Source organism: Anolis carolinensis, chromosome 1, assembly GCF_035594765.1.
Source record: "Anolis carolinensis isolate JA03-04 chromosome 1, rAnoCar3.1.pri, whole genome shotgun sequence".
NCBI lineage: Eukaryota > Metazoa > Chordata > Lepidosauria > Squamata > Dactyloidae > Anolis > Anolis carolinensis.
The window spans coordinates 331,439,909-331,511,997 of record NC_085841.1 but is presented as its reverse complement, the minus strand read 5'-3'; the positions used below and the strand labels follow the sequence as shown (position 1 = coordinate 331,511,997).

General features: G+C 40.6%; 2 protein-coding genes across 4 annotated transcripts in view; one reads left to right on the top strand and one right to left on the bottom strand.

Moving 5' to 3' along the window:
* The window catches only part of LOC134295527 (uncharacterized), a 15,208-nt gene extending 9,120 nt beyond the window's left edge, over positions 1-6,088 (bottom strand). The window contains exon 1 of the mRNA XM_062968344.1: positions 2,424-6,088. Coding sequence (XP_062824414.1) covers positions 3,494-4,489 — 996 coding nt within the window. The 5' untranslated portion in view covers positions 4,490-6,088 and the 3' untranslated portion in view covers positions 2,424-3,493. The remainder of the gene's footprint in view (positions 1-2,423) is intronic.
* An 8,780-nt stretch (positions 6,089-14,868) lies between these two features.
* zdhhc22 (zinc finger DHHC-type palmitoyltransferase 22) lies at positions 14,869-41,456 on the top strand. 3 transcript variants are annotated; one of them, XM_008120653.3, is made up of 3 exons: positions 14,869-15,175; positions 18,746-19,324; positions 31,880-41,456. In XM_008120653.3, exons 2-3 carry the CDS (start codon positions 18,760-18,762, stop codon positions 32,143-32,145), a joined length of 831 nt encoding a protein of 276 aa, XP_008118860.1. In that variant the 5' UTR covers positions 14,869-15,175; positions 18,746-18,759; the 3' UTR covers positions 32,146-41,456. The 3 variants fall into 3 exon arrangements, with proteins under 3 accessions (XP_008118860.1, XP_062824413.1, XP_003214420.1); XM_062968343.1 differs by lacking the exon at positions 14,869-15,175 and adding an exon at positions 16,127-16,739; XM_003214372.4 differs by lacking the exon at positions 14,869-15,175 and adding an exon at positions 16,759-17,213.
* The last annotated feature ends 30,633 nt before the right edge of the window (positions 41,457-72,089 follow it).

Here is a 72,089-nt window from a genome sequence, read left to right as displayed (position 1 = left end):
GGTTTCAGACAGTCCACAGTACTGAAACAAGTTTTGCTGTCCCAATGACAACCTATTCCAGGAGAAAGATAGTTGGAATGCTATTTTGCCTTCCTGGACCTCTCAGCTGATTTTGATACAATTGAGCATGGTATTATATTGAATGGGAACACTTTGCTGCAGTGGCTGTAGTTTTATCTGAGGAGTCAGTTCTGGAAAGCAACATTGTGGGATTACTGTTCAGCACCAAATCTACTAAGCTGCAGGGTGACACAGGGTACCAACTTGCTGTATAATATTGTTATGAAGCTATTGGTGAGATCAATAGGATTTTGGGGACTGGATGCCATCAATATGCAGATGATACCATGGTCTCTTACTCCTTGTCACTGGGCTTTCCTGAGGTTGTTCTGATACTGGAACAATGCATGGGTGCTGTAATTGGTTGGATGAAGACTAATAAATTGAAACTGAATCCTGATAAGATTGGTGGATGATTATGGAGTGGTGAATGCCAGGTTTGGGAATTAGTAAACTGAATGGTCATAGATGAGGTTGCATTCCTCTTAAGGAGGCAGATGCATAGCCTGGGAGTAGTTCTAGGTCCATCTCTGTAACCGAAATAGTCCAAATAGATGTGGCCAGCTTTAACTAGTCTTTCAGATGTTTCTAAAAGGGACTATGTAGTCACTAGTTCACACATTTGTGACCTATCAATTAGACCACTGCAATCCACTCTGTGTGAGCTTGCTCTTGAAAATGATGTAAAAGCTATGGCTATCGGAAAACACATCAGTGAGATTACTGATCAAAACAATATACAGAAAGAACATAACACTAGTCTGAAAGGAATTGCACTGGCTGCAAACATACTTCTGGTGTGAACTCAAGTTAATGGTAAAAATCTTCAAAGACCTAAAAGGTTTGGGACCACAATACTTGAAGGAAAGCATCTCCCTATATAAATCTGATTGCCTGAGGGGCTCTCTTCAAGCTGTCAACAGTGGGAGCAATAGACCTGGTTGACAAGGGAAAGGACCTTGTCTACTCTGGTCCTGACCGATGCTGATGTTGACCTCATGCCAACCATATTGTTGCACCCCTAGGCTGCATAGGAACCTTGAAATCACATTGGAGCCCAGAATATATGCAATCAAGCTGTTTATTGAAGATTATAAGTAAGCACAAGCAAATATAGTTCAGAGTCAATAAAATGGGTTAGATCCACAAGAGCAGTGTACTTGAAAGTCTTTAAGCAAGAGTCCAAGAAAGTCACTCAAATATTATAGTCCAAACCAGAACTCGAACTTAGTCCCACTGGAAGTATCAAGAATAGTCCAAACAGGATTCAATTCCAAGGCATGAAACAACCTGGAAACCACAGGAAACAAGGCTAGAATGCAGGATCAAACTCCAGTATAATCCAAGGTATTGGAAATCCACATAGCAAAGTCAAAGTATTCCATTGGATTCAAAGGCAGAAACAAGGCAGGAACTTGAATCAAAATCCACGGCTGCAAGGCATACAAGAACATGGAGCAAAGATCTTTCTCTCTTGAATTGCAAAGTTGACACCTCTGCCGTGCAGAGAAAGGATCAAGCATTTAAGGAAAACCCAAGGTCTTCCTCCCATGGGAAAACTATTTCTCTCATGAGAAAACTACTCATTAGCATGCTTCAAAAGCATTCGTTTACTCCTTCATAAATATTGGAGCTCCCTTCTTTTGTGAGTGATTGCCTCCCTTCTGTCAAATACATCATCCTCCTCCAAACTAGAATGTCTATCTGGCAGCTGGTGAACTGGCCTTGACAGCGAGGAAGAATGCCATGGAAACCCTTTGGACAAGTGATATCCTCCCAGAGGAAGACAATACAAACCGCCTCTGAACAAATCTTACCAAGAAAGCCACATGATGAGATCCACATGATGAGCCTCAGGATCCCCATGAGTTGGAAACAATATGATGGTAAGCAGCACAACCCATGCATGCAAGCATGCACACACACACATACACACACAGGTTAGTCTTTCAAAAAGATTTGCAGGTGGTATGGTAGGCAACTTCCATATCTGGAGAGCTTGGAAGAAGAAGCATTTTTAATGCTTTTCCAGAAGATAGGATCAAAGCCACAGGATTCAAATGAATAAAATTTTTTTGACTAAACATTAGAAAGAGCTGAGACTGTCTCAGAAGGTTGTGGATTCTGCTTTAATAGAGATTTTAAACCAAAGGTTAGATGACTCTTTCATACAGGTTCATTAGCAATAGATTTTCTGTATTTGCAGAGGATTAGAACAAATGACTCTTGATGCCCTTTCCAACTCTAGAATTGGATCAAGGTTTAGGTAAATATGAACAGATAAATGATACAGATGTAATTCTATATATGGATGGATTGGCATCTTTGCCATTTGGATTAGGACTGTGTGAAATAGCACTTACCGTTAAAGTCCCCAAAAGTTGAGGACTAGGAAGCATGAAGCACTGTCTTCAATATCAAATTTCATAGATTTTAGAATCTTCAGGAGATGTCCTCCTGTCCTGCTCCTACCATTCCAAGCACGTATCTAGAAGAGTATGGCATATTACTGTTTATTGCAACCTCTGTCTTCCAGCTAAAACCACCACTATGTCTATAGCCCATGTTAGACAATGACATTTTCCTTTCAAATTTCTTGCAAATCCCCAATCTACTGGAATTTGCTGTAGCAACTAGCTAGGTGCAAAGACAGGGAGCAACATGTGCAGCATATCCCTAGATTTCAATGTTGTCTTCATACACACTCTGACAATACCATGACAGAACCTAAACTTGCCATCCATAGCATCAGACGGTTAATTCTTCTGTTCATCTCCCAGTGCAGTGCAAGCTATCATCTGACAGCAATACCCTTTTGCTTTCTATATGAGATGAACAGTACAATCTCCACACTAAAGAATAAATGGATACAAATCTGACAAATGACTTTTAAAAACAACCAGTGGGAGAGCATTTCAGCCTCTCAGAACAATCTGCAACAATTCTTAAATCGGTAATTCCTAAGCAACATGAAAGATAAGTTCAATTCTATTCCTTACAATTTAATATTAACATAAAAGCATTTTAACAAAATCATTCTACACATGTTAAATAGCTTGGGCATAGTTTCTAGATCTTTTATCATTTTGGCCAGCCTTCTCTGCACAGGTTCCAACTTGGCAATATCCCTCTTGAATTGTGGTGTCCAAAACTGAGTCTGGGTTTGGACAGTCAACCAAATACTAAACCACCTAACAGTAGCATTGCCTAATTCACATTTTACTAGCTTCTTTGTGAGAATATCATGGAAATCCATGCTTAAGGCATTACTAATATGAAAATATACTACATCTACAGCACTCCCTTTATTTACCATGTGTGTACCTCTACTAAAAATGGAGAGAAGATTAATCTGGCATTACCTGCTTTACAGAAACCCATGTTGACTTTTAGTGACCATAGCTTTCCTTTCTGCTGCTGCTCAGTCGCATAGTCATTTCCGACTCTTTGTGACCTCATGGACCAGTCCATGCCAGAGCTCCCTGTAAGCCGTCACCACCCCCCGTTCCTTCAAGGTCAAGCCAGTCACTTCAAGGATACCATTCATCCATGCCCTTGGTCGGCCTCTCTTCCTTTTTCCTTCCATTTCCCCCAGCATCATGATCTTTTCCAAGCTTTCCTGTCTTCTCATGATATGGCCAAAAAACTTCATCTTTGCCTCTAGTATCCTTCCCTCCAGTGAGCAGCCGGGCATTATTTCCTGGAGGATGGACTGGTCTGATCTTCTTGTGGTCCAAGGCACTCTCAGGATTTTCTTCCAACACCAGAGTTCAAAAGCGTCTATCTTCCTTTGCTCAGCCTTCCTTATGATCCAGCTCTCGCATCCATAGATTACTATGGGGAATACCATTGCTTTGACTAAGCAGACCTTCGTTGCCAGTGTGATGTCTCTGCTCTTCACTATTTTGTCAAGGTTGGCCATTGCTCTCCTCCCAAGAAGTAAACGTCTTCTGATTTCCTGACTGCAGTCTGCATCTGCAGTGATCTTCGCGCCTAGAAATATAAAGTCTGTCATTGCCTCCACGTTTTCCCCTTCTATTTGCCAGTTATCAATAGGTGTAGTTGCCATGATCTTGGTTTTCTTGATGTTTAACTGCAACCCAGCTTTTGCACTTTCTTCTTTCACCTTGGTGATAAGGCTCCTCAGCTCTTCCTCACTTTCAGCCATCAGAGTGGTATCATCCACATCCCTAAGGTTGTTAATGTTTCTTTCAGGAATTTTAACTCCGGCCTTGGATTCCTCAAGCCCCGCATGTCGCATGATGTGTTCTGCGTACAAGTTGAATAGGTAGAGTGAAAGTATGCAGCCCTGCCGTACTCCTTTCCTAATCTTGAACCAGTCAGTTGTTCCATGATCTGTTCTTACTGTGGCTACTTGGTCTTTATACAGATTTCTCAGGAGGCACACAAGGTGACTTGGTATCCCCATACCACCAAGAACATGCCACAGTTTATTATAGCCACACAGTCAAAGGCTTTAGAATAGTCAATAAAGCAGAAGTAGATGTTTTTCTGAAACTCCCTGGCTTCCTCCATTATCCACTCCTTTCTGAGTGCTTACAAATTGTCTTTTAAATCTTTTCTTGGTGTTGATGTATCTTATATAAAATGGCAAAATAAATGTATCCTGTTTAAATTTTAGCTCAGTTGAAAATTCTTTATCAGTTCTGGTTTCTTTAACTGCCTCCCCTTTTTCTTCCACAATGAAACTATTAGAAGTGCCTTCACTATCTCAGTTTTAAACAACTCCTAGCTATCATGAATTCTTTTTCCTTTTGTATTTTTGACCTCAGGATCCCATCCAGTATTTTCTTAACTTTTCTGAATATGTGTCTGATTATGCTTGGGTTCCTCTTTCTACTGTATAACAAGCTCCAGGAAAAACAAGGCTGCTTCCACCGAAGGATCCTGCTACTTTCACTCTGTTAACCAGGTCATTCTTGTTTGTTAGGATCAGATCTAAGCTGAGTCCCTTGTTGCTTCTTTTACCTTCTGGACCATGAAATTGTATGCGAGGCAAGTGAAGAATTTGTTGAATCTTATATTCTTGGCAGAGTTTGACTTCCAACAAATATCACGATAGTTGAAATCTCCCATTACTATTACAATTCTCCTTTCTGAACCTGTGGTCATCTATCCCAGGAAGACTTCACCCAGATCCTTAGTTTATTATAGAGGTCTGTAGTAGACCACCACAATGATATCCGTTAATTTCCTTCCTTAATTTTTATTTAAATACTATCAACCTGGCTTCCAGGATTTAAGTCATGGGTCTTTTCACAGGTGCAAATCCTTGACATATGATGCTATCCTTTCTTCTTTTCTGTTTGGTCTATTTCACTGAAGTAGGCTATAACTCTCTATTACTGTATTCCAATCATGGGAATCATCCCACCAGATTTCAGTGATGCTCATTATATCATATTTACTTTGTTGGGTTAAGAGTGGAAGTTCATCCTGTTTGTTTCCCATACTCTATGATATTTAAGATCATAGACCATCCTCTCTAGTTTTTAATTAAGATTCCCCCCACGGTTAGGTACTTGTACCATTCACTCAATTCATTCTATAAGACAGATGTTATCTCCAGCACTTGATGAACTCCTGCTCTCAAGAATGTTGTCTCCCTTCCGAACATAACTCAATTTAAAGTCCTCACTATTTTCTATCTCACTTGCTCCTTGGCATGTAGAACACAAAATTAATATATCATGCATTGAGCAGCGTGGACTAAATTCCAAGAAAATTGATGCTAATTCATAAGTATTTGCAAGACTGTAAAGTGATACAATACAACAACAACAACAACAACAACAACAACAACAACAACAACAACAACATATTGTATTCTGCCCTATCTCCCCAAGGGAACTCAGGATGGATTCCAACATACAACAGGCAACTTTCAATGCCTCCATAAAACAAACAATACTGACATAAAATCCTGGGGAAACCCCACATATGAAAACAACAGTTAAAACCTAACATCAAATTAAAGCTAAGATCAATGAATTAAACTTAACATCAATAATTTAAACTAACATACTCAGACAAAAATATATCTAATGACAAAAAATCTGAATAAACGTCCATATTAATTTTCAGAAGCCAACTGGAGTTCACAAAGTTGTGTGGGTTAGTTGTGTGGCCTATGGTGGTAAATTGGAATGACATAGACTAGCAGATTACTGCAGATGCAGACTGCAGCCAAGAAATCAGAAGACATCTACTTCTTGGGAGGAGAGCAATGACCAATCTCGATAAAATAGTGAAGAGTAGAGACATCACACTGGCAACAAAGGTCCACATAGTTAAAGCAATGGTATTCCCTGTAGTAACCTATGAATGCAAGAGCTGGACCATAAGGAAGGCTGAGCAAAGGAAGATAGACGCTTTTGAACTGTGGTGTTGGAGGAAAATTCTGAGAGTGCCTTGGACCGCAAGAAGATCCAACCAGTCCATCCTCCAGGAAATAATGCCCGGCTGCTCAATGGAAGGAAGTATATTAGAGGCAAAGATGAAGTACTTTGGCCACATCATGAGAAGTCAGGAAAGCTTGGAGAAGACAATGATGCTAGGGAAAATAGAAGGAGAAAGGAAAAGGGGCTGACCAAGGGCAAGATGGATGGATGAATGATATTCTTGAATTGACTGGCTTGACCTCAAAGGAGCTTGGGGTGGTGACTACCGACAGGGAGCTTGCGTGGGCTGATCCATGAGGTCACGAAGAGTTGGAAGCGACTGAACGAATAAACAATAAAAGACTAGCAGAATCCAGATACCAAAATAGTTCTCAACCAGGGCCCTGTAGTGAAAATGAGTTGTATTGTAATAACATTGGGGTCACCAGAGAGTCAGTGTGGTGTATTGGTTTGATCATGAGACTTTGGGTGCACTGTAGAATTAGTGCATCACTTTAACTACCATGGCACAATACTGCGGAATCATAATGAAGCACTAAACTGCACATGGCTGTCCTCTGTTCATTGTATCCCTGCCCCAATTTTGTCAATAATACTAAAGTTGCTATAGCAGCAATGGCAATGTATTGCAGTTGTTTAATGGTTGGACTATAATGCTTGGATACCAAGGTTTGCTTCACTCCTCATCCATGGAAACCCGCTGGATGACTTTGGCAAACAATGGAACCAATAACAATGGCCAAAGCAGCTATATACCTTTTAAAAAAGGGACTTGGGGAGTATTCATCTTCATTCAAATTTAAGTCCATTCTCAGAAGTCTCCCAGAAACAGAAGGTAGCTTGAAGGCAAGGTATGCATTTCCCCTTACATCTTGCTTCTCAGAAAATTAAGTATGGAAGCAACACAATAGCAGGATGCATCCTCTAGGAAATTAAAGGAAGGCTGAAAAAGTCCTAAAGTACAAAAGTTACCCAAACTTGGTTCCCTTTAGATGTTGTTGAATGATTATTCTATCAACCTTGGCTACTACGTACTCTATTTAGGCTGATGGGAATTGTAGTCTATCAACAAGTGGAAGGCTTTGAGTTGCCATCAGACTGATTCAACACAACAGTCCTGATTGTGAAGACTAATTAAAGATGAGTTCTCCATTGTCATTATCTTCTCATCTGCTTAAAATGGAGGGGGAGTGAATCATTTTATATATATATATATATGTGTGTGTGTGTGTGTGTGTGTGTGTGTGTGTGTGTCTCACTTTTCTGAGAGCCAGTGTTTATGTAGACATCATGTTTATGTCATCGTTACACAAGAGCAGTGGTTCTCAACCTGGATCCCCAGATGTTTTTGGCCTTCAACTCCCAGAAATCCTAGCAGCTGGTAAACTGGCTGGGATTTCTGGGAGTTGTAGGCCAAAAACATCTGCAGACCCCAGGTTGAGAGCCACTGCACAAGAGGAAGGTGTACACAGAACTGTTGAATTCCCAAGATATCTAAAATAGCTGCATTGCAAGTGCTTTAAGGGAAAACCCCGCAATTGCCATGGAATACTGACTATTGAGCTAGAATGGAATTTGGATGGAAGGCGAGATGAATTAGAGTGCCGTGACCAGAAATACCCTAGACCACAACATTTTGCTGCAGTTCTGAAACCTGGATTCTATTTCTAAACTTTGAAACACTATCACTTTTGTTAGCTGGAGCCTACAGACGTCAGATCCGAAAGAACCATTTTAATGAGAAATCTGAGCATGAATTACTTTGCCTCTGTAATGACTCCATTGGGGAAAGCTGTTCAATTTCTGTTATACATTTCATTAATAAACTATAACTTGTGGTCGGCCTATATGGGGAGAATTAATGCCTTTATTCTCTTTTGTCTCTGTGAACCTGTCATTACATGAAAAGGCTTCTATGTGTGGGTTTTCCCCCTCTTTCTTTTTCTTCAAAAGATGAAAGCTGTTAAAATATGGAGAAAATACTTTCTGATGAAAAACAAAGCCGAGATTGGTACGTTACATATATACTTCGTATTGAAAGCTTTCCCTAAATTGAATCAACAATTCATGAGATTCTACCCTCTTCACTCAATAGCAATATGATCAAAGAAAGGCCATTGGCATAATCCACCCTGGCATACTCTTTGTGAATTATACTGACTGGGATTTCTGGGTATTAGATTCCAAGAAAGTGATTTCTTTTAAGTTTTCACCATTCTGTTTTAAGCTTCCTCTCATTCTAGTAGGGCATGTTCAGGGGAAGCTTGAGGTTTTTTATTGTGTCAGAAGCAACTTGAGAACACACTGCAAGTTGCTTCTGATGTGAGAGAATTGGCCATCTACAGAGACGAGTATTTTTCAGTGTCTATGTTTAGTTGTGAAAGCAGGGCAAAGAAGAAAGCATCTAGGAAGAGAATCACTTCATTTGAAACAGTACTGGAGAAGAGTTCTGTGGATACTGACTCACTAAAAAGAGAAATATATGGATCCTAGAGCAATCAATCCTGAACTCTCTCTAGAAGACGGTTAAACTGACACAGTCATACTTTGACAATATCATCAGAAGACATGACTCACTAGAAAAAATAAGATTAAGAGGTCTCTTATTCTTAGGGTCATCATAGGTCAAAGTCACCTTGAGGGCAGATAACAACAACAAAACTGCAGCCAGGAAATCAGAAGACATTTACTTCTTGGGAGGAGAGCAATGACCAATCTCAATAAAATAGTGAAGAGTAGAGACATCACACTGGCAATGAAGGTCCACATAGTTAAACAATGGTATTCCCCATAGTAACCCATGGATGCGAGAGCTGGACCATTAAGAAGGCTGAGTGAAGGGAGAGAGATGCGTTTGAACTGTGCTGTTGGAGGAAAATGCTGAGAGTGCCTTGGACTGCAAGAAGATCCAACCAGTCCATACTCCAGGAAATAATGCCCGACTGCTCACTGGAGGGAAGGATATTGGAGGTAAAGATGAAGTACTTTGGCCACATCATGAGAAGACAGGAAAGCTTGGAAAAGATCATGATGCTGGGGAAAATAGAAAGAAAATAGAAGATGGACCGACCAAAGGCAAGATGGATGGATGGTATCCCTGAGGTGGCTGGCTTGACCTTGAAGAAGCTGGGGGTGGCCATGGCCGACAGGGAGCTCTAGCATGGGAGATCTATGAGGTCACAAAGAGTCAGAAGTGATTGAATGAATAAACAACAAACAACAAAAAATGCTAAACAGCAGGAAAACATTCCAGCTACAGAAACATTCTGGGACTAGATCAGGCTGCTTTTGGAGTCCATGGGTCTCCTTTCCTTCTATAGTTGTCTTGAAACCCTAGGAAAAGGGGGACAGATTGTAATGGTAAACTAGATGTCAGATTTTTCCCTGTCCATATTGAAATTCAGGGCATGTAATTTTGAAGTGAAAATTCATTTAGCATTATGAAATGGTTAATGTGAACAAAGTGTAGCACTCCAAATATTACTGGATTGAATTATCCAGGATCCTCACCATTGACTAAGCTGATGGGAGCTACAACCCAACAGTTTCTGGGGAACTGCACTTTCTCAGTAAGGATGTAATTGCTTGCTAACACCCTCTACCTTCCTTCATCTTGCATACATGTGTGTATACAATCACTACAAGAGGTTAGCTTGAAGCCATTGCAAAATTAATACAGTATTTTGTCTTGGTTCTCTAATATTTTCTGAGCAAGATGTAGGAATATATTTATGAGTTTCTTTTTCTCAGAGAGTTGGCATGGTAAGCTATAAGTCTTTTGTGTGTGGATTTGTATAGGAAGAATTCATTAGCTGCTCAAGGGCAGACCTTCCAAGGAAAATGAGCAGATTCTGTTTGGTTATTGATTTCTTATTTCCATCAATTCAATCATACAATGTTTTCTTCAGCTGCATAATGCAGTATGGTTGAGTCACATTCTAACCTGGTCAGTCATCTCCAGGAGTGTTGTATGGTGATCTCTGTAAGCATAAAGGTGATTATTATCCTATCCAGATTTAATTTTTGGAGCAGACTGTCCACATTGATTAAATTAGGCTTCTAAAAAGCTTTCAAAATTAAAGTAATAAGTTACAGAGAAGAACAACAATGTATGTTATATTTTATTTATTTTATTTCATGTTTTGTTATGACAGTTGTTTATTTGCCCCTAGCGTTGAATGTTTCCATTTTTGCTATACTTTGAAACCACTCTGAGTCCCTCTGGGGAGAGAGGGTGGGGTATATATTTTGATGATGATGATGATGATTAGGTCTCTGTCTCTCTCTACTCATACCTTTGCCATTGAGGGAGTGCTATATTGGTGGTAGAATTCCCCCCCCCCCTATATATACAATGTAGAAGATTGTAGGTTCAATCCTTGGCCTCTCCAGCTAGTAGGATCACATAGTAGATGATGCAGTCAGCCCCCTGATTGGAACTTTGGAAATCTCTTGCCAGTTAGAGGAAATTGTTGTTTTGGTGGACCAGTAATCCCCCTTAGTGTAATAGGATTAAAAAAAACCCTGTTGCCCTTCATATGCTCTTGACTCACATTACACATCAGCCCAAGACAATAGTGTGAGATTATGAGAGCTGCAGTTCTACCCAACATCTGCAGGACCACACCTGTCCATTTCTATGGTATAAGGGATAGTGTAATAAGTTAAAAACTCCTAAATCAAATCTATTCTACTCATGATTTGGGAAATTACTTGGGCATACTAATTACTTGACTATTGTGACTTCAGAAGATGTTTCTCAAAGGTCTCTGGGACTACAACTATGAGTCCATGGAACCTTGTGCTTCTGGGTAGTATGTGTTCAATCTGATTGGGAATGCTGCTGAGACTTGAAAGTAATTCTAGGTTTTGCTCAGTAGTTGCTAGAAAGACAATAAAATAGGTCTATGTGGCCCTCTAAGTATTGTTGGACTTCATCTCTGATAATCCTTTTGCATTGGTTACTCCATTAGGGTTTATGATAGTTGCAGTCCAACAACATTATTGGGGAAGGCATGTTTCCTGCTCCTACTATAAATGTTTTCAAGTTATGGTGAAATTTCACCCAGTGAAATGTTCACTTGACTTAGTAGTTGCTTGCAGCCCAACACTTCTGAGTTCCTTATAAGTTGTTCCATAGATACTCATGTAAAACACCAACATTCACTATCACAAAGCTGTATCTAGTATGGCTTTAGTTTCAAACATAAGTTACTGTTCAGAGCTATCTTTAACTGTGATTTGACATTGGTCGATGTCTGTGCTTATTGGAATCATTCCTAAAATCACCCAAACAGGACTATTGTACTCAGCCTTTGGTCCATCAGATGTCTCGATATTCACCTCTAAGAAGCCTCAAATAGCAGATTGGGCTTTGGGATTTCCACTTCAAATCTCTAGAACTCCCTTTTGTTCCTAAAGCATTTCTGGGGGGAGCAAGAGAGAATTCTTGTGTTCTTGGGTCAATCTTCCCCAATCAAAGGTTTGTTATTTTTTCAACTTTTCAGGATCTGATTTTTCTGGAGGGATTCTGGGTAGAATGACACCATTGCAGGGCAGGAGTGTGAAACATATGGCCCTCTAGATGTTGTTGAAGTGCAACCCCCATCATTCTTTGCCAATGGTGAGGGATGCTGGTAATCCGATAACTTGATCACTTTGGAATCCATATACCTATTTGCTCTTTTCCTCCCTAACCTCTACTGTTCAGTATTTGAAAGGATGATATATTGAGAAGGAGACAAGTTTGTCTTCACCTGCTCTGGAGACTAGGACATGGAGAATAATAATAATAATAATCATCATCATCATCTTATATCCCGCCACCATCTCCTAAGGGAATCGGGGTGGCTTACATGGGGACCAAGTCCAGTATAAACAAGGAATTCAAAGTTACATAATTAAAACATATAACAAATAAACTATATAATTAAAGCAATTAAAACTGGAAAAGTAAAAACATCATAAAAATATATCTATCAGCATCCACAACCAGTAACCAAAAAAAGTGGGCATGTTCAGATTTGAGAGGGCAGGGCAAGGCTTTGCAAAATGCAGAACAATAGGGTCAGGGCCGAAAGTAAAGTGCTGGAAAAATCAAAACAATAAATTAGGGCTGGGCAGACCTTATTGGGAACTAAACCATTATTCAAAGGCACATTGGAAAATCCAACTTTTCCAGTGGACAGAGTGGGGACTAATATAATCTCCCTGGGGAGAGAGTTTCAGAGCCTGGGGGCCACCACTGAGAAGGCCCTCTCTCTCGTCCCCACCAACCATGCTTGCGATTGAGGCAGGAGCGAGAGAAGGGTCTCCCTGGCAGATCTTAGAGCTCACACCAGTTTGTAGAGGAAGATACAGTCACAACTCTAAGCAGGGCCTGAAACAATTAGGGCTTTATAGGTAATAACCTGCACTTTGAATTGGGACCAGAAACTTATTGGCAGCCACTGGAACTGCTTTAGTAGAGGCGTCAGACGCTACCTGTAACTAGCTCCAGTTAACAATCTGGCTGCCGACCTTTGCACCGGATGCAGTTTTCGGGCCATCTTCAAAGGCAGCCCATGTAGATGCATTGCAGTAATCCAATCTAGATATAACCAATGCATGGACCACCGTGGCCAAGTCAGACTTTTCGAGGTACATTGGATTCAAATTTCTGGAAAAGAGCTTCTACTCCAATATTAGGAAGAACTTCCTGATGATTTGAGTTGTCTGTGAATGTGGTGTTTTTTAAAGCAAATGCTGGATTATTATTATGGGTCACTATTTATTTATTTATTTATTTATTTATTTATTTATTTATTACAATATTTATATTCCGTCCTTCTCACCCAACAGGGGACTCAGGACAGCTTACAATAAAACGCATATATAAAAATTATACAGTGCAATATAAATCAGTTAAAAATTATTATTAACTATGCTGGCTGTTGTATTGGATCACACATCAGACACTTCCCAAGTGTCTAGGACTATGTGATGTATTGGTGAATAATACACACAGATTCAAATAGGGTGGCCTTTTGCAGATGACAGATGGTAATGTTGTCAGTGCCAACAAGATCTTTAGGCAGTGCACCCAGTATGCCAATCACCACTGGGACCCCCTTTTACTGGCTTGTGCCAGAGTCTTTGCAGTTCGATCTTTAAATCCTTGTATCATGTAAACTTTTCCAGTTGCTTCTCATCAATTCTGCTGCTGCCTAGGATTGCAACATTGACAATCCATACTTTTTTTTTTCATGATCATGAAGTCAGGAGTATTGTGCTCCAAATCTCTGTCATTCTGAATGTGGAAGCCCTATAATAGTTTGATGTGTTCATTTTCTGTAACTTTTTTCAGGCTTGTGATCCCACTAGTTCTTTGTCACAGGCAAATGTTATTTGTGGCACAATTTCCAATGAATCATCTGAGCAATGGTATTATGCCTCTGCTTGTAGTTTGTTTGCGTGATCTTCTTGCAGAAGCTGAGTATATTATCAGTTGTTTTGTCTGCTTCCTTGGAGAGTCTACACTTGGAATCTGTTGTCAACTTTTCAATTCTGGCTTTAATGGCATTTTTTCTAATTGCTTGTTCTTGGGCTGCAAGAATCAGGCCCTCAGTGCCTTTTTCAAAGTTCCATTTGTGAGCCACAGCCATGTTTTTTCCATGTCAATTTTTCTCTCAATTTTTCCCAGTAACTGTCCACAGAGAGCCTTCTTTTGCCAGTTTTCTCTTCTGCTTTGCATTGTATTTCTACAATATCCACTCTTTGTCTTTTGCACTTTAAGCAGTTTTCTACCATTGACTTCCATCAATGTCGGTTCTTGACTGTCTTCCACATAATATGCCAGCGCATGTTTCTCTTCCGCTGCCATTTGTTTTGCTTGCAGAAGCCCTCTGCCTCCTAATTTTCTGGGCAGATAAAGTCTATTGACATCAGTACATGGGTGTAATGAGTAGTGGATTGTCATCGGTTTTCTTGTTTTTCTGTCCAGATCATCCAGTTCTGCTTGTGTTCAGTTCAAAATTCTTGCTATTATTATCATAATTATTTCTATCCCACCTTTCTCCTCATAGGGACTCAAGGTAGGTCACAATAATATGACACAATAATAATATATGGATGGATATAAAGACAATAAATCCAATTAAAATTACATTTAAAACTTACCAGTTCTCAAAAATCCCACCCACAACCTCCCCAGCAGCAGCAGCATCTCCCAAATGCCTGGCAGAGAGATATGTTTTAAGCTGCTTGAGAAAGGCAAGCAGAGATGGGACCATCCTGATCTCCCTGGGGGTGGCTATCAATTGGGAGTGCTTTGTAGTGTTCCTGCATGGCAGAGGGTTGGACTGAATGCCCCTGGGGTTTCTTTCTTCCCACTCTCTGATTCTCTGATCCCTCCAGGGAGGGCAGAGCTTGGGTTGGTGCTGCTGGTGCTGAAGGGACAGCTCCCAGCGGAGCTCAGGCAAGCGCCTCCTTCCTCCGCTTCAGCACTAAGGAGGCGGACAGCTCCCCGATATAAAGGAAGGCGGATCCGCAGGGGCTACAAAAGGGCCCTGGATGGCAAGGGCTGGGAGTTCTCCGGGAGCCTCCAAGGTTCACACTGCTGGAGGGAGAAAGAGAGAGACAGAGAGAGAGACTCTGGCCTGGGGCTGGTCAACTCTGAAAGCCACCGCAGCCCTTCCTCTGCTCCAGGCGGCCAGGTAAAGACAGTGTCGGGGATGCAGCCAGAAACTCGGCAAGGAGAATGTGTTATCCAAGGCTTTCATGGCCAGAATCACTGGGTTGCTGTGAGTTTTTCGGGCTGTAAGGTCGTTTTCCAGAAGAATTCCTTCCTGACGTTTCAGGAAATGGTAATGCGATGTGCTGGGAACTAGGCAAGTGGGTTTTATATATCTGTGGAATGTCCAGGGTGGGGGAAAGAACTCTTATCTGTTTGAGGCAGGTATGCATGCTGCAATTGACCTTGATTAGCACTGATAGCCTTTCAGCTTCAAGGTCTGGCTGCTTTCTGCCTGGGGGAATCCTTTGTTAAGTGGTGTTAGCTGGTCCTGATTTATTCATGTCTGGAATTCCTCTGTTTTATGAATGGTGTTCTTTGTTTACTCTCCTGATTTTAGAGTTTTTAAAATACTGGTAGCCAGAGTTTGTTCATTTTCATGGTTTCTTCCTTTCTGATGAAATTGTCCACATGCTTGTAGATTTCAGTGGCTTCTGTGTGTAGTCTGACATGGTGATTGTTAAAGTGGTCCTGCTTTTCTGTGTTCACAAATAATATACCATGTCTAGGTTGGTTCCTCAAGTGCTCTGCTGTGGCTGACTTCTCTGGTTGAATTAGTCTGCAGTGCCTTTCATGTTCCTTGATTCGTTTTTGGGCAATACTGCGTTTGGTGGTCCCTATGTGATTAATTGCAATATTCACACTTGCATCCAACATACAAGAGTTCTTTCTCCCACTCTGGACCTTCCACACAGGCCTGTAGTGGGAGGGGGGGGGGTTAGGGCTTCAACCCCCCCCCCCCCAATTTTCCAGGTTAAAAAAAAAAACTGGTCCCTATGTGATTAATTGCAATATTCACACTTGCATCCAACATACAAGAGTTCTTTCTCCCACCCTGGACCTTCCACACAGGCCTGTAGCGGGAGGGGGGGGGGTTAGGGCTTCAACCCCCCCCCTCGAAATTTTCCAGGTTAAAAAAAACTGGTTTACTCATGAATTTTAACTGGTTAACCAAATCCCCATGCTAAGTCTATGAGACACAAAAAATTAAGAGTCCTTCCAGGCACTATCTCAAGCAGATATTGACAGGTCTGAACCTGGGGGGCGGGTGGGTCAGGGGTTCAACCCCTCCCCGAAATTTTCAAAACCCCTCCCGAATTTTTTTTCTGGCTACAGCCCTGCTTCCACATATACATAAACCTCCCTTATCTAGTTTCCAATATACCTCACAACCTCTGAGGATGCCGGCCATAGATGTGGGCGAAAGGTCAGGAGAGAATGCTTTTGGAACATGGCCACACAGCCCGAAAGACATACAACAACCCCATTATATAAATGATTTCATGCAGCTCGGAAAACTCACAGCAACCCAGGAAGGAGACTTCAAGGTTATGGACTGGTCCCAAGATCCGGGCGGACGGGAGTTTGAATCTAGCGGGAGGAGGAGCTCAGGTGCCTAAGCCTGGGTCCCACTTGCCAGCAGGGCAAAAGTGGCGCAAAAGGAGCTGAAGAAAAGTTCCCTTGAGAGCCATGATCCCGGGAGCAAGGTATGCCAGGATCGGACCTCCTCGCCTTCAGGGCTGCGGCTCCTAAGTTTGGCCTTCTCGGGCAAAGGGCGGGCATGCCGTCAAAGCCCAGCCTGCCTCTGTAGCCCAGGCTGCTTCCTTTGGTTGTCTGGTTTCCTCTCTGTCTCTCCATTGTACGTCTGTACCGTTTGTTTTTGGGAGAGAAATTCCAGGGCAGAGAGGAAGGCAGGCGGGTTGGAAAGGCGAGAGCGGAGAGAGGTTAGGCTTGGAGGCGAACCTCCCTATTTGGGTGCCTGCGCCCCGGCGGTGGGTGTGAGTGGGAGGCAAGGTTTCGTGTTGGGTGACTGTGCGGCGAGAACACACACACAGAGACACAGACACGCACTCACACGTCCACGGAGGCTGAGGTCCTCCCAGCTGCACCGCTGGAAGCTGGACAAGCACTTCATCCGTGGCTCTCCGCCTCCCCTGCATCTCAGGACAAGCGCCGACGAGGTAATCTGCAGATTGGGGGCTTTCCGGGCGAAATTAGAGCATTGGAGGGTGTTTTATTTTTCTATCCGTATTGCAGCGGATTAGAACAGCCACCCTGCTCGTCGTTTCCTCCCTCCCTGCTTCCCTCCCTCCCTCCCTGATAATACATAATCAATAACAACAACAGACACCAGCGCCTGCAACTCCCGGAATCGCAGAGCCTCCTCGGAAGTAAGCCCTGCGAAGCGCAAGGAGGACTTGCTCCCAGGCAAGTCAACCTCCTGGGCTGGAGGGAGCAAGGAGCAAGGGAAAGACGGGGAGAGGGGATTTGGGAAGCTGGGAGGCGATGCAACCGGCAGGGAGGCAGAGGACCCGAAAGGAAGGCTTAGGGGATGGCTGAGAATCTGCCGGCTTCTCTGGGGTTCCAGTTTGAGGGTCTTGGAGGGCGAAAAGGACTCGAGAGTTTGGGTTTCCCGGTGTGAGCGCCACTGAGCTGGGAAGCGAAAGGTATCTGTCTGTGTTTCTGTGTGTGTCGGTGTGAGCTGGTGCTAGATTTTTGCCTAGAAGGTAACGGGGAAACCAGACTCAAGCCAAAGGGAAGCGGAGCAGGAGCTGCGAGAAGGAGAAGGCTTTCTACCACCACCAGGAAATGATCCAGGGTGCATGGACAGTGTAGAATGAATGGAGTTTGATACCACGTTCACTGACATGGCTCAATGCTGTGGAATCATGCTGAGAAACCAGCACTCTTTAGCAGAGAAGGCTCAAGATCTTGTGAAGCTACAACTTCCATGATTCCATGGCACTAAGCCATGGAAGTTCTAGTGGTGCCAATCTGTATCCATTCTATCTGTATCAATTCTACAGTGTAGATCAGTGGTTCCAACCTTTTTTTGACCAGGGACCACTTTGACCAGGGACCACTCTCCTACATTAGTACCCAAAGAGTTACAAATCAGTTTTTGATCAACTTTAGATTCAGTTTGGTTATTTGGGGTGCTGGTTCAGAAAATTGCATTGCATAGACCACATCAGCTCTAGTTTCTGATACAAAGCATATGCCATCCAGTAGTGGCCATCTGCTCGCCCACAGAAAACCATATTTAATAATCTAGAGCTGATGTGGTCTATACAATGCAATTTTCTGAACCAGCATCTCAAATAACCCTGGGAAGAGGACTAAAAATGAAGACACCAAGGCCTCACATGGAATGACTCTGCTCAGGTGGAGGGAGGAGGAGGAGAAGCAGCAGTTAGGAGGCTTGTTGTCATGCCTTTGGTGGGTTGCTAATCTCTCCCTTTCTGACATCACCATTGCCTCAGCACTATAAGAGGGTTTTGTGTGACCAGTTGCTCTCCTTGCAATGGTGTAGTAACGGTGAGGCTGCAGACCATATTTTAGTTCTTAGGGACGATTGGTGGTTCATGAACCACAGATTGGGAGCTACTGGTGTAGATGCACTCCTGGATGCCAGGGAAGCAGGACAATCTCCACAGCTGAGGGGCTTCTATTGACCCTTGTTTTCCTCTTGTTCTCTTTCTCCCTTCTCCAGGAATGTAACCCACTATGCTGGTACTCAGGTTCCTCAATGTGGTGGCTCCTGCCTACTTCCTGTGCATCTCCATCGTGACCTTTGGTCTCCAGCTTTTTCTTTTCATCCCCAGCATGTTCCAAGACCCTTCGGCCAACCCTCTCTTCTCCTCCGCTCTCCTGCACGGGGTCCTCTTCCTCTTCCTCTCGGCCAATGCTCTGGGAAACTATATCCTTGTGATACAGAACACCCCTGAGGACCTGAGGGCTCAGGAGGACCTGGGCTTGACCAAACTGGTGGCCCCTGAGTCAGAAGAGGGTGGGAATGGACACCCTGGTTCAGTGTTACCTGGTACCCACTTCTGCAGACTGTGTGCCAGAGTCACCCAAAGGCATGACCACCACTGTTTCTTCACAGGGAACTGCATTGGGAGCAGGAACATGCGGAACTTTGTCATGTTCTGCTTGCACACCTCTTTGGCTTGCCTCGATTCCATGGTGGCCGGGGTGGCTTATATTTCTTCTGTGCTCTCCACCTCCTTTGCCAGCCCAATGGCTTTTCTCACACTTCTGCCTAACTCCATCAGCCAGTTCTTCTCAGGTAAGTATCTTCCATCTAACTGACGGAGAATCCTAGCTGCTTCTCTTTGGTCTCCCTTTTCCTCCCACAGACTTTTTCAGAAATGATCCTTTCCCATGAATTCTTCTTTTCCTCTCACTATGAGGAATGCTGGAGGGTGGAAGAAAATGGCAACTGTGTGAACTCCTATCTTTCTCCATTAATCCCCTGTTTTAATTACTGGGATGCAGTGGGAGCTTGTGGCTTCCCTGTCGGAGAGGAAATGAACCTGTTCTAGATTTTACTATGAACTTTAAGGGAGGTATTAAAAATTCCAAATCCCACTAATCAAATACTTTCAGAATGTAGGACAGCACTTCTCAATTTCATACTAATATCTAGAATAGATGCATCACCCCACTAACATGGTAGATGCCAGTCGCAAATGGCTGGAACTGCTTATTGCGAGAGCCATTTCCTAGATAACTACAAGAAGAAAGAATGATCATATTTGAGGCTTGCTAAATTGTAGAAAGAATAAAGTAGTTTCAACAAATATATTAAAAGATATGCCAAGTTAGTAGAAAGGGAACCATGTCTCTCTTGCCCATCTTTCTCAGAATACTAGGACCCATGGGCCTAAATTCCTTTGCTACTCCTAACTAGAATACAGCCATTGAACCAACTGGATTTACTTATATATTGACTCAACATTCAGAGGGGTAATGACTCAATGGGTTGGAGCTAACCAACAAAATTCCAAACATGGTCAGTTCTATTCATATAGATCAATTGAGCCAACTGGATTTACTTATGTGTTGGTTTAACACAGTGGTTATCAACCTGTGGGACCCCAGGTGTCTTGGCTTTCAACTTCCAGAAATCCTAATAGCTGGTAAACTGATTGGGATTTCTGGGAGTTGTAGGCCAAAACACCTGGGCACCCACAGGTTGAGAACCACTGGTTTAGCACTTTGGGGAAGGGAGGGATTCAATGGGTTGGAACTAACCAACCAAGGTCACTTCAACTAAAATAGATCCATTGAACCAACTGGATTTACTTATGTGTTCATATTCCAAGTGGGGGGTGGGGAAAGAGTTCAGTGGGTTGGAACTAACCAACAGAATTCCAGCCAAAGTCGGTTCAGGACAGAGGAAAAGAAATACTTCTTTCTTTAGTTCATTGCCAAACTGTGGTATCCAGCTTGCAAAATTTGTAAGATTTACTGCGAAACAAGATTTAATGCAGTTAGTAGCCATCATGGCTAGATTTAGGAATGACCACTGACTTGAATGGCCTTGATCGAGCAAATTCATTGGCAATCAGGAGTTTCTTGTCATATTGGACATATGCTACCAGCAATGTCAGAAGCTGTATGCCTCTGAATGCTGATTGCTGGGAACTGATAAGAAAAGACTGTTTTTGTGTCCCTGTCTTACTTGTGGGTTCCCCATAGGCACCCTGTCAATCCCTGTTGGAAAGAGAATGCTGGACCCAATGGATCAGGCCCAGCATGGCTATTATGTGCTGAAGATACCAGACAAAACCATCCTGAAAGAGAGGTTAGGGCTGACTTCAGGTTACAGCCAATACTATGTATAATTTATTAGATTCTAAGAAAAGCACCCAGCAGTCCTGAAGGGTGAGTCAATGAGAAGCAGCCCAAGGCCATTGTCTGCCTGAAAGGTTTAGTGCACATGGAACGATGGTGGAATGTTTGCATTATTATAGCAAGCTACAGAGAGGTTGGTGGAATTGCTTGTTGAGGAAACTCCTTTCTCCAAAGTGAAGCACTGTGAGGCAGAGCTGCCTGAAGCAGCTGACTTGGAACATCATAAAAGGACAGCTGGATGGGAATATCATGAAATGACAGCGATCTTTGTTGAGTTTTTACTGCTAAGTAGCCAAAATAGCTTGAACAACCTTTTTTGCACCTTGAATGTGTGTATGCATTTTTTTGCTGTTGACTCAGTCAGTAGAATGTCTTGAGACAGTCCTGGACATAGCTATTCATGATGGACACTGACCTTGCCTCCCTTTTTATGGCAAGTACAGCAGTAGACATGTAATAGGGTCATTATCAGCAGAAGAAAATACAATTTTTAATTTTCAGTTTAATTCCTGCTGAAACATCCACAAGATTGCATTCAGCCTACTATTATACACACTATGTAAGACTTTCTTCTGGGTCAGACATGCAGAAGATGGCATTATGAATATTTGGTAGCAAAAGGAGACAAGGATCAGAATTAATGTGGTGCTATATAACACTTGCAAGTGCTCTCCTGTCTGAGCTTGAGAGAAATTCTGATCCTGACCTTTCTGGGCAGGATCAAATTGGCCTTATTATCATGTTGTTTTTCCTCTGCTCTAAACTTATTGCTATTCCTCCTACCACCATACCCTACTGTCTGTGTTCGGTTTCTACTTTCTTTCTTCATGTTTTCAAATTCATCCCACTCTTGCTCTCAGTTCCAAAACTCAACAACAGAGCCAAAGACTGTCACAATGAGGGAGTGCACACAATATTTATGCCGTGCTTCAATTTTGAAAAGGTCTGCATAAAATAAGATTCCCCCCACTAAACAGGCTTGCTCATGTTGAATTTATCTGGCTTGTTAACTGTAAGACTTAGAAGAAAGCTTCAGTGTCCTCTACTTCCTTTACTGCTTCCCTATAACAGGGAAGGGAGGAAGGTCATGGGTTGATAATATTCAAGAGTATCAATGAAAATTGTTGACTCTAGTTTGTGTTCATGATTACTCTTTATTGTTTGTAGCAACAAAGACTAAATGAAACCAGTTTGGTTGTTAGAGAACATAATAATCGCATAGGGCAGATAAGGTCTAAAACATCAATTTCCTGGCAGAGCTGCATAAGGAGAGTGTCTCCTTGCAATACTAAGCTATGTTAGTGCTGTTCAAACCCACTCCCTAAATGTAATTGCTAGCCTCCAACCAGAGTAAACCCATGAATCAATGAATTTTACATTATAGTCAACTTCAGTCTATGCTAGTCAGGACTGGTATTGGATTTAGGCCATTGAAATCAAGGGGATTTATGCCAGCCTGATGAATAAGTACCATTTATTTGAGTGGGTCTACTGGGGGTAGAACTATTGGATTTAGTTCACTGTCCTGTTTCTGCAAAGAGACTGGAACTCATCCACAGTATATTGTTATAATGCTGTTTTATATAAATGCTTTAGTTCCATCCTATGGAATCCTGGGATTTGTAGTTCTGGGAGGCACTGGGGCTCTCTGGTAGAGAATTCTAAATGCCCCTCTCTAAACTAGCAAGCCCACGATCCTATGAGATATAACCATGGCAGTTAAAATGGAATCGTATTGCTATAACTGTGCAATGTGAATGGGCCTGGATTGCATTTTTGAAGGGGAGGAAATTACAACATTTGGATCAATGTCTTAAGCTATGAGCGTGCCAGGTTTCTTCTGATACCAGTCAATATTATAAAGAAGTGGGATCTAATAAAGTTCATTCCATCAGGGCTGTTAGTTACAATTGCTTGATTTCTTAGTTCATTCTTTTAAAGTCTTTTTAGACCGTCTCTGCTAAGATGTACTGTTGCTCCGTGTTAGCCTTGTTATTATGAAAAGTCTCGCTTTTTAATTATGAATCTGAGCACGCTACTGGCATGATTCAAGAGGTTGTTGTAATTTAAAACAAGGATGTATCACCCCCAAGAGTCCAATATAATGAAGAGGTGTATAAAACTATGCATCACATTGCGAAAGTGGGGAGGAACAAGCTTTTCTCCTTGTCTTAGAATACTAGGACCTGTCTGTCATCTCTGTGAATTTCAGTAGCATTAGAAATAGTGATGGCTGAAGCAGAAAGGTAAGGAATCATTTCATCTTCAATTGGTGTATAGTGGACCCTCGATATCTGCTGCGGTTCAATTCCAGGATCTCTTTTGGATTCCCAAATCCATGGATGCTCAATTTCCATTATGCAATGGTGGAGTAAAATGGTGTTCTTTATATAAAATGGCAAAATCAACCTTTGTTTTTAAAAACATTTTGGAAAAAATCAAGTTGTGGATGGTTGAATGGGAAAAGAATCCATTGATATAGAGAGCTGTAACCATCATAGGGCAGCTTCCATCAACTGATTCATTAGATTTATGGACTGAATAGTTACTACTTAGGTAGGTTGGACTGGATTTCAAATTAGGCTTGTATGCCAAAATGGTGCTGTCAAAATCCCACCACCATGATTCAGTTTTTCTGTCATGACATTATAGGAACAATGGCACCATTATTGTCATGAAACCGTCTCATGTCTCCTTGGAAGGAGCTAAATTCAGGTGCTAAAAAGTGGGGGAGCTCTGTAGCTTGCCTCATCCTTGGCTTTTGCAAACTTTGCTCAGAATGAATCATCAAAACAGCAATTTCAGCTGTTTATTTGCTTACTTCAAGGAGGAGATTAAGAAGCCGCACACGTTTTTAAAGTAAGTGGCTTTGGGAGATTTATATTTGGAAGAGGAAGCAAAGGAATTGGTTATTCCCTGCTCGGCGAGCCTTTAAAACATGACCCTGCAGCCTTTTCCAGGGAAATGTCTCTGAACATCTCCCACCAGAGTTTGAGCATTGAAAGGGCATCACACAGGCTTCCAATTAATGTTTGTCTCCAGACTTGCTATCCACGATTTTAAACCTGTCTCACCCAGGAAGAAATTACATGTCCCTGCTCTTTGCTTTCTGAAAGGAGCTTGGTCTGTCTTTTACCGTTTAACGTTTATGGTACTTTCTGAAATGAATGGGATGTGAACAAGGATCAAAGCATTTAGAAGGCAGCATTGAATGGATCCCCTTAACATTTTTTTCAAGTTTACAGTAGACTCTTGGAATAACCAGCTGGCACAGTCTCTTTATACTATACTATAACAAGCTGTCATTTGCTACCATAAGAAGTAGAATAGAGATTTTTCTCTTTCTCTCTTTCAGTTCCTCTCTCTTTCCTTTACCTCTCTCTTTTGTGACCCTGAAATGCAGGTCACGATTCAGGCAAAGTGCATCTTAGAAAGGAAAGTAGTTCTTCCCACAAACAAATACCTGCCTTTTGCATTTTGCTATGCCTTAAATACATCCTCTTTTTAAATTGGAGGAATACAAGGAGAATCAATCCACTGATGTCTATTATCCATCTTAGCAAAATAGCAGGAGAGATATACTACCATAAGCAGGGCAAACCAGTCACCTCAGAAAAAGCAATTATATTATCGTTATTATTGTATTTTTATGTCAGGAAGAGAGACACGTTTGTGGGATTTTCTGCCTCGGATGCCAACATTCATTGGGTAGCTTCAGGTACTATGTGCAGGGCTGGATTAACCATTAAGCAAAATAAGCACATGCTTAGGGCATCAAGGGAAGGGGGGCACCACAGAGATTTTCTATTGCCAGATTTGCTATGGACCATATGGCATGAAACGGCTCAATCAGGTTTCATATAAAGGGGTTCCCACAATAAAAGATTTTGCAATTAGAAAAAGTAGGAGAAAACTTTTCAAATATATTTACTTAACACAGTCTACTGCTTATTTTTATTTATGGATGATGTTTCTAAAGTCAATTTAATTGGTTTTTATTTTCATATTGATTTTGCTTTGTTATTATTTGTTTGATTTGATTTAATCTAAAATTGGTTATATGTTTATTATTGTCCATATTGTTTGCACTGTCATATTATTGGTAAGCTGCTCTGAGTCCTCAGGGAGATGGGGTGGGATATAAATAAAGATTATTATTATTGGTCTTGTTGTTGTTGTTGTTGTTGTTGTTGTTGCTGATTATTATTTTGAATTAGATATGGAGTCACCAAAATCTTTTAAGTGCACACAGCCTCTAAAGGTAGTAATCTGGTCCTGACTATGTACCATGACTTGAAAGGAAGAGGCACCATTTGCCACTAAGTAGAACCTCCATATTCTGAAGCAATGTATTCCTGAATAAAAGATAAAAAATAAGAAACAGAGCAAGTTTATTGCCTACAGACTCTACTTATAAGGTTCCAACCGTTGGCATAACTGGAAGGAGGGTGTATAATGTAAGCAGACTGTGACAGCTGGTTATTAGATGGATCTGGGTCTGATGTGATCTAGCAAAACTCCACTGGATTCTTGTTAGGGTCTTACATCTTCATAAGTGGACTTATACTATGGAAACTGGAATTGCAGCATTGTCTGTATTCAATAGAAGACTGTTGTTACTTTATATGTCGAAGAGCCTGCAAAGTGCCTGATGTACATCAGTGTACAATGCACATCAGTGCCCAAGGTGCATCAGTGTGTGATGTGCACTGCCAAACAATGAAACTAAGTCCCCAGTGTGTTTCAGTGAATAATTTGAATTGGTGCCAAATGCACTCTGGTGCCTAATACTTATTGGTACACAATAGACATCAGTGCACACTGGTTCACATTGTACTCGTCGTTGTCCCTTTATACATTTTCACAACTCAATAAAAGAGTTTCTTAGCACCTCTGCTATGCACTTAGATATATGTTGTTATGTAGCATAACAAGTCATAGAGGAGTCCGATGTTTTTAAAAAATATTTTTATGCCATGTTTCTTTGAACCAAATCTAGGAAGTGGTGTGAAACCTGGATGTAATGTTGAAGGATTGCTTGTATTGTAAATTACATTTTTGACTACAGTTCTTAGAATTGCCTGGCCAGCATGGTTTCTGGCCATCTTTCATCATCTGAGGGAGCATTTCTAATAAATACATTGTAAGCAGCATATCTTCTACTTTGATTCTACTTGTTCTATAGCAAGTTTTACAAGAATGTATACATTCCTCCCTAGCATACCATGCTGGAAGTGAAGGCACTGAAGTGGTATGTGATTTATTCACTATTATTGTCCCCATTGATTGTTCAAAGATAGGAGTGTGGATGCAAATAACTCTGACCTTTCCTATTGACATAATCTCTTGGCAATATCCTCTTCAGGTTGAGATCGTAACATTTTTCTAAAGGTCTTGTTGAAAACCCTGGAGAAATGTCTTATGTTGTTTGATAGTTACAAATACCAGAAGGAATGCCATCGAAAGCCTTTTGAATGCCTCACACACGATACAGCAGTGGAATCAATCACCCTATCTCAGTCTGAATCATTGAGATTTCTTGATGTACCTGAACACATCTTTCTGTGTAGTCTCAGTAAGTCTGTGCCTGCTTATCACAACAAAAAATTACCCATTCAATCGATTTATTTCTAAGGGTATATAGACACCTAAGGAGATGTTCAGTGAGACACTGAAGTGATGTCTACATGCAATCCATTGCCTTTCATTCTAACGCAGAGAGAAATCGGGCATCTAACGTTTCAAGGCAACCACATTAATCATTCACTATGTCTGTTCCATTCTGTTAGGAGACAGAGGGTATAGGTGTCTAATTTTACAACAAAATGCTTCCATTCATCACTTACTTTGCCATGTTCTACACATGAAACCAGGTATTTTAATCTGGGGCCCTTTCATATGCCTTAATAATTGTGCAGTTTAAATGACATTGTTCCATTCTATGGATTCCTGTGACTTGTAGTTTAAAGAGGGGTATTCAAAACGATCAGCTTCTAATACCTTTCCAGACTATGGAGTCTGTGACAATTTAGTTACAAGCTTAAATGCATATCAAATAAACACAGTAACCCTTCAAATCATTTATGATCGGAAAAGGCACCATAATCCTAGCATTCTTGGATATATTAAGAGTGACCAAAGGACAAAAAAAACTGTATCACCATTCAGGCCTAGAAGGAGAGAATCAAATATCTTGAGTTCTAATCCAACATTTCCACACTGGAACCTCTCTTTGAAAGAGATTGCCAACTTTCAGGTCAGCAAGATTTCACTTATTATGGCAAAAGGAAGCCTCTGGATATAATCAACAGGGTTCAAGACAAAGAAAGCTTCACAGGGATCTCAAAAAGTTAGACTGTAATGGAGGTGTGCTAATGAGGTATACACTGGTTAGAAAGAATGAGAATACATATTCTTATGAAGAGTGAAAGCAATAGATTTCTACGAGAGTTAGTAATGTCTATTTCTTCTCAACAGCTTTTCGGGATCAATATGCATGTGCTAAGTGCCTCCTGTCTACGAACTCTAGTAGCACATTCTAGTCTAGCTTCTGTGTTGGGATGAATATGTCAACCTCAAACTGTCAGAGTCTGGCATATCTGACAAGACAGTTAAGTCCCAGTGAGAGGAATTAAATGCAATAACATTGAAAGTGTCCTGTTTTTTTATTGCTTCAAATGGGATGCCGCTCCTTGCCCCAAGTCATGGAACATGACATGTTCCATTCTGACCTTTCCAGAGATTTCATAGGCTCATTTTGAGACACCGTTCATCTTCTGTCTTGGTCTTTAATGTACGGTTTGTGTGGCCTTTTCTTTGTCATCTAGAAAGAGGCCACAGATTACATAAGTCACATGTGCCAGTTTAAACATACAGGCACCACTGATGCAAAATGAAATATATCTCATTCAGTGGTGGCTGGTGGCTCTGATGCCAGTGGACTAGTGAATCCACTCTTGGGTTTTATTTATTTACTTACAGTATTTATATTCCACCCTTCTCACCCTGAGGGGGACTCAGGGAGGATCACAATGTACATATACATGACAAATATTCAATGCCATTATTAGACATACAACACACATACAGACAGACAGTAGAGGTAAGTCAACATTTTCCAACATCGGGCTTCAGGAAGTTATGCTCGATTCCGGCCACAGGGGGAGCTGTTGCTTCATCCACTATGAGGCTGAGTCTTTTTTGATCATAGCAATTCCCTCCTTGCTCTTTGCTCGCCGGCAGTTTTATGATATCGTAAATTAAATTAACTTCCCAGCATTAAGCGGTCTCTTATTTCTCTACTTACAGCTTTTCGAACTGCTTAGGTGGGCAGTGAACTAGGCTATTAAATGGTTGGGTGCTAAATTCAATGCAGGCTTTGAACTCATGACCTTTCAGTCAGCAGTGATCTATTGCTGATGGCTATTAACCAGCTGCACCACAGCCCGCTCACAGCCTGGATTTAGTATGGATTTTAAAGGAACTAACTGTTGTGCTGAACTGTACCTTCTCAAATAGTTGCCTTCTTAAAAGTTCCTTACAGCAACCTTAGGCAAAGTGGCCGGGCTGTGGTGCAGCTGGTTAGTAGCCAGCTGCAATAAATCACTACTGACCAAGAGGTCATGGCATAGAAGCCCGGGTCGGATTGAGCTCCTGACCATTAATAGCCAGCTCGCTGCCCACCTAAGCAGCTCACAAAACAGTTGCCTCTGTTGAGTAGAAAATCCTAGGTACCACATATGCAGGGAGGCTATTATAACTTACCATGGGGTTTTCTTGGCACAATTTGCTCAGTGGTGCTGACTTCTTGTTCTCTTAGACTGAGGGAGTGGAACTTGCACAAGTTCACCCAGTCAGTTTCCATGGCAAAGTGGAAATTCAAACCCTTGTTTCCAGGGACTTAGTCCAACATTTATTTATTTATTTATTTACAGTATTTAAATTCCGTCCTTCTCACCCTGAAGGGGACTCAGGGCAGATCACATTATGTACATATAGGGCAAACATTCAATGCCCATAAACCGAGACAGAGACAACAGACAGACAGATGCAGAGGCAATTTAACCTTCTCCTGAGGGGATGTTCGATTCTGGCCACAGGGGGGAGCAGCTGCTTCATCATCCACTCTGATGGCACTTCCTCACTTCCTCATTCCAACGTTGTAAATTAGTTAAACTTGCTTCCCCACTTTTATAAGTGGTACCTTATTTCCTACTTGATAGATGCAACTACCTTTCGGGTTGCTAGGTCAGCAACAAGCAGGGGCTATATTTTTTTATTTTTAATTGACAGGTGCTCACCCCGCCACGGGCTGGCCTCGAACTCATGACCTCATGGTCAGAGTGATTTATTGCAGCAGCTGTTTACCAGCCTGTGCTACAGCCCGGCCCCATTCACACCACTACACCATGGTGAGCCTCAGCCTTCTAACACACGTTATCTATGTTACTTCATCTTTAAAGTGGAGTTGTTTAAACAGCTCTTGAAGAAAAGGACGGGAGACTGTCTTATGAAAGCTCTTCATAGAGTGCCTCAGTGCAAAGGAGAATAGGATTCTGTCTCTTGAATAGCTGTGCAGAAGAATGATTTTCAACAAGTATGTCATGATTAAAGGTGCATTTAGTTATTGTGCATTTCTGCATCTGAAGAAGTAAATTGATATCCATGACAGCTCATGCTAAAATAAAAATCAGATAGTTTAAAAAGTGCAGCTACATTCCATTTTCTTTCCCCCTTTTCCTCTCTCGGTTTATACTGCAATAGAGTAACATGGCTCCTTCTTTGAAAACTATTACAGGTGTAGGAGCCCTTTCTCCCTTTACATTGGGTCCTTTTATGGCTATTGCAATGTTTTCGTTTTCTAGAGAAGCAGAAATTATTAGCTACATACTAAACTATACAAAATAAATGTCCAGTTGATCTCCCAATTCAGTTAATAGCAGGAATTACATATATTTTGATGAAAGAAATAGTGAAGAAACAACTGGCTTATCTAAAGTGCAAGGATGTGTACCTGGAAGTATGTCACACTGGATTTAATAGGACTTAGCTCCTGAAAGGTTGGATGATTTGGATATAATTATAATCCCTAGTAAGCTTGTGTATGACTTGTGGCCTTAATTTTGTACCTTCCTCCTTTCTTTATGCCATCTAATCATGAAGAAGATCTTGCGTAAACTGTACATTTTGCCTCTGCTTGCTCTGCTATGCAATAACTAACTCCTGGTACCTGTAACTAAAGCCCTCAGCATCAGCTACAGCAGATGTGAGCAGCATATGGCCCTCCAGATGCTGTTGACTACCACTTTCTCAATCCCCTGGGATAGGTTGTGTTGGCAGGAACTGGTAGCAGTTGCAGTCCAACAACATCTGGGGGACCACATGTTTTTCTACTCTGGGGGTTTCAGTAAGTTATTAGATATAACTTAACAGTGCTAAGTCCAAATCTGGAAGGCATATTGGGCATTCCTGCGCAACATTCTCTTCCTCGCTTGCATCTCTACTATTTCTCTGCCCTGGGCTCCAAATAAACAGGAGAGATCAGAGCAAATCAAGATAGTGGTTGCTGTTTATGCTCCTCCTCCTGGTTCTGTGTGCAAAGAGATCAGGCAGCTGAAAGCAAAGAGGATATGGAGTGGGACCAGAGGCTCTCTGGTTCAGCAATAAGCTGCCAGCTTGGATGTGTGCCTTGGCAGAAGCCTGGCAGAGTCAGCCCCAGCTGCCTGTTCTCTAGAGAGGCACTGAAATGTGACCTTCCCTAGCTGGTACCTTTGGCCACTCTGGCTGTGACTGATGAATATTATAGTCCAATACACGTGAGCAATGTCAAGCTATAGAAGATCTGCTTTTGCCAGCTGGGCATGTTTTTGCATCCATCCAGATGCATATGAAATTTCAGATCCTCAACTGGTCCATATGATGGGCATGAACTGGTGTAAACTGACTGTGGAATCTGAATGTAGAAGCAAAATGTGCCTGTTCTTCCTTTGAATGTGTCTCCTGTTATCTATCTAGGGCTATGGAAAGCTGCTATTTTGATATAGTTTAAACTTAGCATATGTTGGTAAAGCATATGTCTCTCTAGATCAGGGATTCTCAACCTGTGGGTCCCCAGGTATTTTAGCCTACAACTCCCAGAAATCCCAGCCAATTTACCAGCTATTAGGATTTCTGGGAGTTGAAGGTCAAAACATCTGGGGACCCATAGGTTGAGAACCACTGCTCTAGATGTTACTGCAAACACTCCCTCACCATTTGTATTGCTGGCTAAAGAAGATAGGAATTTCAGTGTCAGAACATCTGGAGGACCACTAATTTCCCCTACCTCTGCTTATACCTTCAGAAAAATTGCTTTTTGAATGACAACTCTAAAATCCTGAAATGGCCATACTAGACAGGGTATCTTCTGAGTTATGGTCTTTGATACCCTTTCCAAGCCATGCACATGATTAAATGCATGTTCAAATTTCACAGATGAAAACCAGGATATGTGTGTTCAAGTATGGTCAAGATGGCCACAATAATGAGGATGATCACACAAGCTAGGAGAGAATATAATATTAAGAGGTGATATGATAGTGAGGTTCAAATATTTGAAAGGATGCTCCAGAGATTGATATTAGGACATGGAGCAATGAAAAGAGATTCCACTTAAACGTTAGGAAGAACTTCTTGATGGTAATAGTTGTTCAACAATGGAATACACTGTCTTAGGGTATGTTGGAGTCTCCTTTTTGGAGGTTTTTAAAGACCAGTGTTTTGATTGGGCAGGATGAATCATAGAATCATAGAGTTGGAAGAGTCCACAAGAGCCATCCAGCCCAATCCCCTGCCATGCAGAAAAACACAATCAAAGCACTCAATCACAATTAAATGTGATTGTGGCCCTTGTAATCAACTCTCTAATTCTATGAATCCAAGAAAATTTATTTGCTTTGTTTTTTTCTCTCCCCGCCCCTGCCTTTTATCGGCTGTGGGTCTGCAGGAGCTCTTCCCAGCTTGGAAATGTTCGTCATTCTCATGCTTTACCTCTGGCTGGGGATTGGACTTGCCTGCGCTGGCTTCTGTTGCCACCAAATCCTGCTGATCCTGCGGGGGCAAACCAGATACCAGGTGCGGAAAGGGATGGCGGCACGAGCCCGACCCTGGAAGAAGAACCTGGAGGAGGTCTTTGGGAAGAGGTGGCTGCTGGGACTTCTCATCCCCATGCTCAACGTTGGAAGTGACTATCACAGGCAGAAAGAGAAGTGAGGCTTCACACACACCGGCGCAGACGGACATGCACATGGGTGCGTACATATAGGCACATACACAAGTACACGCACACATGCTCTTACTGTGCTGAAATGCAGCCCTCTGGGTGGTTTGCTCTTTTCCCTCACTCCTCAAGCCTTGCTACCTAGAAAAAGAGAAGTAAATCCCAAGTGTAACAAGGCTAATTCTGTGGTCTAGTGGGGGAGATGTGGTGAATTGTCATGTGAGATACAGGGAAAAAAATATGGCACTGAATTTGTGAGATAGTGGAACTAGTGCTTCCAGGATCTGATTGTCATGGCTTTTTGATTGACAAGGTCAATGACACCATCTGCCACTACTGCAGGCTTCCTGCAGTGGGTGGATTTTTCCAGAGACAATCTTGTTTTGAACTATCTCTGACAGAATGCGAAATGCCTGGGGTACCATAGGCGTGAACAGGCAATTAAGATCCATTTGCTCTACAAAAGATCTGTTCCTGATGATTATGAATGCTGCCAGATCTGGCAAGCTGGTATATGAATCGAGAAGCTGCCTGCCTGTTTCTTTTGGGGGGGGGGGGGGGGAGGCGAGAGGATTCTTTTTGCAGATATAATTATTAATGCATGTCTGCACTTCAAAATGGCCCACTGCAGCACTGGCAGCCATCATTAGGATGTTAAATATAGGCACCGGGTCTTTCTTTGGGCCTGTGGATCATTTTAGCACTATATTTCCCTCTTGTTCCTTCCTACCTCGTCTTTCCTGCTTAACATGCAAAAGAAATAGGAACAGCAGAACCTTCTGCCATATGAAAAAGTAGGCTGTGTTGTCATGAATAAGCTGTAAGCACAGCATAGGTTCCTGTGGGATTTGCCCAACATGTGAGCCAAAGTTTTTTTTCCCTCCCCTTCCAGTATTTAAAAACTGACCCCAATAGAAAAAGATACCATTTTCAAAAGGCGAGTATAATGTGCAAGGTGTGTATAGAATGCAAGGTGCTAGAGAGGTAGGCAATGGAGTTCAGAAATTGAAAGCATTTAAGTGTCCACTTCCCTGTCAGTTCTATTCATTCCAGAGTGAAGGAATAGCAGTTCATGTCATGACTGCATGGCGGGTCAGGATACTAGGTTTGCAAGTTGGTCTTTTATTATTGGGGTGGCAGGAAGACTCATTTTCTAACCCCCTCCTGCTACATTTTGAAGCCAGTCTGGATACAAATACTAACAAAGAAGGTTATGAGAGTGAAGCATAATGATGCTCAAAGGTTCAAGGAATGTACAGGGTAACTGCCTTTTTCCAGAATGTTTGGACTACAACTCCCACCCTCCCCAGCAAATATAGATTAGGATAATGGGAGAGTGTAGTCCCACCCATCTCAGGGAAGGAGCAGGATAGTGTCAGCTGAAACAGGCAGTGATACTTGAATTTAAGGGAATCCACGTATTTTCAGTTGTCTTTTGCAGTCGGGGGAAATACAAAAACACAGAACTCCATCTCTTGCCTGGAGAGTGCAGGAGGCATCATTTTGCCTGTGTCAGAAAGCAACCAAGAGAAACAGTCAGCTGAATTATTGAGTAGGAAAGGCTCTAAGTAGCAAGCCCTTGAATGTCAGCCCCTAGATTAGCACTTTACCATATGTAATTCTTTCATGATTAATAGGGTGAAGAGTTCATACTGTACATGGGAGATAAGAGGCATTTCAAGGATCAAAACCCTGCAGTCTCATTTTAAAAAGGAAGAAAGAAAGATTTATTTTAATGGCCCCTGTGCAGAGAGCTCACTCTCACAAGATACCCTAATTTGTCTGGATGATGGCCTCTGAGGAACCCCCTATTCATAAGAAGAGCATTCCCAAATGGCTTCTCCAGATATGTTAGATGATGGGACTACACGCCCCATCATCCTCAGCTGGCATGGACAGTGCCCAAGTATGGGGAGGGTGTTATCACCAAGGCCTCCAGAGGGCCGGTCTAGAACGTTGCTTCCAGTTATGTATTCCTTTAGTTCAATGGAGGCCATGAGCAGAGTCAGTCCAAGGACTGGTTGGGTCAGTGTATCAGCTGAAAAATATTTTGGCACAAGATGTAGCTCTCTGTGTGCCAGGATTCTACAGTGAAAGGTGTCTTATTCTGAAAGAATGCGAGATAAATTGAGAGGGAGAGCAGGAGAGAGAGAGAAACAAGGAGAGAGACACACTGTCATCCTGTTTCAGTTCAACATCTTTTGTTCTAGAGCTAATAGGGATTTCTGCACAAACTTAAAATCCACCCATCCACCTTTTGGGTTGGGTACTTGCATCAGCAAAATTTAGATCAAAGCACATGAGCCAATATATCAAACAATGACATTCGCCCACAAAATGAGCAAGGAGAAACCATATGAAAACACACCTCACCTTTTCTGTAATGCAGTTTGTTCATTTGCCTGCTTGCTTGTTTATTTATAGCATTACCCTTGATCACCAACAATATGACAGGAAAACATTAAAAACCAAGCAATTAAAACAGCCCAAGTGGAATAAAACTATAATACATATGAGCACCATGAACTTAAAGCATAATAGATGTTTACAACTCTTGATTGTTTTAATAGTTTTTAATATGTTCTATTTCAGTGTTATAGTTTAATATACTTTCAGGAAACTTTTCAACATGTTCAGATTGTTTATTTTTTTATTTAAAAAGGTTTATATTGATTATATTATGTACTGCTTTAAAAATGTTTGGATGGGATAGAAATATTTAAACTAACATACAAATGCAGGTTGAACATCCCTTCTCTGGAATTCTGAAATCCGAAATACAGTAGAGTCTTACTTATCCAACATAAACAGGGTGGCAGAACATTGGATAAGCGAAAATGTTGGATAATAAGGAGGGATTATTAAACATCAAATTATGTTATGATTTTACACATTAAGCACCAAAAACATCATGCTTTACAACAAATGGATAGAAAAAGCAGTTGAGTACACGATAACGTTATGTAATAATTACTGTATTTATGAATTTAGCACCAAAATTTTGCAATTTATTGAAAAATTGACTACAAAAACATTGACTACTAAAAGGCAAACTGCCTTTGATAATACAGAATCTTGGATAAGCAGAGCTTGGATAAGTGAGACTCTACTGTACTCCAAAATATGAAATTGTCCACCTGCATGACTGAGTTTGTAACTGCTTTGTTTTCTGATGGTTCAATATAAACAAACGTTTCATGCACACAATTACTGAAAAAATATTGCTTTAAGTAGCTTCAGGCTATATGTATAAGGCATACATGAAACATAAATGAATTTTGTATTTAGAATTGGGTTTCATCTTTAAGATATTTCATTAAGCACACACACACGCGCACACACATCTATATATATATAAAAGAGTGATGGCATCACGGCGACCCACAAAACAACAAAACTACAAGCCCCCCAACCTCGAAATTTGACAACACAACCCATCATCCACGCCTCTAGGTTGATACAACAAAAAGCAAAGAAAAATAAAGTCCTAATTAGAGGGAGATAAATAATTGTTTTTATCCAATTGCTGCCACTTAGAAGGCTAAGCTCTGCCCACTCAGCCCAGTGTTAATAAAAGAATAAAAATAAAATAAATACAAATAATACAATAAAAAATAATAAAAAACACTAAAAAATTAATACAATAAAATACTATAACAAAATAACTAAAAATAATACAACAAAATAATAAAATATAATAAATAAAAAAGATAAGTTACAATAAAATTAATTTAAAAAATACAAATAATGTCAAATAAAAATTCCACAACAACTTTTAACCAATACCACCACCACTTTGCCACAGCAATGCGTGGCCGGGCACAGCTAGTAACATATATATGAATACAGGTACATTTTTCAAAATCCAAAGATAAGAATAAAAGCCTGAAATCCAAAACTCTTCTGGTTCCATGCATTTCAAATAAGGGATACTTAACATGTAAATAAAAGCAAGAGTTGGGCCATAGTCTAAGCAAGACAAGCATCTTGTCCAAAATGGCTGGGAGACAGATGTTCCTATACTATTCCCTTGCTCAGATTGCAAGCCTGATGTTTCAGAGCCACAGGGGGAAATTAAAAGATCTCCTATTGCTTCAAAGACATAACGTTTTGCCACCAGATGAGCCAACCTGAAGGGAGACTTTCACAAAAAAGGGCACCACCACCAAGAAAACTCTTTCCCCAGAAATTGCTATTATAGTCAACCCTCCACATTCTCTAGGAAATTGTGAAAGTGGAAATAGTGTGAATTAAAAAAAAATCTGTATTGTTTTTTAACCTGAGAAAACATGTCTGAATGCATCTCCAGGTCCTTCAGCACAATATACGACATGCTGAAGAGAGTAGAGATTACTGGAGAGGTTATATTAATTAAATCTGCACGTAATCAAATCTCTCAAAATTAAACCTGCAAATGGGGGGGGGGGCTAGTTGCTGTAATGGGATGGCAAATCCACCACATATTATATTTTAAAGAAGCTAACTGAGGTGATGGGCCTTATTTGGAAATAAGTTTAACCCTTAATGTTCACTTTAAAACACAACGTGAACTCATTTCTTCACTAACCTCTTAGCCATTCTCCACTGCTGCCATTTTTCTGGTCTCCATCCATTTCACTTTGGACTATGGGGACCCCTGGAGGTGGCTTCCAAAGACGTCCAAAGGGATGCCTGATGTGAGAGGCACTCCTTTAAGGATCCAAATACCAAACTATATAGAATTCGGATTCAGTGTTCCCCCTGATCTTGTCACCACATTCCCAATTGTCCTATTTTTATGAGATGTCTGTGTGAGTCAGCACAAGGTGAGTTTGTTGTTCCTCTAAAGCAGGGGGCACTGGATTTTTCTCCTTCCATGGCATTTTCAATCTGTGTTAATTGGCTGTGGCAACATGTACTCATAATACAAAACATAATACCTTCTGAAGGGGTGTTTTGACCATAAGAACATTTTCAAGAAGTAATTATTGATGGGCTAGATTGCTGATAGAGCACATAGAAAGCTGGCCTTCAATATAAGACAACTACTTGCATGAAAACATCTTTATGTATTATGCTGCATTTCACAAACAGATAACAATAAATGGTATCATTTTTTTAAAAAATGCTTGGTTTCTTCCGCTGTGATCTTTAACTCTTCCTTTGGAAAAGTGTGGTGGGGGCTGTAATTACTTCATAAAAGGACATAGAAAAATAAACCTTTTTATTTTCCTGGGACTAGTTCTGCAAAGTGCAGTCACTGTGTGACTGAAATGCTTTGCATTTTGGATGCCTAAATAACTGAATAAAATAGGCAATACAAACACCTATGCAGAATTGTGGACTATAATGCCTAGAATTCTTTAGCAAGCATGGCAACTGTTGTGATACAGTTGTATTTCCTGTCCATTCTCTGGACAGGGGTTGATAAATTGCCAGTGCCAGGAGTATCAATCTAGGAATAGGTCTTTCCAAACAAAGGAAGTTCTATGAAGGCATTCATGGCTGGAATCACTGGGTTGCTGTGAGTTTTTCGGGCTGTATGGCTATGTTCCAGAAACATTCTCTCCTGACGTTTCGCCCACATCTATGACAGGCATCCTCAGAGGTTGCTGGAAACTGGGCAAGTGGGGTTTATATATCTGTGGAATGTCCCGAGTTTGTTGTTCCTGGGAGAAAGAACTCTTGTCTGTTGGAGGCATGTGTGAATGTTGCAATTGGCCACCTTGATTAACATTGATTGGCCACAATAATTCTTTCTCCTACCCTGGACATTCCACAGATATATAAACTTCACTTGCCCAGTTTCCAACAGAGCTCACAACCTCTGAGGATGCCTGCCATAGATGTGGGTGAAACGTCAGGAGAGAATGATTCTGGAACATGGCCATATAACCAGGAAGACTCACAGCAACCCAAAGGAGGTTCTATCCCAACCTTCCACAACAGGGTGCTCTCAATATTCATTTGATCATAACTCCCATTATCCCTAACTAAAATGGTGCTGGGGATGGTGAAAGCTGTAGTTCAGCTAATGTGGAGGGTATCAAATGGGGGAAAGACTGCAGCCTTTCCAATTTTTGACATTTTGCTTAGTATCTTCTTTCTTCCCACCATTCTCCTCAAAGCCTGTGAATTGTGTCAAGCTCAGAGGTGGGAAAAGATTGACCCTGTGCCCCAAGCAAATTGCTGAGGATAGCCCTGCTGCAAGAAGTCCTTGAGAAGATCTGGTCAACTGTCTATATATGTTGTTTAACTTCACTGCACAAAGCCTTTCTATCACACATCTCTCCAATCACATAACTCTTCAAATTCAGGATCATTGGTCCCACACTCATACTTCTGTGTAAGGCTGTAACCCTACTCTTCTGCACTTCTATTGCTCCATATTTTTAAAATAAAAATTATAAAATAAAATTTGCATTTCATGTATAGTTAATTAAAAAAACAAGTACTTCTAAAAATTATGGCCTTGAGAATAGTGAGGAGGAGGAGGAGGGAGGAGGAGAAGAGGTGAATCCTGCCTCCTGCCATCACTTCAGTGTTGCCAAGTGAGTATAGAAGCAGAATGGCCCCATCAATTCAGGTAGGTGAAAGAAACATGGTGTGATTGGCAACTATTGATGGTTTCTCCCCATGAATAGCAGGGAAAAGGTTAACCATGGGGAGGAGGCAGATTGTCAATGAGAGGTGCATGGTGTTGCATGATAGGTAACAGCACCAAAGGTGACAGTCCTGCTTCAATGCCAGTTTGCCTCCTTCGTGCACTAAAGACCAACGTTTCTTGCTTAAATACATTTTCAAAATGGTTTTTATTTGATTTTTTCCAGAGTCCTGGGGAAAGATTTTCTTTAAAAAGAAAAAGAAGATGGGGTAGGCAACGTCTTTTCTATAATAACAAACTACTCAACAAGAGAACTGATAATTTCCTAAAGATTTTCAGGTTTCCTTCATTGACAGTTTGGGAGCAGAGGCCATGTATTGGTTGTGCTGCGATGGATTTCACAAATCTGCAGGACATTCAGCTCAGTGACCTTTGAGATTACCTCCAACTCTAAGCCCATGCTTGTTTTTCTCACCAATGATTGCCCAGAATCAACTTCTCTTATCTGAGATGGGGGTACAGAAGACTAAGCACCGGTAGCCTTACAAAAGCAAAACACCTCTCTGTGGATCTCCTTACTAAATACTCTACTTCAGCCCTTCCAACACTGCCTATAGGTCTAGCCCCCCTCCACCCGCCAGCAAATATTCCTATTTCCTGGAAAACCCTAACGATGGAATGATTATTCATTCAAAATCAAACTGAAATGCAATGTCACCTTTTGGACAGTTTGACGTGACATTATCTCCACTGGCAGGCTAGACCTTGAGATTGTCATCCCACCATCATGGAAGAGTGAGTCAGCTTTTTGCTTTGTGCACCTGGCTTTGGATATGGTCCCAGCTAGTGCTCTATATCATCTTATCACTGCCTTTCTTTTTCCTGTTCATTTCTAAAATGAAAGGACTGTGAAACCTGTAGATAATTCTTTCTTTCTTTCTTTTTGCATCAGCACAATTAAGTTATAAGGGATTTGTCCTTCACCCTTCAAATCTGATTGACTTGGCAGACATCTGTCGGATGTTCTGCAGACTGCAAGCAGACCACTTGTGGTGTGAGAGATTCGTGTTGGGTCTCTTGCTAAAGAGCAAATACAGCAGCGCTGTATTTTGGTGCAGATATTCAGTAGAGCAGAAAGAGAAGCACACCCACCTACCTACTGCTAATCATTCTCAGTCAGTAACCAGTAGGGCTGAATGAATCCATCAGTTTTAATTTCTCTCTACCTCTTATCTCTTTTTGTTGTTGTTGTAGTTTTAAATTATTTCTGTTCACTTTTGTGTTTTGTTTAAAGTTGACATACAAATTATATGCATATTTGTGCAAATGTCTCCCAATGTGCATTTCTGTGCACAATTTTGGTAACTGTGTAGTCTTTGGCAATCATGTTTTATAATGTAATGCATTTTCAAATATTATTTTTCACTGAGACATACATTTTTGTGTACAATTTCCAAATATATTTCAAAATATAGCACAGCCTGCACATGATTTCAAAAAAAGCAAAATTAAGTATTTTCATCTTAAAACACAAATGTAATGCTGCTGAGGTGCTGAACTTGCTGACCAAAAGGTCGGCAGTTCAGATTTGGGGAGTGGGGTGAGTTCCCGCTGTTAGCCCCAGCTTCTACCAACCTAGTAGTTTGTAAACAAGCAAATGTGAATAGATCAATAGGTACAGCTCAGGTGAGAAGGTAATGATGCTCCATACAGTCATGCCAGCCACATGACCTTGGAGGTGTCTATGGACAACGCTGACTCTTCGGCTTAGAAATGGAGATGAGCACCAACCCGCAGAGTCAGACACGACTAGACTTAATGTCAGGGGAAAACCTTTACCTCAACAAACTTCTCCCTATGAAATTTGCGTCAAAAGGTGACTTGAAGGTGCATACATGCACACAGGTTTTGCTCTGTTTAGACCAGACCTAGACCACAATACCATGTCAGCAGGAATTACTCTGAGCATCTCTTTCCTCATGTTATGCCAAATTGCTGAACCTGAAGCTAAACCCACTCCTGACCAGTGTCGTCTCATCTAGCCCTCTGTTGTTTAGTTGTCTAGTTGGAGACTCATCCTACCAACCAAACACTTCCCTTCCCTTTACCCTCAAAAGTCTGGCAAGTGAGAACACATAGCAAAGTCTAGTAAAAGGGTACATGATGGTATAGGGGCAATGTAGGGGTATGCAGTTATGGGTTTTTTCCCCAAGACTAAATTAGTGAAAATGTCTATTGAAGCCTCCCTTCTGCGGTCACCAAATTGCATGAGAAAAAATATTTCAAGTTATATTAAATTTTGTGACACAATTGTATATAAGTCAGGGAGGGGGGAAACATCATCAGAGGCACAGTATTTCTTTGCCAGTCTTGAATGTAGTTCCTACCTCATATTCCCAGTTTGTTTGTTTGTTTTAAAAAAGGACAAAGCACAATACAATAGTCCTTCTTTGCATGATTGCTTGCAATTCATATCAAAAGCTAAAATCTGCATTTCAGCTAGATGTGTTGCTTTTGTTAAAGCTGTTACTGAACATTTACAACCAAGAGTAAACCACCAAGTAACTACGTCTGGGTAAGTGGGTAACTATGCTCTGGATTGGGTACTATTTAATGTACTGCTATATTTTGGGATTATTCACTCCTCTTTGCATATTCACCTATCTGTTTCCGTTTCTCTGTCTCTGTCCGTCCCCATATGAAAAATAAAATATATTTAAATAGACACACGTGTCCATGTGCATGGCTATTTACAAACACTTATTCATGTGCCTGTGAGCATATGCTTCTACACACCCACATGGTCATCATGTGCTTCTGCATTTCAAAATGTGCCACTCAGCTTTGGAAGGTAAGCTCTCAAAACTGTCCCTCATTTATTCATGTTCCCTGTGTGCTGTCTACTCTCTGACCTCATATTCCTACACAGGGCCTGAAAACTTCTACTTTTAGCTTTCAGAACCGTACAAAAGAATAGAGTTGTGAAAATGCATTTTCTTTGTGATTTTTCCAAATCTGGGGAAGCTGGGAATATAAGGATGCTGTCACTGGGATGCTTATAACAGCGCTACTTGGGGGTGGTTCCTAGACTAGTGCTGGTCCCTTAGCCATTATCCGCTGGTCCCTGGCAAGCTTCCAGAAAAGAAAGCAATAGTTGTACCCAAAGGGCACAAATATAGTACTGGACCTTGGCACCCTGGAGAACAACCCTCCACTTTAGAAAGCCTGAGCCACACAGATTTATAGCATGTAACCATCCTTCCACATACGTGAGCAGACAGGATAGGGTTACCCTGGATAGGCTGAAACTTCATCCAGGCAAGATAGATGTCAAGGTAGATAATCCACAATATCTGCTTTGAACTGGGTTATCTGAGTCAACACTGCCATATAATCCAGTTCAATGTGGATTTTATGCAGCTATGTGGAAGGAGCCTCAGTACCTTCACCCACCCTCTGGAACTCCCTTCTGAAGGAAGCTAGACTGACCCCCCTCTCTACTTCCTTTTTGCTCACAAGCAAAGGCATTCATATTCAGGCAGGCTTTTAGCATGTAAGCAAGAAAGCTTTTATGGGGATATTATATATTTTTTAAACATTTGCTTCTTTAAAAGAATACTTTTATACTGTTTCAATTGATTTATATTTTTATTGTGAATTAAAAAAATGTTTTGAAAGCCTCTCTAGGTCCCACTCTGGAAGAAAAGTGGCATACAAATCATGAAATAAATAAAAATAAAATGAATTACGATCATGGCATTTTGTTACAAAAATCTTGGAAACCCCAAATCCAGCTGATTTGTACTGGCCTCTCAGGTGCTATTTGTCGTGCTGGTTTCCTGGTTTTTGGGGGAATATTAATAGGGGACACATTAGAAAAGTCTGATAAGAAATAGGCATTGTGCATAGTTCAGAATATTAATCAGATAAGAGAAGGGAGCAAATTTAGTCATCTGTATGGGTGACAAGAGACTTGGGGAGATGCATAAATAATATGTAAAAGGTAAAAGAAAAGTAGAATATCTGAAGATTGAAAGGAAACTCACAAACTTTAATGATCAAAACAACTAGAAAACCTAAATGCCCATGGGAAATGAAAATATTTCTCATTCTTATGGTAGAATGTCTTGGGGTTTTAGAAGTCAGCGGTCCCTAATCCTGCTGTTGTTCTGCACTAATTCTATCTCCATGGCAGAAAACTAAAAAGATATAATCTCATGCATAAGAGATGGAGTAAACAACACAGTTTGTCTATGCACCCTCATTAGGAATAATGTATGCCTGATAAAAACTCAAAGGTGTGATTCTCATGCATGACATTTTCAGTTCAGTTGAATACTAACAATAATCCATATCCCAGTGTAATCAGCAAGGGCAATACCTACACTTTCATTGTTTTGACTATTTTTAGAGCCAAATACCAGTGTGTATTTTCTCCACTAATGAATACCTTTTTCTTTTTCTTTTCCACATGGTCATTTTTATGTTCAATGTAGTACATTACAACATTTGGAGAAGTGCACATTCAGAAAGATTTTGCATATGGATTAAATATGGGTGAAGTTCTTACCAAAATATGAACCAAATGACTCCTCTATCATCTCTATTATTTTCTTTTGTCAGGGTGGAAATCACAGAAATAGAGGCTGGATGGTTATCTGTCAGTGGTGCTTTGATTGTATGTGCTCCTCCATGGCAGGGGGTTGGACTAGATGTCCCTTGGAGTCTCCTCCAACTCTTTAATTCTATGATTTTATGTGACCCTCTGTACGTGCCAGGACTGCATGTCTGCATTGCTATTTGCAAGGGCCCATATAGTTCAAAGAGGGGAGGAGGGAAGGAGGGGGGTTATTCTATGATTCTGTGATAAATGTTTTGACACTGTCACAGTAGTATCCTTGCAAATGTCAGTAACAGCACTCAGGGATGACCAAGACATGACAATGTCAACAGAAACACCAAGGTAGGTGCCATCCTCTTATCTTTATGGTGTGGAGCCCAGGGAAAGTGGAATGGTCATGTAAACAGTGGTGCTGGTTCTGAATTGGAACTGGCCCTACTGTTTACACAGCCCTGAAATGCAGCAGCACTCTAGAAAAGAGTTTCTCAAATACGGTTCCTCTAGATAAGTGGTTCTCAATCTGGGGTCCCCAGATGTTTTTGGCCTTCACCTCCCAGAAATCCTAACATTTGGTAAACTTGCTGGGACTTCTGGGAGTTGTAGGCCAAAAACATCAGGGGACTTCAAGTTGAGAACCACTGCTCTAGATGTTTTGGACTTCAGTTCCCAAAACACCTAACAGCTGGTAAGCTGACTGGGATTTCTGGAAGCTGAAGTCCTCCATCTGGTGGAGCATAGTTTGAGAAACACTGCTCTAAAACATTTCCCAATTTTGACTAATGATGAGCAAAACCATGTTAAGGAGTCTTGTCCCCTGTTGGAGGCAAGAAAGGTATTTACATCATGCGGATGCCACAGGGCTGATTCTCACTTTAAAGTGCCCATATAAACATGCCCGTAGTCAAACATTATTTGGAGGGCTGTCTTCTCCTGCAGTAAACAGACAAGGAACAGATTTTGAAAAAGAGACAGCAGTTTTGAACCTAAAGCGACAAAATGAAAAGGGGATGCAACCAATTCATGGCTACTGCAAACCTTAAAAGGCAGTGTGAATTCTAAAGAACATTTCCCCCCTGGCAGTGGCATGTTGGCGGTTGTAGAGAACTCCATGGGGTATTTGGTACAAAGTGATATTAGTCTGGAATAGGATTTAAAGAACTGTCAGCACCAGGAAAATAGCTGCTATCACGGTGTCTCACATGCAAGTTTACATGAGAATTCACAAAGTACAGCTGTTAAACCCTATAGCAGTTATCATTTGTACAAGTGAAAGATTGCCTTTTATGGAATGGCAGGTGAACAACTGGAATTGGAAGGCATTAGGCAAGTTAAAGAAGGATGGAGGAAGAAAGGGGAGTCTTGGCTGGGAATTTGACAGTGGATGCTCTGAGTTAGTTTGTGAAGAATGTAAGGTCATGTCTACATGCCTGTTCAGAGCACAAATTGATTTTATTTTCTATTGGTTTTATATATGCATATAAAGGTGCTCCTGGTGGTGCAGTGGATTAAACCGCTGAGCTGCTGAATTTGTTGACCAAAAGGTTGGCAGTTTGAATCCGGGGAGCAGGGTGAGGTCCCACTGTTAGCCCCAGCTTATGCCAACCTAGCAGTTCGAAAATATGCCAATGCGAATAGATCAATAAGTACCGCTCTTGTGGGAAGGTAACAGTGCTTCATGCAATCATGCTGGCCACATGACTTTGGAGGTGTCTATGGACAATGCTGGCTCTTCAGCTTAGAAATGGAGATAAGCACCAACCCCCAGAGGTAGAAACAACCAGACTTAATGTCAGGGGAAAACCCTTACAACCTTTATGCATGTGTGTGTGTGTGTGTAGTTTTATCTGTATTGTTTGTTGTTGTTCTCTATCTTGAGACAACAAAAACAACAACAACAACGAGAGTGAAATGCTGAATAAATCCTCATATGTATTTTCAGGACATTTTGATGGTCAACACAGTGGTGTCACACAAGAAAGACGGGAGGAAATCTTTACATTATGACAGAGGTGGGGATCAGCGAAGGCCCTCACTCTTGGTTCTCCCAGTGAATGAGCCTTGTGGCATTCAGGATAGAAACCCATCATTCAGCCACAGTGGTGGAATTGCCTGAGAGGAAACTCACACTAACGTTAAACTGTTTGTTCATTAAATTCATTACTGTCGAATCTGACTGGCAGCAAACAGTGTGGAAGTTACAACATTGCAGAGTTTGGAATGGGGCTGGATGAAATCTCCTAGAATGTTCATGCTGGTTAAGGGATACTGGGGAATACAGTTCAAAAAGTCTTTCTCTAAGATCTGCAAAGTTGTGCATATTAATTCAGAGGCCAAAGGGTCCCAAAATATTGACCTTTTCTTGATTTGGAAAGTACATATTTTACCATTTTGGTTATGTCAGGAGAAAATCCATGTTCAACTGTTCTGTTATATGTTCTGTTATATGTTATATGTGTAGAAGAGCAAACACAATTCTCCTATCCTGCATATTCAGCCATTCTACTTGTTGCAATTACCATGGTAATAAACAAAGACCCACAAACTTCCATCAGATAGAACTTAAATCCTACAATTATTCTAAATTAGCATGCAAAGATGCCGTTGCTACTGTGAAGAAGAAATATCCTTTGAATAGTTCAACAATTACGCTGATTTTACGATAATTGGTTATTGAAAACATCTTAGTTATCCACAGAAGAATGTAAGAGTGGGAAAAGAGAGATGTTCCTCCCACTCATATTTAAATGCCCTTTGAAAGGGATTGGAACCATATATAGCACATATTTGGGCAAACTCCTGTCTTACAGGCAGACTCATGACCATGCATCATATATGGATATATTTAGTAATGTAGCCACAGCTGTGCCGGTGAATTTCTTCCTCCTCCTTCTTAAATTGGGTTTCCTATCAGGAAACTAGTCTTTCCAGCCATTTCTCAGCTGATATGCCCACATGATGCACATGTGCCCCCATGTGGTGAAACAGATTTATGTTTTCAGCTGCAGGGCTGCTTCAACAAGGCACATAGATGATGCTGAAAATGTTCCTTCCAAAATGCTTTCACAACACCAACACATGCATCTTTCCTCACAGAATGTAAGGGGCAGAACTTGAAAATGTTTTTTTACGGGTTATGGTTCCCAGAATGCTCACCCAGCCTGGCCACCATTGACCCCCCCCAAGTATATTTTTTACGTTCTGATAATAGCCTATTGGGCAAATTAATAGTATCCATATATTTATTTTTTTGAAAAAACAACATTGTGGAAATCCCAGTGTCCTCATATATACTAGGAATTGTTATGTTGTTGATATTGCTGTTGTTGTGTACTTTCAAGTCATTTCTGATTTACAGTGACCCAAACACAATTCTATTATGGGGGTTTCTTAGCAGAATTTGTTCAGAGGGGATTTGCTTTCTCCAGGAATGAATATCATGGAATGAATAAATAAATCTTAGAGTTGGAAATGGCCACAAAGGCCATCTAGTTCAACTTCTGCTATATGGGAAAACATAACTACAACACTCATTAAAGATGCCCATCCAATCTCTTTTTTACAGCCCTTCAAGGTCCAACCCTCATTGTTGTGGATTCCTTGGAAAGTGAGGATGAGGAGATGCTAATAGAAGGCTCAGCGGTAAAGCCAGAACCCGGTAGTGCCCAGCAGCTCCCCTAGCCAAGCTTTGAAGTAGCACCCATGAAAGTAGATAGATAGATACTACTACTCAGCCTGCAGAACAAGTTCAAGTGACTTCTTAGGAGCGGGTTAACTGATCCAGATTTTGTGGCCCTGCGAGGAGAGAGGTCTCAGCTAGGCAAGTCCTCAAGATTAGCTGAGAAGTGAGCCAGGAACAGGTAACACCTGTGAATTTAGGATTCAAGGAGTATGAAGGTGGCACCTTGCTGCTGGCTGCAATGTCAATTCTAGAAGCTATGACCCCAGACTCTTTTTATCTTGTGTTCCTGAACTCTGGACTAACCTTTGAACCTTGGCTTATGGATTCTGATATAACCTTATACTCTGGACAGCTGGTATTTGGCTTACAACCCTGGAATGGACATTTGGCTTCTATATTGTGTTATCTTGCTAATGTTTGCATCTGTGTTGGCCTATTGGTTTGACTTCGGACTGTTGATTAATGCTCTGCTGATATTTGGGGGTCAAGTCTTCTGACACTCACCTCCAGACAATCTGTTCATGTGTACTGCATCTTCAAGATTCCTCAATACTAGTTGTGCTGGTTTGGATTGCTTGTAGTTTGATAAGATACTAGAACTCTGAAATTGCAACTTCTGAATGCCTCCTCTCCCTAAACTGCATTCCCAGGATTACATAGATTAGGACCATGGTAGCTGATGTGACATCACAATGCTATAATTCTGCAGTATGAATGAGAAATGGCTTCATTTCCCCTTATGGAAGAGTCAGATCTGGGTGCATATACACTGCAGAATTAGTTCAGTTTGACAGTACTTTAATGATGATGATGATGATGATGATGATGATTTATTTCTATTCCACCCTATCTCCCTGAAGGGACTCAGGGCGGATTCCAACAAAAAAGGCATACATTCAATGCCTTCATAAAACAGATAGATATTGGCATAAAATCCCAGCAAGACCCCACATATGAAAAGAGTGTTAAAAACCCAACATCAAATTAAACCTAATATCACTGAATTGAATATAACATTGATAAATTAAACCCACATAGTGAGACAGAATCAAGCAAGAATTATATAGTGACATACAATCTAAATAAATGTTCACAGTAATTTACAAAATCCATGGCTCAATCCTATGGAATCACGTGAGTTTTACAAAGTCTTCAGCTTTCTTGACCAAAGAGTGGTGATGCCAGACTAAACTACAAAAGCAAATCATACTTATTTAGTTCTTTAGCAGCCTTTTTAGATAAAGGGGGGGGGGGGGGCTGACCTGAGTGGGTGACTGGTATTCTGCTCTTTCCTACCCTCTTCTCTCTATTTGCTAAGAAAAGCCACCTACACACTGTATTAACTTCACATTATTCTTCCACATTTTCACATCATTTTCATCTTTTTAAATTGCTGAGATTTTTAAAACATGTGCCATATGGCTACTGGTTTCTCTTACCAGAGTTCTTTCATTTCCCAATTAATGTGCTTGCTTAGAGATGGCAAAGAGATAGGAAATTACATTCAAAACAGCAAAGGGGGCATAGAAGGCAAAGTGGCAGTGGGCAGATTGTTATTTGACATGCAAAGACACTGCACTTGAAAGAGAAAATGTGAAAGATTGTAAGGATGCTTGAACGTGATGTAAGCACCTACAGATTTAGGTTATTTATGAAATGGGGAGTGAAACTATGAAATCTGAGAAATAAAATCAGCTTCACCTATGTAGCATAAAACTACAATCTGGGTGCCTGCTCCCACAGTCTTCTAAATAGCTTGCCCTACCTCTTCCTCTTCCTTTATCTACTGGTTATAAGTGGTTTCTCCCCCCCCCCCCCCCCGCCCACATTTTAAAATATTTTAATTAAAATAAACATACATTTGTAAGTATTTGTTATGTGCAGTGCAATATGTTCCAGCTATTAGAGTTTCATTATATTTATCACATAATATCTTTTCTTTAAGGTATCACAGTTTTCTATTTGAATAGTACAGATAGTACAGCTTTAAATGGAGTCCCCGATGGTGCAGTGGGCTAAACCCTTGTGTCGGCAGGACCGATGACTTGAAGGTTGGGTTGATGACCTGAAGGTTGCCAGTTTGAATCCAACCCGGGGAGAGAGCGGATGAGCTCCTTCTATCAGCTCCAGCTCCATGCGGGGACACGAGAGAAGCCTCCCACAAGGATGGTAAAAACATCAAAACATCCGGGCATTCCCTGGGTAATGTCCTTGTAGATGGCCAATTCCCTTACACCAGAAGCGACTTGAAGTTTCTCAAGTCACTCCTGACATGAAAAAAAAGTAACAGAATAACATCTGGGCAATTTTAAAGTGATTGTATTTCAGATCACTTTTTTAAACTTCAGAAACAAAAAGCTGTTATATACCAAAAAGAAATACAGGGTGTTTGAAAAAGAACTCATTATTCACCATTTAAATTAAATGATGAATAATGAGTTCTTTTTCAAACACCCTGAACATCCAATAATAGTTGCCACACCTCTCAGATTATGAAAATGCTTCTAACTTTCCCAAGGCTCAACATTTCGAAGAACAAGAGGCTTTTTTGTGCTTGTCTCAATACTGACGTCAGCTCTCTGCAGTCACTGACATTGAAACAAAGGAAAAAGCAAACAAAAAATGCTGAACCAAGCCACAGCAGATATCAAGGGCCTGCTGTACCCTGAAATATCCTTCAATTAGTGAGTAAATGGACATAACATGTTACAAGTAAGGATACTGCCTGCACCATGATGTTTTTCTTCTTTCCGTGTAACATGGAAGCTTGTTCTTTTTTCTTGGTATTTTAAGAGGGCTAAAATTGCCTTTATTGGACATTTTGAAGACATTTTCCCCTCCTCAACAATAGGTCATTTTCCTACTTTTTTTTAAAAGGGAACTAAGAAATAATGGGAAAATAATGTGTAATGCAATGAGTTGCTAAAAACTCATTTTGTGTAGCATTAATGGCAACAGATTTCTCTGGAAGCTTTTCAATGAATCACATATAAAATTACTTTTAAAAGTAGCTTCATAAGCTCTGGCAAAACTTTTTATTCAGATAGTCTTTTGTGCTGATAAGCTGTTGAATTTAAATAACCTAAAAGCACCAGATCCCACCTGAGCTTGAAAACTAAATAGCGTCGGTCTTGATTAGTACTAGGATGGACAATTCCAAGGAATACTTGGTGCTATAGGCTATCTTTCAGAGAAAAAAAACCCGACAAAACTAACTTTCTTTGAAATTCATAGAGTTGGCATAAGTCAATAGGCACACACACATGAACTATTATTTGGGTTTAAAGACATTACCACTGCTTAAACATAGCACACAAACACATGAAGGCACATACACACTGGTGGCAAATGGCATCTAAATGTTTGGATACTGGGTGTCTTTTTGCTCTTGAATTTTTTAACGATTGCCTGAGTCTCCTCAGAGTTCACTCAGAGGTAAGTGGGTGAGAGTCTTTCTTGTTCTTTGCACAGACCTGTTTGGAAAGGACCAGGAAACAATAGCTTTTTGCCAGCTCCTACCATGCAATGAAATTCCCTTTCATGGAAGCCTAGCCTGGCACTTACTCTGCTCTCCTATCACTGTCAGGTGATATATTTAATTATATTTATATTTAAACATGCATAATTGATTGGTTGGGGTCAGTATAATATGGTGATTTGAGAGTTGGATTACAACTCTGTTTTATAGGAAACATCACATCTTAGACCATATATGTCTGCATGGGCCAAACATCTTGAAGATGTTTGATCAGGCCATGGTTGCATGCCATTTAGATTACTGTGGTATGCTGCATGTGTGTGACTGTGGTGCCTTTGAAGAGCCATATTTCTTGTTATTTCTTTAAATACCTAGGTTGGCCATCAGCCGGGAGTGCTTTGTGTATTCTTGCATAGCAGGGGGTGGGGCTAGATAGCGTGGTCTAGTTTAACTTTAAAGCTAAAGGTATCCCCTTAGCATAAAGTCTAGTTAAGTCCGACTCGGGATTGGTGCTCATCTCCATTTCTAAGCCAAAGAGCCGGCGCTGTTTGTAGACACCTCCAAGGTCATGTGGCCAGCATGCCTGCATGGAGTGCCATTGCCGTCCCGCCAAAGTGGTACTTATTGATCTACTCACATTTTTATGTTTTCGAACTGCTAGGTTGGCAGAAGCTGGGGCTAAGAACAGGAGTTCATGGAATCGAACTGCCAATCTTCTGGTCAGCAAGTTCTGCAACTTAGCAGTTTAACTTACTGCGCCACCGTGGCCGCTACTTTAGTCCAACTTAATGATTCAAGTATTCTATCAGTTTGCCTTTCCCCCTCTATTTTAATTCTTTTCCAGGCTTCAACTAAGACATCAATGAAGGGAGAAGAGGAGTCAACATGAAAAGTGAAGATCCAGCAAATTAAAAAAGAACAAGAACGTCACTGCAGCATAAATCTTGCTGCAAGAGTGTTGTCATCAAAGCCCTGTTCTTTTTTAAGAGTTTGCATGCATAGAAGTGCACCAATGGGGTGGGTGGGAATGGCAGCATAGATCCTGTGTCTAAAGTCAATTAGGTCCTTTGAGTCAAAATTCACCAAATCAGCAGTATGAGTATGCTTCCTCCTGTTTTTTTTATTGATAAACCAATGAAAACATGGTACTGTCTACCAGTCCTGACAGCCTCTAAAATTAGTCAAAGCATAATCAGAAGTATGCCCCAAACTTCCAGAAAATCCATGTTACTATGTATGGTTGTGAAAGCTGGACAGTGAAGAAAGCTGATAGGAAGAAAATTCATTTATTTGAAAAATGGTGCTGGAGAAGATATCTGTGGATACCATGGATTGTGGATACAATCAGTCCTAGAGCAAATCAAGCCTGAATTCTGCCTGGAAGGCAAGATGACTAAACTTGGACATATAATGAGAAGACATTTCTCACTAAAAATACAATAATGCTTGGTAAGATGGAAAGCAGTAGGAAAAGAGAACGATCACATTCCAGATGGATGGACTCAATGAAGGAAGTCATAGCCTTGAGTCTGCAAGGCCTAAGCAGAGCTGTTTTGGATAAGATGACTCTGAGGTCTCCCATTCATGAAGACACCACAATTCAAAGTCAGCCCAGTGGCAATTAACATCATCAACAAAGACAATTGTCTCTGGCTAGTAAGGCACTCAGTTCACATAACATAGTCCATAACACAAAGTCTTTTGACACAATCCTTCTTTCTGTTCCTCTCCATTGCTCCCTATGATGATTCTTGGGTACCCAAAGAAATACAAATGACTTTGTATTTCCAGAAGCATTACTGGCTTGATGATGAGAGATCTGATGATGCCTAGTAGTGAATGAATTGCAAGTTCCAATATTTTTTATCAATCTCCATGCTAGTTGGTATAGACAGGAGATAAATTCCAACAAGATTATAAGATCCATACATTCACTATTGCTAAGCTGATACAATGTGAAAGCAGGTATGGAATACAGAAGCTCAGTGAAGACCCCTCAGTGTTTCATTCTACAACTGATTTTAAAGTCAGGGCTGATTAAAATAATAACTATCAAGATTAGGAACTACCGATGGCCAGTATGCTGTATGCTTTGAATGTTGGACTACAACTTTGGAGAACAAAGCCAAAATCTCTGATCAGCCATAGAAACCCAAGAGGTAACATTAGAAAAATCACAGTCTCTCAGCCTCAGAGGAAGGCAAAGGCAACTTCCCTGTGAACAAATCTTGCCAAGACAAATCTGTGGTAGTTTCATCTTAGCGTTTTCAGAAACTGAAAATGACATGGAGGCACATCAGCAAATGCACATTATGCATTACATATTCAGATGCATTTCATATTTCCATGGAGTTGCAATTCACTAATCCACAAGTATAATAAAAGTCTGTGAGCGTAAAATTATTACGTTTCCTCTCCATGAAATAGAATCTTCAAAGTGCATACACTAGCTGTAGATTTCAAGCACTTTTCAAGGGTAGCCCCAATGCAGTGCATTCAAATAATCTAATCTGGAGGTAAGTACGAATTGATCACTCTGGCTAAGTTCTCCTTCTCTAGGACAAAGACATTGTTGTGAATCCAGTTGGTTATATCCAAGTAAACAGATCCATTAAATCAATTGGATAGTGAGTAGATTCAGTCGATCTACTCTGGCAAGGAATGCCAATAGGATTTGGGTCATTGTTTAGCCATACAAGGAACAGAAGTACACAGATGCTGAACTTCTCAGTGTAGGTTGTCAAGGACATGAAGAGAAAGAAAGGAAACAAGAGAGCTAAAAAGGGAATTAGTTTGGAGCTGGAGATTTACAGGACTGCTTCTGAAATAAGTAAGTCAAACCAGCTCTTTCTAAATTTTCTGTTGGATTATTGTTCAAGACACAACATTAACCTTGAGAGAAGCCTTGATCTTCATTGTGGTGATTCTGTATTCTTCTTATAGAATTTTATGAGATTATTGATTTTAAAAAAAGTAAATCTGTAACTTCTTTGTACACCTAATGAAAAATCTTCAGTATCTCTTCATCATATACTGCCTATGTGGGGAAACTCTGCTTTTAGCTTCACAAGTATATAGCAAGGTGCCCATTCCCATTTTGATATATAATATTGGCTTACCAGCTCTTGGGTTTCAATATTTGTGCAGCTCAGAAAAATTACTTTTTGGACTACAACCTTCACTGTGGGTTCTGGGATTTACTGTCCAAAATATAATCTTTTCTAGTTCTACCCAGGGATGCAAGATCTAAGTCTAGATATGATGTTTGGATGAGATTCCCTTCACTAAATTTAATAACAGACATTATAGTCACTCTCTAAGATGTTTGGATGCCAAACTTTATTTTGAAATATTATGCATGGTTTGTTTTTCCATGTCTAGGTCTCCAGAGATTTTGCTCTCTCTGGCCTCCTTCCTCAGTAGTGATCCTACCCAAAATTCAGAGCTCCAGGCTAATTTGTCATTTATGATATTCCCGCCCTTTACTTGTTTGTGCACTTTTCCAGACAACAGAGCTCTGTAGATAGTCAGTGCACTTTTGTCAGTGAGAATCTGTTGTGTATATGTAAAAAGAGGATCTGAATCCTGTAGTAAAGGAGTGGAAAAATCATCCTTGTTCTGGGAAGTGCAGCTGTCTCAAGACTGCATCTGAGAAAGTAGACTAAGGAGCCCATCTACACAAACAAACAAACTGAACTTGCTCCTAGGTGCTGCTATCCTGATACAAAATTCTTGATAATTCACTTGCAACGTGGTTCATTCGGATTTAATCAGGGTCAAAAAACTTTGAAATTTATCCCAAGGTTTTGCAGAAAATTCAGATCTATGTGTGGCTAGGTCTCCTGCTGGCATCACTTTCTTGTAGTATTGCAGAGATGAATTAGTGGTGGGAGGAACTAGTTGATGGGAAGTCAGCATTCCCAACAAAATGTGGCTTGGTCTTAAGGTGATTAAAAAAACATTAGGAAGGTACATGAATGCATATACCTCAGCTTTACAAAAGTACTTTATTTATTTGTGTGATTGGTGGGTGGGTGGAGGGGGACAAAACTGGAGCTGCATAGCCAAAAATAATGCAAAGGACTGGAAATTTGGAAAGCCCCCAACAGCAAGATGAGTTCGGCAGGGGGAAATATGTGGTTAGTTATGACCATTTCACCATGATATGTGTGATGTGTGTGGCATTAATGGGATCTCTGCAGGCCCAATGCAGACTGGGAAAATGTGGTGCTAATCAGATTTATTTTGGTCAGTGTAGACAATCCTTTTGTCTACAAAAGCTTGTGCTGTTAATTCAGTTCTCTCAGTCTCTATGTGCTACAAAATCCCTTTGCATGCTGATTATTCCATGATTCTATATCCCAGAATAATATGGCTATGTATTTGAATTTTGAATCAAGACTGGTGATACATGGTCTTAAAAAGCATCCCAGACAACATAGGAGCATCATATATTTTGGGTGTCTGCAGCAAAACTGGTTTTTATGGACAGCTGGCCACTAGTCTTTATTTTGCTCATAAACAAGCAGCCCATGCCAAATATTAAATAAAAAACTTTAAAATATAGCAGCAGGACAAGACATTGAATTAATTACATTAAAATATCATAAATGTCACTTTTAGTAGCATTAGCATATTTTCCTCCCCTCCATTTTATTGAATTGTGCGTATACCAGTGATAAAAACAGACATTAAAAGTTTCAACAATCAATACAAAAACAAATCTACCCTTTATATCATATCTTAATAAGTGAGAACTATAAAACATTAATAGGACAATAAAGATGATGAATATGTCTGCACACTAGAGTATCACAAACAGGTAACATTTACAAGTTGGGTGGAGGGGATCAGATAGTCACTTCTAGTTAAAAACATGAAATTGAAAAGGGGAAGGAAAGAAGGCATTGTGAAAAAGGAAACGAGTTTCCTATAATCATCTCTATAATTGCTATAATCATTTCCTTGCTGGTTCGTACAGCCTGAATTGCCCCTTTAAATCAAGCTTATTTGTATTTCCTTTAGTAATAAACAGATTGAAATGGGCATAACATAAGAGCTATGCTGAGTCAAGCAAAATGCCTCTTTGTCCCAACTTTCTGTTCACGTGGTGGCCCTGGAAGATGTCAATGGGAAGCCCACAAGGTAGATGTGCATGCAAAAGGACCTTTGATTTCATGCTCTGCAGTAAATGGTAAACAGAGGCATGCTGTCTATGATATAGGTGCTATCAGAACTTCTCATAGACATCTGTGGGCTTCCCATCTGCCAGGGTCACTATGTGGGCAAAAGGCTGGAACAATGAGGCATTTCGCTTGACTCAGCACACCTCTCAGGTTATGCCCATTTCAAACTGTTTATGACTACAGCCTTCATTCCTAGAAGTCACTGATAGGGTACATCTATGCTGTAGAATTAATTCAGTTTGACACCATGGCTCAGTACTATGGAATCATGGAAACTAGAGTTTTACAAAGTCTTTTGCCTTCTCTGCAAAGAGTGCTGGTGATTAACCAAACTACAACTCCCATGATTCCATGTCATTGAGCTATGGCAGTGAAAGTGGTGACAAACTGCATTCACTCGCCAGCAGTGGTTCTCAACTTGTGGGTCCCCAGATGTTTTGGCCTACAACTCCCAGAGATCCCAGCCAGTTTACCAGCTGTTAGGATTTCTGGGAGTTGAAGGTCAAAACATCTGGGGACCCACAGGTTGAGAACCACTGCTCTACAGTTGAGATGCCTCTAGTTACCTCTAGACTGGACTACTGTAATGCGCTCTACGTGGGGCTTCCCTTGAAGACGGCCCGGAAGTTACAGCTGGTCCAACGTTCGGCCGCCAGACTAATAACGGGGGCGAGTTACAGGGAGAGATCTACTCCCCTGTTTAAGGAGCTCCACTGGCTGCCGTTCATCTTCCGGTCCCAATTCAAGGTGCAGACCATCATTTATAAAGCCCTAAACGGTTTGGGACCCGCCTACCTTCGTGACCGTATCTCCTATCATAAACCTGCCCGACCTCTCCGATCATCAGGGGAGGCCCTCCTGTCGCCACTACCTATATCTCAGGCTCGCCTTGTAGGAACAAGGGAGAGGGCCTTCTCTGCGGTGGCCCCTCGCTTGTGGAACTCGCTGCCCATTGAAATCAGGCAAGCCCCCACCCTTTTAGCCTTCAGGAAAGATTTAAAAACATGGCTCTTCCGGTGTGCTTTCGGAGAGTAAATGTTCTATGCTACTCCCCCCCGATATTTATCCTCTAGACTGGTTCACTATCTGATGTCCCGTCCCTCGAGGTTTTATTCTGATCCCTTTCTCACCCAGAGTTTTAATTTTTAATCTAGTTTTTAAATGTAGTATTCATGCGGCCCGCTCGTGTTATATTGCTGTTTTGATCTTATGTTGTACTGTTTATTTTATGTAATGTATTATTTAATTGTATTATGTTATGGTTTATTGTATTGTCTTGGGCATGGCCCCATGTAAGCCGCCCCGAGTCCCCGTTGGGGAGATGGTGGCGGGGTATAAATAAAGTTTTATTATTATTATTATTATTAGATGCAAATATTGCTTCCATTATTTTATCTAATTCTCTTTTCAAATCTGTCCAAACCAGTTGTCCATTACTATATCTTGAAGCAGAACTACAAAGGTGCAATTAGCCATGTGAAGAAGTACTTCTATTTATCCATTCTGAATTATCTACACTTTGGCTTCACTAAGTTCCAATCCTAGCATTATGAAATTGAGAGAAAAAAAAGTCTCCTCTTCCCCACACTTTGCCTAATGTTATGTTCTTTCATATCATCTTTACTTGCCTTCTGAAAAAGACTCCAAATATTGTAACCTTTTATCATAGGACAGTTGCCCAAGACCCTTAATAATTTTGGTTACACTTAGTATTCTTTTGATTTTATTTTTCAAAATGTTAACTTATCAATTTCTTGCAATACAACATACAAAGGACACAAGAGCCATCTAGTCTAACCACTTGCTATGCAGGAACACACTACTAAAGCACACTTGAAAAGTATCCTCCCGATCTCTGTTTAAAGACCTTCAGGGAAGAGTGCTTTCCACTGTTGAATAATTCTTAAAAGTGAAAAGTTCTTTCTAACATTTAGATGGAATCTCGTTTCCTGTGATTTGAATCCATTGGTTCACCTGTAGCCTCTGGAGCAGCAGAAACAAGCTTCTATATGACAAATGGGGAGGAATTCATGCAGAAATGTGTGAGTCGGGGGAAACGTGTATGAAAATGAATTCAAGTATTGATATGTTTGTGTAAACGTGCATAATCGACACTGGGCAGAACAGATATGAGCAAGCACATGCAACACTGGCACATAATACATGGAAATACAGTAGGTATGGAGCCCCTGGTGGTGCAGTGGATTAAACTGTTGAGATACTGAACTTGCTGACCGAAAAGTTGATGGTTCGAATCCGGGAAGAGGAGTGAGCTCCTGCTATTAGCCCCAGCTTCTGCCAACCTAACAGTTTGAAAACATGCACATGTGAGTAGATCAATAGGAATTGCTTCTGTGGGAAGGTAATGGTGCTCCATGCAGTCATGCTGGCCACATAACCTTGGAGTTGTCTACGGACAACACCGGCCCCTCAGTTTAGAAATGGAGATGAGCACCAACCCCCAGAGTCGGACATTATTAGACTTAATGTCAGGGGAAACCTTTACCTTTACAGTGAGGTATGCAACTCTCTCTATTTTGTGTGCCTTGTTCTGTTTAATGGCCACTAGATGTCATCTATTCTTAAGTTTAGTTTTATGCACAGTGTCCTCCTACTGTAAATAGGATCAGACAATATGTAGAGCAGCAAGGGGCTCATGAAAGTTTTTGTTATTACCTTAAATTGCAGGTTGTGTGCACCTTTCCATGAGCCAAAACCTGTAGCTATTTGTCCTGCTTTGGTGACAGTTAAACAATATTTTGTCCTCATTGGCTGCATGAGGGTAGCTATGAATAGGGCTGTCAGGACCAATGTCCTTGTGCCAGCAAATATATCCCTGTCTCTGTGTCTTTATTTCTGGTAGACTGACAGTGATGGCTCATGTGTCCTATTGTAATGGGACAGTAAATGAATGTTGGGGGTTAATGCTGGTCATTGACGGAAATAGAATATTCATTCATGTTGAGGGTTAGTCTGAATGTTAAAGAAGCTATCCAAATAAACTTGTCTCTGAAACAGATAAATTTCTCAGAGGCACCATCAAAATGGAAGCCAGCAGCTCCACTGCCTTACTAGTATGAAAAGGCCACTCATTCTCACATCCCTGGATTTACTCTCTGCTGTCAGTTTTTTTCTGTTAGTGGGAGTAATTGCAGCATTACCTATACTCAGTAGAGGCTAGATTGTGTGCTCTTTCTTTGGGTTTAGGTATAGCAGGTATGCGTGTTATTTACAGTTTTTTGTTTTTTTTACAGTTCTCTTTTACTCCTGCCTTCCACTTTACCAGGCAGTGTCATTTTTTCCCATAAGTCATGCCATTCATGATATGTCTAAAGTACATAAGCCTCAGTTTACTCACTTTGGCTTGGCAGTCCAAAGTAAGACTTAGTCAGCTCTATCATAAATTAAACTTTATTTGTATTACAGTAAAGTCTCACTTATCCAAGCCTCGCTTATCCAAGCCTCTGGATTATCCAAGCCATTTTTGTAGTCAATGTTTTCAGTATATCGTGATATTTTGGTGCTAAATTCGTAAATACAGTAATTACAACATAACATTACTGCGTATTGAACTACTTTTCTGTCAAATTTGTTGTATAACATGATGTTTTGGTGCTTAATTTGTAAAATCATAACCTAATTTGATGTTTAATAGGCTTTTCCTCGATCCCTCCTTATTATCCAAGATATTCGCGTATCCAAGCTTCTGCCAGCCCGTTTAGCTTGGATAAATGAGACTCTACTGTATTAACATACCCTTTTCATGCAGGGAGTACATAGTCATGGGTTTTTTAAGGGATAGTTTTTTAAAGGGATTGTGGCACATCCTTCTGTTCACAACATAGCTTGGAACAAGTCATTCCAGCTTGGTTAGTGGACATGCCAGGTGGGGAAATTCTAAGAGTTGAAGCCCAAAAGGTAACATTTCCCAGTTATTTTGTAACTAAAAAAATAAGCAGGAAGTGCCTGTATAAACCTCTGTTCCTTCTCAGCCACAAGCCAGCAGAAAAGGTAAGATGAATTCAGGATGAATATATTTACAGTATAAACATATCTAAGAACTTAGCTCTTTGGAACCAATCCATTCTAAGAGCTGTCTTACAGTGGAAAACTCTGCCTTTGAGTGTGGTGGAGGCTCTTTGGAGGTTTTAAAACAGAGATTAGATGGCTGTCTGGCGAATGGGGCTGGAATGGATGGCCCTTAGGGTCTCCTCCATCTCCAGGAGGCAATGAATTGGTACTAGTGATGGTAGAGACTCTATGCTCAGAGGCAGTTGGATCTCATAATCATGTAATGGCAAACTTCCTCTGAATATGTTGTCGAAGGCTTTCCTGGCTGGAATCACTGGGTTGTTGTGTGTTTTCTGGGGTGTATGACCATGTTCCAGAAGCATTCTCTCCTGAAGTTTTTCTCACATCTGTGACAGGTATCCTCAGAGGTTGGGAGGTATGATGCCTCTGAGGATGCCTGCCATAGATGTAGGCAAAACGTCAGGAGAGAAGCTTCTGGAACATGGCCATACAGCCTGGAAAACACACAACAACCAGTTCCTCTGAATAAATCTTGCCAAGAAAACCATAGGATAGGATTGCCATGAATCAGAATTAACTTGAAGGCACATAACAAAAACAAAAACAAGAAAAGCTGTGGGATTGAGATACTCAGATTTGTAAATATGTGTACAGGTTACTAAATATTTACTCAGCTCTATTTTCTTCTACAAAACCAAGAGTTCCTTTTAATGGGCAATGTACTGAAAGATCCCAATGATAGAGAGTGGCAGGATTTTACAAAATGAATGATCCTGTGTAGAGTTTTGGCAGATATAATGGGGAATTCAGTGCCCTAGTTCGTTTTGGCAAAATACATGCAGACATACATACTTCTGTGGGGGGGGGGGGGAGGGGGGGAAATGGGACAATCACTATTTAGAAAGAAACCCTGCATTTTGGACCCTTTCCACATGATGGCAGCAAAAACCCTTGGAAGTTCAGAAATTTCCTTCCAAAACCACAGTAGAGGGAGGAAAAAACAACAAACCAGGATGGTCACAGCTCAAGTGTTTTGGCTGGATATTTGGATTTCTCAGGTTTCACTAGTAAACCTCAGAATGGATTGGTTCCAATGAGCTAAGAAACATGCCGGATAAGAGAATAGATCACTCCTTGTGCAATGTCTCCCCAGATTTGTATTCACTGGCACTACTATGGAGCAGCTATTTCCTAGGTGGAGGGAGGAAAAAGGAGGAAAGATGTCCAAAGCTTCAAAAATGAAAAGGAGGAGGCCAGTGCCCAAGGAGGGAGACATATTGACTTATCACTTGAAACCAGTCTGTCTGGAGGCACTTGTGTTAAGGATCAAGTTTGGTTCTGCTAGGCATTTTATCCATCCTGTTTAGTTTCTTTGACAAGGCCAAACACAGATTAGTTTTGGAAAGAGACTTGAGTCTGCCTGGAGCACTTCAGATAGGCTTGTGCATGAAAGCATTTGAAGAAGAGTGTATTTAAGGAATTCAGAGGCAGCTGTGTGGCTAAAATTAAAACGGGTCTGGCTTCTTGTAATGTTTGACTTGGCTTCCCCTTACCATCCCAGAACCTGCCTGAAAACAAGATGGGTGCAAAGTAACAACAAAGCAACAAGAAGAAATATACCCTTCTTTTTTGTTACCTAGAATCTGAATAGGCCCAGCAGTATGTGAGGAGAGAGACTGCGGCAAAAAGAAAAATTCCTTTCGCTGCTCCTCTCAACTGTATCCCACTCTCTCCTCTTAGACATTTGCAACCATCAGAATGGATGCCCCTGCAGTAAGGCAATGTAGGTATATGAATTTGTATGTACGTAATCTCTATGAACAGAGAAGATACATGGGCTGAGAACCTATATCAAGCCTATGTATTGCAAATCTCTGCATGCAGAGCTACGTGTTCGTTGTGTGCCACAACCCTTGTTTTAAATAGCAACATTGTGCAACTAAATGTCCAGGGCACCTACACACATGACCTTGTGGGCCTTGATCATCAGACAGAAAATGCTCAAATACAGTGTTCCGTCACTACTTCGCGGTTCACTTTTCGCGGATTCGCTGTTTCGTGGTTTTTCAATAAACTCTAAAAGACTATTATAAATCATAAAAAATTACAATTTACAGCCTAAGGAAGGGAGGAAGGAGAAGCCAAAGGGAGAGAAAAGGAGCCCAAGTGGCAACGGGAGGAGAAGGAGGCAATTCATCAACACACGACTGGTTGATAAAGACTTAAAATAGTGTATAACTACTAAAATAATGTATAAATATTAAAATAAATATAGCGTCCCTACTTTGCTGATTTTCACTTATTGTGAGTGGTCCTGGAACTTAACCCCAGTGATAAGTGGGAGAACACTGTATTTCATAGGGGAGTGTATACATCTGGAAGACACCATCAGGAATCTAGCTGTAATGCTTGGAGTCATGTAGCTGGGACCTCTTCCACACATCTGAATAAAATCCCATGTTATCTGCTTTGAAGTGGAATATATGGCAGTGTGGACTCAGATATCTCAGTTCAAAGCCGATATTGTGAGATTTTCTGCCTTGCTAGTCTGGTCATAATTCAAAGATAACATCAATGAGCCAATGCAGTTGTGGAGGTCTTCAGGTAAAGGCAGGGGTGTTTAGATCTATTCATTCTAAATCATCTACTTTAAATAAAAAGTTTGATACACTGCCTTACAAGATTCTATGATTCTGCAAAACTATTTTATTGTGGCATGTGAATCTTGGAATGAGCTGCACTGCAACAGGAGATCCAATAATGGGCTAGAGGTCAACTTCTTCTGGTTCTAGGCCAGAATTCACTAGAGTTATGCATTCATGACTTCATTACCCCTACATATTCCCTAGTTTAGGGAATGCATAGAGACAATAAAGGCCCCCAATCCCCAATTACAGGTTACAAGCACTGCGAATAGGGATCTGTTTCTCCATCCATGAGGAAGATGTTGCTTGATGCTTCCAATATCCCTCACCTGAGTGATATTCTGAGGGTTGGGCTATTGAAGAAGTTGCAACAGTGACCGTTGCTTGGGAGATCATTCACAGGACGAATGGCAATGTCAGTCAGCTGCCTCGATTGATCACAGTAGCTGCTGCCTGGTAAGTAGGGATGAAGGGAATCAAGCCAAGAGCTATTACATAGATATGGTAATAAGATGGTTACACATTTGTAACTACATTATTGAATCCCAACCATTGTTTTTTGCTGGAACCTAGAAATCCTGCAATGGGAACCTGGAACAAGACACTTAGAATTATGCATTCTATATATAGGAATTTGTTTGGTGTACCAAAGTTGAAACCCACTCTTGGTCCCCTCCTCAGAATCTTTCTTCATTCAGATGAATAATTTAGGGCAGGTGAACATGAAATCCTTGTTAATCCACTGCAGTTCACGTGGACATCTACCAGTAGCCCTTTGCTTAAAGAGAAGATACTACTTCCACCAAGACATTTTGAACAAAATATATGTCTTCCAGAGTTTGAGCTGCAAATAAATCATTGTTGCCACTCAATATGTAGAGCGACTAAATCCAGTCAAGTTATTTTGGAACATGTGGCAGGAAATCCTTTACTCTTAACTGGTCTTGAAAATGCAATAACAACAAATTAAAAATTAACAACTTACTGTCCTTTCATGAGACCCCAAATTTGCTGAATTTTTCTCCCCTGGCCACCTCACCTTGCCTAATGGTAGGGATGGCCCTGATTTTAGGTTCTTTAGAAAGAAACTGTTACACTGTTGATCTATATCCTTTCATGCAATCCCATTTGATGTTAGTGTGTTGAAAACAGAAACTAAAAGAGAGAAGTGCCTATCATCTTCATGAAATGAAATATGAACTGATCAGACTGTCCACAGTGGTCCTTGATAAGAAAACTGGAATTGGATATTACTTACTCTGACCTGATTAACATAAAAGCTACCAATATGATTTAGCACCCTTGAGCAGTTTTGCTAATAAGAGATTGCTCAGGATAATCTCTACTGCATGTCATGTATGGAATAATAAAGGAAAGTTGAAGGGTTGGCAAGGCGAACAGAGAAAATGTTTATTCAGAAGTAAGTCTCACCATGTTCAGCACAATTTTCTCTCTGGTATACAGCTTGATTTGAGCATTGTAGTGATCTGAGTGTTGGACTATAAGTCTGGTGAGCAGAATTTAATCCTCACTGTAGAAACCTAAACTGTCAGCCTGAGAGGAAGATAATGACAATCCTCCTCAGAACAAACCTTGCTAAGAAAACCCTGTGATAGGTTTGCCAAAAGGTCAGCATAAGTTGGAAACAACCAGAAGACACCTAATAACAAAGTATATGCAAGAGTGCATTCTTATTTTATTATTATGGATTCATCCCTTTTGACACACTCAATGGGACTTACTTCTAAGTGAATATGAATAGGATCACATTGTCAAGGTACTATGCTGTTGCACACTTCTTGGAGAGTCATTTTCAGTGAAGTCATGAAAATATAAGGCTTTTCATCCTTTTGGTATTAAAAACTGTGTTAGTGCCCGCTCAGATCTTGCACTGCATTTGTAGCTATTTGCATTTTAAAGAGATTGACATTTGTGTGTGTAGGTGAAGGGTGCATAAATATCAGCATATGTGTTTGTAGACTTGCAATCTCAACACACAAAGGCAGCAATAGGGTTATGTATGTAGTATGAATCGCAAGTCAAACTCTCTCAACCTCAGAGGAACAAAAGGCAACCCCCCTCTGGACAAATCCATCTGAGAAAACCCTGTGATTGGTTCACCTTAAGGTCACCATATATAAAAAATGACTTGAAGGCACACAGCAACAAGACATTAACAGGATTCTGGCCACAGAGTGTCTGTTGAAATAATGCTTTGTTTGGTATGGATTACGGACCGATGGACTTTTGCTGGTGGAATGCTAGAATTCAGCAGAAGTGGGAGGACATCTGAGTTTTCCTTAGCCTTGTAATTTGTATCTGAAACCCTTAAACTGCTTTGAGGTGGGAAGCTGGAAAACACCCTAGAACCAGCATTCAAATGAAAACCTGGGTGCAGAAAAAAGAGGAAAGGAAGACATTTCAAAACAATTATGTCAGAGGAACATGGGATTTAACCCTATGTGCTTATGTGTGAAACCTCTTCCAGGAAATGTCCTTGAAGAACACAGAAGAGTAGGTCAAAGTGAACCTTTTCACACAATGAAACTACAATTAGCAAGATGAGAACATATTTAGGATTCAATCAGTTTAAACTTCAGAACACCATTTAAGCGACAATGAGAACAAACACAACCCCTCCACAAAGAGCCCAGGATCTTAGCAGGACTTGAAATATTCTCTTGCAATGATCAGCCTCATGGGCTGTAGATTAAAGAGAAAGAACTGCCGTCTCATCTTCAAAATGCCGAATGCTTGGGAACAGAGCTGTCTCATTTATAGGTTGCTTTAGAGAGCTCTGTTCAGGTAACATACATAACACTCTTTCATCTTTCCTTTCCCTTTTTCTTTTTAAGGGCTCTTTCCAAATAATTGCTGATTCATGCAAAGAAAAAACAGTCCGGCTGCCTTTGTGTTTACATTGGCACTTTGCTATTGTGATAGTTTTGTAGTTGGTGCTGAACTTCATCAGACTTTGACAAAAAAATTGCATCATTGTTTATCACATTGTGATTCATTTACAGCCTGATCCAGTCAGTTATGGCACTGACACCTACAGCCTGCTTAAAGAAGTAAATAAACACTCTGGCTAAGGCTGGTCCATTTGCCCAACTCTTTATTTCATGCACAGAATCCAACTGCATTGAGACATGAAGCTCTTCTTAGCAGGATAGCTTTTTTCTCAACCCTCTCAGCTGGGTAGGACGCTCACCATAACTGAGAGCAAAAAAGCTGGTTTATGATGGAAATTCACTGAGAATTCTCTCATTTCCTATTAGGAGAATGGGGTTTTAGGTAGTATAATGGTAACTGAATGCATCTACCTTATACATACCGTCTCTAGAGCTTTCCGCATTTGCTTAATCACCAGTTTTAATGAATGGCTATCAATATGTTCAGGTATCTAAGCAACCACTGTGGAAAGCTCCAGGTATCGGTGATCACATAGATCCCTCTCACTGCCCCTTCTCTCTCTTTCTCTTTTTCCTTCTCCAATATGAAATTACCTCAGAAAACATTGGGGTAACACTGGGGGTGTCTGCAGCAACAAAACAGAGATGTACACAAAAATGTGTACACAGTTGTACTAGTGTGATTCCACTTTAGTTGCCACGATTTCCTCTTATGGAATCCTGAGATTTGCAATTGGGTTCATTAAAATTCTCAGCCAGAGAATTCTCAACCCAAAGATTTCATAGGATGCTGTCATGTCAGTTAAACTGTAGTCGTAGTGTTCTAACTGTACAGTGTGAAAGGGTCTGAAGTCCTTCAATTCCCATCTCTTCCTAGCCTGATAATAACATGCTTGATAAGCCTCTCTGAGCCTAAGATCTAGGTCTGGCTGTGAAGGTTCATCTCATTTCATGTAAATTGGCTTCTCTCAGACCTCAGCACGCTATTGCTGGAGCTGGTACGCTCACCTTTAAGGATCAGTTTCTGTCCTCATCACCCCTTTTCTACCTTCCTGTGAGACAAACGCTGCATTCCTTTCTTTGGGAGTTATGGAAATGCAGTTTCCAAGTTGCTTTTCTGTACGTTCATTCTGCTGAATGAGATTTGCTGCTTTAACTTCTCAGCTCTAAACTGAGCAGTAAAAAATAAAGCTATTCGACATTTCCTTCTGCAGGGTTGAGAGGGTTTCATTAGTATGCAGTGCAGGTAGAGTCAGGAGATTGTCTCTGTGCGACAGCTCTCGATTCACTTCTCTGGTTTATACAGCTCAGAGGAAAGGTGAGAAATACAAAGATTCCTTTGCTGCTTTGGGGGGAAATATATATAAGGCAGCTCTGGAAATTTTAACAAAGATTGTATGCTGAGATTTGTATTATCTCTCCTTGCAATCCGTGTCTCCTTAAACTGCACAAAAAGGCAAAGAAGGTCAGTAAACACCTTCCACCAGGAAAATAATAAAACTCATTTGTGTTAATTACCTGTTGAAATTCTGATAACTTACAAAGGGGAGAAGCACCTGACCTTTATCTGAAAGGGCTTTGGCAAAGCCTAGCATCAAAGAACAACCTCCCATTGTTCTCTTGCTCCTGTCTTTGAGCAAAAAGCGTGCTGGCAAGGTCAGAGAAGTCTCAATGTATTGTGTGTCCTTGTGCAGGAAGCCATTGTTTCTGTTGATTTTGAAAACTGCAACAGTGGAAAAAAGAAAACCTGCATTGCATTTTGCCAATAGTCCATTAGGTTGAATAGAAGAGAGATATAAAAAGGATGTAGTATGTGAGAGAGCGAGAGGAAGACTGCGGGGGAAGAGTGTGTGTTTTCTCAAGATCCTTGAATCCTTTTTACAGAGCTGGATTATTTGGAGGAGGAAATGAACACATGGGTTAGAAAACTCTGCAACTCTGCAGTTGTTTTAAAACAAGAGAAAATAAAATTGTCCAATTAAATATTAGCATATAAACAGTGGAGCTGAATTTGATTAAGATATTGCGATACATACCTTTAAAATATAAAATAACAACAGGAGAGCCATTTATATATTCAAAGGCAGAATTCATATTTATGCCACTGGGGATTTGAAATAAACATCAAATATGGAATTGGAACCAAGATGCTTGACAATGCTGATTAGCAATGGATTCAAATATGTGTTTAAATCATTTTTGTAAATGGAACGCAAGCTATTTTGCATTTAGCATTTCTTTTTTTCTTCTTATGAACTTCCTCTTCTGCAAAATAGTACCAAACAGCTGGATTTCATTTATAAGGAGCTGGATGAAGACATTCCTGAGCTAAGGATGGAGGTAGTCATCAAATGGACCAATTAAAGATCAGATGTGACATAATAGCAGAGCAGCCTTTCAAGACGCAGGAGGTACCAGGCTTTTTTGTCCATTAATCAATGATAATCCTGAATTACAATCCTTAATTATTTGTAAAGACTCTTATATACACATACAGGCAGTCGATAATCAGCCATGTAATGCAAGGCAGTAATTCTATCAAGGGATTTTGGTGATACCATACACCAACACAAATGTGGAGCCTTATAGAAATCACGGGTAGGATTTGGTAGGATTAAAAGTGTTGACTACTGGTAAGCCTAGTTTTGTAATTTTACCTTTTCTCAAACTTCAAGTTTAATAAAATTCTTCCCCGTTGTTCAAGAAATAAAAGAGGGAACTGGAAGAGGGTATATAGACTGAAAGTTCATACCTTGATTCATGGAAAAATCACAGTGATTATATCTCATGGGAATGGGTAGGGTCAATTTTTGTTATAGACAGATTGCTGCCATAATGTTCAGTGGAATTTGACCATATTTTCTGAGAATGTGTAAAACACTGAAATCATCTGCACATTAATTTATATGTCCCTGTTAAAGGTTATCTAGGGTATCAGGCAATCTGTTCTCTCCTGATTTACCCCTAATTTGCAATACAATTTTTTTTCACGGATACTCACTTTTCTAATGCTGATTGCACTTGTTTTTCCCCATCCTACTATGTCTTTACATAATGCGATTCCTCCTAGTTGTGTTGGACTACTATTCTCATCACCTTCCAGCCAATGGCATTCTGCTCAAATCCCTTTCAAAATACTGCCCTATTAAAGGGATCTGTTGATCAAATAGTCATATAGACATTAATACACTGATATTATCACAGTTACAACATACTGAAATGGCTTTGTTGTTTTAAAATCAGCTTCAGCACGTGAAGACATGAGTTGGATCCAATCTTAGCTGTATTCAGAATAGATCTATTGAAATCAATGGGACACGTTATTCATGGTTTATTGAAATTGTGACTAAGTATAGATCCAACTAATTGATATTAATTGGAAATTGTGGGAGTATTAACATGAAGTGGGTAGGGTGGGAAACGCACAAGTTCAGGAAGATGCATAAGTGGATACATAGATAACAAGAACAGCAAAGACAAACTGAGACAAGAACTAGAGAAGGATCAGAATATACATACAACTGATAAGGACAAGTTTTTGGATGGCACCACATTGCTTTTTAACTAGCACCTCAAGATCCATGTGCAAAATGTTGGTGGTCGGCAGAGTATCAGAGCTCATTGTGGAGTTAAATGTGCTGTGGAGAGCTGAGGACAGAGAAGACACTATTGTTTAGGTTATTTAGGAGGAATTTCAGGTTCTGAGGCCATATCCTGTCTACCTTAAATCCCAACCAGTTCATTTTGCTTCTTTAGATAACTAAACTTCCACCCCATGAAATCTTCATGTGGCCATTTTCTCACTTTTTATATAGTTTTCCTGTCTAAAAGATTGAAATTCCTCTTTGAAGGCTTAGAATGGGCAATAAGAGCATTAATGTAAGGGAAGTTGGTTATTTTCTGTTTTAGCAATTTTGGCTCACCACTGGAATGTCACCAGCTTCCCAGTTTCTCTAAAATTAAATTTGACTTTCAGGCTAAATGAGATCCCCTTCATTTGATCTAGGTCATCTACTAAGTAGGTTGACCGGCATGCACAAACATATGCATCTGAACTGTAAAGGCCAAAATCCAATTGCTCACAAGTATAGGCCCACAGAATTAGCAGAATTTCCCTAAATGTTGACTTATTCAGCAATTGCTTTCATAAATCTAGCAACTGGATGTAGGACTAATAGTCTAACTTAGACCTAAACATCATCTTCATTAAACAACTGGGAGTTGAAAACTTCTGTTGATTTTTTGCAAGTCACTGAGATCTATCAATAGTAGTAGACTTTCATATATCCCTTCTGCCCATCCTTGGTGTATGCAGAAGATAAGAAGCTGTTGCTGTCCATGCACTATTCATGCTGGCACATCATGTGCGTATCTCCCAATGTACGGAGAGTATAGCTGGAAACTAGAAAGATGTCAGATCAGAAAAGCAACCCTCAACCAGCTGCTGTGCAGACACACTGGCCAAGGCTAAGTCCCAGGAGAGAAGGTTTCTCCTTTAGGCAAGCCAGTCAATGCTCTGCAACAAGACAGGAACTGACAAGACATGCAGCATCTGTGCTTTATGCGTGACAGGTGTGGACAGGAGAGGGGGCCTTTGTCCATATAAGGCAGTGATAAGGACAGGAACTGATCACTGCAATGTGCTGCTTGTCAGCCTCTATCAAATTTCCATCTCTCCGTTGGAATTGTTTCATGCCAGATCTATTATGTGAATGAAACAATAAGCTCTCATGATTACTCTCAATTGGGGTGGCTTTCTTTGCCCATATATCTGTTGCGAGGGGATGTAATGTTGTGAAATGCACAGCAGTAAGTCCTGCTTATGACAAGAGTGTATCATTTAGGCAATCATAGTGTCCGCTATTATTAAAATGGCTCTGGGAATATAAGTAGCAAAATGGCATTTTAGTCCTACCAGTGATACAAATTTGGTGCAAAATTGCACAGGTAGCTTTTAAGCACTGGGCTTATGTGTGTTTCACAACTGAACACAATCATAGCATAGACTAAATAATAGCATAGACTGATAATAATACAAAGATCAGCAAACCTGAGTGTTTTTAAGGCCTAAATGAATGTTCAGCTCTGTAGTCAAAGGGTATTGAGCAAATTTTAGAAGCCCAGAATTTTGGCAAACAATGCTTGCCAGTTGCCAATGAAATGTAGGAACTGCTGCTCTTGCTGCTCTGTAGCACTCATTATTTAATGACCAGAGGCTCTTATCACTTGTAGCTATATCCAAACCTTTTATCTACTTTTTACTCTTCCCACAAATAAATATTTTTTAATTTTTAAAAATCCTTGAATGGCACAACTAGTGCCACTGATCAATGAAATGATGAATATTTTTGATCATGCACTAGACCTATTAGTGGGAAGCCACCAGGCACAAGTAGATTATCCTTTAAATTGGGTTATGACCTTCTTATAGCCTAGTAGTGCAACAATTTTAAGAATGACACTGACTAGTCATAGCACAACTAGAGAAGGCCAAACTGATAAAGACATCTAGAAACTAAGTCCTACAAGGGATATTTAGCCTGAAGAGGAGATGATTAAGTGATAAACATTCTTCAACTATCTGATAGTCTGCAATGGTCAAGAAGGAAGACTTGCTTTCTGTTGCTCCCTAGCAGGATTACCATTGGGAAGAAACCACAATGCAGTAGATACTGACTAAACCTTAAGAGAAAGCTCCTGAGAAGTTTTAATGTACTGTAGAATGGTTGCCACAAGAAGTGGTATGTTTTCTTTCATCTGGAGATACTGAAGTAGAGGCCAAATGGCCATCTTGCACTACAAAGTCTGAAATGAGCAGAGGATCACACTGGGTGATTTCCAGATCTATGATTCTATTAATTCAAATACTGGATATTGCTATTGCCTCTGGCAAAAAGCAAAATACAGACACCTTGGCAGAAATTAAAAATGTTACCACTACAGTCACAAAACTTATTTTGGAGTACAGTGACTGGGGAATTAGGGGAACTGAACTCCAAAAATTAACTTTCCCAAGTTCTGCAAATAGCACACCTGGCTATGTGAGCAAGCGTTCAAAGAATAAGTTTTGTTGGCTTCGACTCGGTCTGGACTAAGATTTATGTACAAGGTTTTGTGGATGAATTGCTCAAGTATTTTATATTATTTTAAATCTGTATTTAACTGCTTATGTTTTATTCTTTTGTATTGTTGTATATTGGCATTAAATTCTGCCAGTTTTGTAAGCTGCCCTAAGTCCCTTCGGGTGAGAAGGGTGGGATAGAAATGATGGAAATAATAAATAAATAAATAAATGTTCCTCTACTCCATCACTTTGGACCAAATATGTCATTTCTAGTTCCAGGAATCCACCAAAAATATGGCTGAATTTCATAGTTTTGTAGAGATTGTGAAGAACAAGGGTAGTTGTTTGGGATTTTTTTTGTTTTCAGACAGGTTCTTGATTTGGAAGGGGATGTCTGAAGGCTTAAAGGACTACAAACTTCCAGTAGCCACAAGTGGGCTGCAGGCAACACTTTCCCATCTTTTCTATTAAAAGCTGATTTGTACCTTCCCATTTGCTGTCCAATCCTAATGCTGACCAAAGTCAGTGGTTATAGCTAACTTTGTTTTCTTTCTAGCCAAGAGATGGGAATACAAACTCACTGCACCTCCTTCTCTGGCAGATGGATAGCATAATAGAAGACAGCCCTTTGCTGGATGAGTGAGCAAATTCTAATCTGCTGCTCACTGTTGGTGAACAATCTCAAGTTCCTCCTCCTCTTTTTTTTGACTATCTTTAGTACTGGACTGGACCACCTT

What these genes read in the sequence shown, in the direction of transcription:
- zdhhc22 (XM_008120653.3), top strand. Translation starts at nt 18,760, where the DNA reads ATGCTGGTACTCAGGTTCCTCAATGTGGTGGCTCCTGCCTACTTCCTG. An exon ending in CATCAGCCAGTTCTTCTCAG is followed by an intron (nt 19,325 to 31,879) that starts GTAAGTATCTTC and finishes GTGGGTCTGCAG; the next exon opens with GAGCTCTTCCCAGCTTGGAA.